This window comes from Crocodylus siamensis, chromosome 9 (genome assembly GCF_052110815.1).
Source record: "Crocodylus siamensis isolate JL-2025a chromosome 9, ASM5211081v1, whole genome shotgun sequence".
In the NCBI taxonomy this organism is placed as follows: Eukaryota; Metazoa; Chordata; order Crocodylia; family Crocodylidae; genus Crocodylus; species Crocodylus siamensis.
Window position 1 is genome coordinate 36599033 of NC_143403.1, and position 55419 is coordinate 36654451.

General features: G+C 46.9%; 1 protein-coding gene, 1 non-coding gene and 1 pseudogene across 9 annotated transcripts; all 3 read left to right on the plus strand.

The window, feature by feature from the left end:
* Positions 1-7280: 7280 nt before the first annotated feature.
* On the plus strand, positions 7281-7363 carry TRNAL-CAG (transfer RNA leucine (anticodon CAG)). Its single transcript has one exon. It is a non-coding gene; the product is annotated as a tRNA-Leu (tRNA).
* A 273-nt stretch (positions 7364-7636) lies between these two features.
* LOC149857330 (uncharacterized) lies at positions 7637-44187 on the plus strand. Of its 8 annotated transcripts, none has more exons than XR_016444192.1 (6): positions 7637-8242; positions 27061-27178; positions 30769-30998; positions 34076-34198; positions 39065-39185; positions 40209-40226. XR_016444192.1 is itself a non-coding variant. In XM_090062927.1 (6 exons), the coding sequence occupies exons 4-6, from the start codon at positions 30929-30931 to the stop codon at positions 41674-41676; spliced, it is 1659 nt and encodes a 552-aa protein (XP_089919053.1). In that variant the 5' UTR covers positions 7700-8242; positions 27061-27178; positions 29613-29749; positions 30769-30928; the 3' UTR covers positions 41677-44187. The 8 variants fall into 8 exon arrangements, 4 of the variants coding, with proteins under 4 accessions (XP_089919053.1, XP_089919052.1, XP_089919054.1 ...); XM_090062927.1 differs by lacking the exon at positions 34076-34198 and adding an exon at positions 29613-29749 and having other exon boundaries at positions 7700-8242; positions 40209-44187; XR_016444191.1 differs by lacking the exon at positions 40209-40226 and having other exon boundaries at positions 37081-39174.
* Positions 8719-8877, plus strand: LOC149857331 (U2 spliceosomal RNA; annotated as a pseudogene).
* Positions 44188-55419: the final 11232 nt, after the last annotated feature.

Consider the following 55419-nt stretch of genomic DNA (forward strand, 5'->3'; position numbering starts at 1 on the left):
CATGCATACCTATCACCATTTCAAGCACATACACTATACACCCCAAAAGTTAGACACAGATCACTAATTCGTATATCATGCACACAATGACATATATATATACACACACACACCTCACCTACACATACACACAGGTAAGTTCCTAATTTGGATGGTACAATGTGTAGGTGTGTGCTTGGGATACTTAGGGGAAAGTTAAGGTGAGAGAGAGAGAGTTAAAGTGTAGGGAGTGAAAATTGCCAGAACCAGGATTAGAACCACTGGACTACAGAGAAGCTGGCTGAGGAAGCAAGGCTTAGGTTTACTTAAGGTAGCCTGGAGCTGGAAACTGAGACAGACAGCTGAGATATTGGGGTGGGGCGCAGATAAGTAGTGGCAAGGAGGAGACAGCCAGGAAAGAAACAGGCAGAAACCTGGTTGCTCAGGGGAAAAGGAAAAGGAAAAGGCAGTGGGGATAAGACAGTGGCAAAGAAACAGGGGGGTTGGAGACAGAGAGGAGCTCAGGACAGGTGTTAGAGGTGGCAGTGAGCCAGAAGCAGGAGAAGGAGAAATAAAACAGAAGTTAGAGGGGTGAGGAGCAGCCATTGGAGCAGGACCAAAGCATACTAAAGAAAACCCAACTTAGGGGTCCAAGTAACTGTTTTATTAAACAGACAACACAATACACAGCCCCATGAAGTTATTGGTTCACACACACACAAGCATTCACAATGGCAACAGGAGTAAGAGACTCAGTGGAAGGGTTGGAGTCCAGGTGTGGAAGAGAAGCAGAGTCCAAGTCCTTGGTTGAAAAAGGGGTGGGGGTTGATAGCCACCTATCCAGGCATGAAAGGGGTCCTTGTCCAGTAGGTGTTGTCCAGAGTGGGGTCGCTGGCAGGGCCTCTGGGAAATAGGTGGTGTGGCGTGGTGCTGGTCTAGATGGAGAGGGCATCCCAAGCAGTCAGTCTTTATTACCCCTTTTTATGGGGCAGACTACCTCTGATCTCCTGTGGGGAGGGCCTGTCCAGGCAAGGTCAGTTCTGTTCCAGAGGGCTCCAGGTGTTCTTACTGAGCATGTGTAGCCTTGGCACAATGGTGGTTTGCCTCATCTTTTGTTTCTTGAATGCTGAGGGTGGGTCCAATGGCTGGGTCTTTAGTCCAGGTATTGGTGTTGATAGTTTGGTCATTCAGAGGGAGCTATTTTTAGACCTACTGCCATTGTCTCTCAAGCACCCTCATTCATCCCCATTAATTCAGGAACCAAGTTACATAGGAGGGGTAGGTGTGAGTCATGCGTTACACAACCAGACTAGGGACAGGATAGAGACTTAACAAACAAAATGGAAACTTGACATGACTTATGCCAACTTACATATGTAGGCCTAAATCATATAGTATCAGTAAAACAGTAATATAGAATAGTAAAAATCAATATAAACATAATAATTATACAATATAAAGGAGGAGGAAAAACAAAACAAATACAACTTGCTACCAAAATAAAATGCTGGAGCTTATCCTATGTCTTAGTTCACTTATACTTATTTATACGGAATAGAGGGGGGGGAAAAAGTCGGAAATGGAAGGGGAGGGAATGCATTTTAAAAGAAAAAAAAGAAAAACTGGGGGTTTTGCTACAGCTTAGTCCTCATGAAAGGAAGGAAGTCAAGTGCCTAACATCCATTGATGCAACAGGTTTAGACCCTTTTGAAAGTTCCCCCTGATGTGTATCTGCGTCTTTAGAGAGCTAAATACCTTTCAAAATCTGGTCCTCAGGAGCCTAACTCCTATTAATTTTAATCATTGATGGCCCATCCTGTGCAATGGCAAGTATCCCACAATGCCTGAGAAGGCAGCGTCAAAAAAGAAAATGGGATATCAGCCTCTGATGCTGTTGCTGCAAGTCAAGATAAGGTCCCACGGCACAGTCTCTTTTGTGGTGACTGAACAGAGACCTGTTTGTCTGTGCACAGTTGTTATGGGGCAATTTACCTCAGGTTTATGCCTCAAGCTTCTCAGTCTCAGGGTGAAACCCATTCATGTGTTCAATGACTTAGGTTTGTCAGTTTTCAAGTGGCTAGTGATCTGGAGAAACTTCATTTCTATGTGCCCAGCTTGCTTAAAGGGGCCTGATTTTTCTGAAATTATATACTCAACCATTTTAGAAAATCAAGGCTTTTTGAGTTGCTTCAATGTGAGCACCTGAAAATTGAGGTACTCACTATCACTAGTTGCTTTGAAAAGCTGGGCCTAGGTCACTTTTGAAAATGGGCCTTAGACTACTTAAGAGCTTTTTAAAATTTCTCCCCTTGTTCCTTTCAAAATGTAGCTATCCAGGGAAATTTTATCTACATGGCACAGGCCTTTCTTCTTTCTGGTATTATGGTGTATTCACCCATAATTGGCCTCAATGGAACAGAAAGAGACATCTATAATTAAAACATTCAACTAATTTTATATCAGTAATAGCTACTTCCTAGATCTGTTTTCTTTTGCTTTCAGATTCCAATGCTACTAATGTATACCATTTTTAACTGTCAGTCATCGCAAAGATAACTCTTACTTCACAGCTTAGACAGCACAAAGACATTGTTTGTTCTGAGCCTGGGCTTGCTAAGTAAGGTTTTCTTGTGTTTTTTTCCCCATTAGGGAGAGTTATGGCAGTTGCATGACGTTAATGTGTTTACATTCCTAACCCATTTCTTTTCTCAAGGTGGGTGAGGAAACTAGATTTTTCATTTTTGTTAATGCTAAGAATGAGGGATTGTCATTAACAACAGTTGTTTGGGCAAGAGGCTTTTGTAGTCACAGATGGACAAAGGTAAAATAAATTCTAGATGACTTTCCTCACTTGTTCTTTTCTAGTATATATTTCTTACTAACTTTAAAGGGAAGTTTCCCTGATCAAGGACTGAAAGGATAGGCAGGTGAACTGGTTACCAGGAGGTAAAAGAGGGTGAGTAGTTACAGGCTCACCACTTCCTGAACAAAGGCAAGCCTTCACTCAGGAGCTCCTCCAGGCTGGATGCAAAGCTGGGTGAAGATATTTTTGCTACTAATAGCAGTGAGTTTTGGACAGTCTTTTACTTCCTCAGCATCACCCTTTTAATTTTGCTCATAAAAATAATTTTGGCTAATTAAGTTTTTTCCTAAAGGTAATGAAAGCACCAAGAGCTATTCTGAGTAGATGTTTGTTCTTTAGGTTCTATGGGAGTGAATGAGGATTGTGAAAGCCTGCTTGTTTTGCACTACGTCAGGGTAGACTTACTGACCCGAGGGGAAAAGAAATGCAAAACTCTAGAACTGTTCTTTCAGAGATGATGCCAACTAAGAAATTGCAAACCCCCCCCCAACTTTTTCTGCAACTTTTCAGGCGCACATACCCTTCCTCAGGCTCAGGGAAAATTAAAGATGATTTGAGAGGGTTACCTGAATTACACAAGTGTGACTGGAAGGAGAATCAAGCTGGTGTCTGTCCTCTCTGGGTCTGACTGCTCTCATGTTGGTGTTACCCCAAAGACTGCAATGGAATTGTCCCTGAATGACCCCAATGTAAAGCGATGAGAATCTAGGCCTTTGGTTTCAGGGTTCCCTTTGGATGGATTTTTTTCCAAGTGGATGGTATAGAGAGGGAGGAGTGGAGGTTAGGGGACCCTGGGGCTTCTCCTCGTCATCAGAGTTGTAGTTTTAAATTAATTAACTTGAGATATTTGTTTGTAAAGTCACAACATCCCACATGTCTGCTGTTCCAGGGTAGAAACATTATAGTTTGCCTTGGACATCAGCCCAGGTAAACCAGAAGTAAGACACTATATTGCAAACAAACCCAGAGAGGCCATTTGCACAAGGGTGCATGACAAGGTTTTTTGTTTTGGTAAGTTTGAGCTCCTCTTGGCAGTCAGAGCAGCATTTCAATCATTCTCCGCTGCTGAGGGACAGCTATAAATCTTAACTCTTCCCCAGCCTGTTCAGCACAACACCATGCTCTCCCAGATGGGGCTGGCACACTATGGAGCAGACAGGCTGGCTGAAGAATGTGCTGCTTTTGTTTGCTTTGTAAGGGTGCAGTCAGTGCTGGGAACCTTTGGCTGGGTGGAGCCTGGCATTGTGGCATCATTTTTTCTCCAGAGCTGCAGCTGTGATGTGGTTTAATCAGAAGCTGACAACTCTGCTTGTGAAACAATCAATGGCAACAAAACTGAAACCAGGAATGGACCTCAGCAACTTGTATAATATACATAAAGAAATCTAAATGCCACCCTCCGGTCTGATTCTCCCCTTACCTATTCCATTGTAAATCAGGAGCAACTTCACAGGAGTGACAGGAGTGGGAGCATTATCAAGCTTAAGTCCTGGAGTGAAGAGCCTAAATATCTTGAAGGATCTGAGCCAATAAGTCAGTACTTCTCAAAACTTCCTCACAATTACAATATATGGCCCCATTTCCTCAGCATGGCCCCTCACTCCCAACCTACAGCTCCCCACCCCTGCGATCCCATCTGCTGATATTGTGATCCCATTTGCAGTTGTGACCCACAATTTAGGAACTGCTGCTGTAAGTAGCAGTTTCACCTTTAACAATGGTGAAAGGGGTGAGTACATTTACTGGGTTTATGGGCAGTCACAGAATTAAGAGGTTTAAGGGAGCAAAGAAGAAAAAATAATTGGGTGCAAAGCCAAGAGCAGGCATATGCAGGTGGGGGGCCCTGACAGAGGGCATGGGACCATGCTCACTGCTTGCAGAAGGAGTCTGAGGACATCCTTGAAATTCTGTCCTGTGTGGCCAAGAGACTGGAAAAAAGACCCAGAGTCCAATCAGTTGTACTCTGAAGCAGGTCAGCAAACAGAGTGAACTCTGATTCTATAATTATACTCCCCAAATCCATCAAATCCAAGTCTGGGAGAGGCTAACAATGCCCGACTGTGACCAGCACCCCAGATCTCAAGCAATCCTGTGAGCAGTATGCAGTCCACTATCCCACTGAGCAGCATCCACTTAGTGTATTGTCCAAGTCTGTCTCCTCAATTCTCTTTCTGCTTGGAAGGCCCGATCCTTAGTTGGTATGTCTTGTTGCAACTCTGACTTACATGGTGGCATCAGTTTATGCTGGCTGGGGCCCTGGCCCAGAATCTTTTCAATGCTCACATGGTCTGTTGGCCTATGGACTGTGACGGGCTTGTGTGTGTGAACAGAAACACAGTTGTCTGTGTTTTGTCCAGCGAAGTCATGCCATCAGCTAACAGCCCATTGTTTAAGTCAGCCCTTGACTGAAGCCACCCTAGTGCTGCTGCATGAGTCACAGAAATATTGAGAGCCCCACTCATTTTATTATTAGCATCTGTTATGTTTATTACAATAGAGCCTTGGGACTGTAGTCGTGGATGGGGAATCATCATGCCAGGTGCTGCAAAAACACAGAGCAGAGACACTCCCTGCCCCAAGAAGGTTTCAGCTGAGTATAGTACAAGAAAGGAGACAACAGATGGATACAAACAAACAGGAGAACATGGGGAGACAACACCAATTAGGAGGCTGGGTAGTGGGTCCAGCCCACCAGCTGCCTCTCATTAGTCAGGATTGTCTGTGCATAGCAGCAAGGAAGAAATGTATCCACAAGGTGGCTTTGCAATGTTTATGGGGAGTGCCTCTCAGGCACAAGGAAAATCCCAGAGGTGACTGAAAAATGACAGGTGGGCTATAAAGCCTGGTACCATGGGCAGAGCAGAGGCAGAAGGTGGCAGCTCAGTGAGCCCTCCTAAAGCACACATGCACCTCAAGACATTCCAGACATTTTGCTTTCATCTGTAAAACAGATGCACTGGTCTCCCCCCTGCCCCGGCTTCAAATCAGCAGCCTGACGGTGGGTGCCCTCTTTGTGGCCTGAAAGGGAAGCAAAGTCCATTTGTCTCAGGACTGCTATGGGCTGAGGTCAGTGACAACTTTCTCACTCTAAATGCATTTAGGCACAATGGGACAGATGCTGCTCTTTCTTTGACCAGTGTAACTGCACAGTAACTCAATCATCCATGCTCTGGTGTGTTCCCCCACAAGTTCGTCAACAGAGACATTTCACAGTGGGAAGAGGAGTGCTGTATATTTGATCCCGACATATATTTCTTGTGTGTTCTCTCATGCCCTCCTCCCAAGCAGAACAGATAGCGACGGATTTGCAGCCAGGTGGATTTTGCTAGATAGACAAACAGCTAGATAGAAAACCAGCATGTATTTGTGTATTTGCAGCAAATTTGTTTTTATGTATCGGTAGATAAGGCCATTTCCTCTTGAGTATGAGGTGTGTTAATGTGTGCATATATCCACTGACCTCCATGAGACAGTGCCTAGCAGCATTTACGAGATTTGACCCTACTTTTTTGACTATTAACCGACATGAAGCGTTTCTCCGGCACTGGTGTTCTGTATATTACGGTTATCATCTTCATTATTATCACATCCCCATGATGTATTTGGTAGTTGGGAAAACTGTTCATGTTATTTAATACTCAACACATTAGCACCCAACTCTGAACGTTACCAGGCACAGCCCCATGGTAGCCAAGGGGTGCATCTACAACAGACGCTTACTGCACAGTAGTGTGGTGGTTAAAAACTATGCGAACAGCCTACTGTGCAGTGTTCTTAGGGTAATGCTTAAAGTGTCACAAAATAACTGTGTGCCAATGCTACTAGAATTACTGCACATTCATTCAGTACTTCATTAAGGAAGTAAAAACTAAATGCACAGTAATTAGGGTGCATTAATTAACGTGTAGATGCGTCCATTGAGGAGTCAATGGCCATTGGCCCGGTGGATATCACTCCAAGGAACTTCATGTGTGAAGTGTGTGGCTAGATGCCCTTTAAGCATCCATATCGTGGATAAACGCAAGTGTATGGGTGTTTGCACCTGATGTGCTTGTGCTCAAGAGTCAGTAGGAAGGAAAATCAGTAGGGAATGAAAATGAAGTGAAGAAGAATGGACACTAGGACACAAACGGACAACTCAGTGCTGGGCCCTGGTCTGTCAGTGGGGCGGGTGCTGGTGCTGAGGCAGGGTCTGTGTGAGGTGCAGGGAGGCAGGAGCCCCCTGAGTGGAGCCCGAGGCTGAGTGAGGCAGCTGTGACACCAAGGGCTGGTTGCTGTGGGTGAGACTCGCTGAGAAGGGAGCCGAGGGGAGCCGGACCTGGCCGGGGCAGGGCAGGGTGGTGCGGTGTGGTGCAGCTTAAGCAGAAAGAGCAGGCCAGTAACGCTACCGTGGAGTCAGAAAGGCCAGCAGGAGTGCAGCATTCAATGACCGAAACAAGTCAGGATGGCCGAGCGGTCTAAGGCGCTGCGTTCAGGTCGCAGTCTCCCCTGGAGGCGTGGGTTCGAATCCCACTTCTGACAAAATCTTTTGCTCCTTTTGCCCAGGCAGCCACAGGCGCGGGAAGAAAACTCAGGGCAGGAAAAACCACATAGCAGGAGGGCTCGTCCGTTCCTTGGTGCCGCCGGGCGGTGATGCGGAGCTGCACGGACACACCAGCTCGGAGACCAAAAAGAGAAAATGACAAACATGTAAGAAGCAAGGTTCAAACCTACGCCTCCAGAAAAGACGAAGACACGAACGCGGGGCCTTAAACCGCTCAGCTACGCTGACTCTCCGGTTATTAAAACCGCCCCGTAGCAGAGAACGTTACACGCCGGTGGTATCGCTGCGGACTCTGCGCAGGCGCACTCTGCAGGGCGGGGTTCTCGGCGGCCACTGAGTGCGGGAGCGCGAGCGGGGCGGTGCCCCCCTGGTTGCGCGCGGCTGCAGGAGCTGGGCTCAGCCTGTGTGTGCTGCGGCCCGTGGCCCGCTGCAGGGCTGCGCCAGGGCTGGCCCCTGCCCGCTGCCCAGTCCCTGGCCCCCGAGGCTACAAGCAACAGTTGGATGCTCCTGGTTTGGCCTTTTATTCCGGGACCCCACAGAGGCACAACCCGTGGTCCGCTCGAGGTCCCTGGGAAAGACGCGAGCCGCGCTGACAGGCCAGGCCGGGCTAGTGCGAGTGACTTGCCCCGCAGCTGCGTGCGTGCCCGGCCCGAGCCTCCTTTGACGCTCAGACAGGCGGACCCAGGAGCCCCCCCGGCCTCTGCTTTTCTTCCCAGTGAGGAACTGCTAGGCTAGCCCCCGCTGCTGCCCCCTCCCTGCTAATCTGTCTACTCCGGGTCGCGCGGTGGGTTGTCCTCGTGCATAGAACAAACCCTTGCACCGTCCAGGGCCTTTTTACTATGTGGCCCCTCCTACCGGTGAGTAGCTGGGAGATTAGGCAGCTTTCTCTTGCATGCTATTAGACACCTGCCCCCTCCGTCCTATACTGAAAACCTGCTCCTAGAGTAGGTGAATACAGTCCATGGGGTTGTTGATTAATGTGCCCAGCCCGTTGGGAAAGCAGGGTCCTGCTTTTCCTCCTCATGTTCCACTGGTAACATTATGGCAGGTAAGGATCACGCCTTTATGGGCCTCGTAATCATTTGGGCATGGGTGGCTTTTACGTTTACTGCTTCTTTTAGTGCGTGTGCGCGCGCAAAGGGTAGTGTGTTGGGACAGGACTAAGAAGGGACAGGTGATGTTTCTGTGGTAATTTGGAGGCAAGTGTAGCCAGCAAGGCACCAAAACACTGCCCGACCCCAGGGCCTACCCTCACAGTACCTGGCAGGGGAAGCAGCGTGACCACATAGGCAAGCTATCTGGCAGGGGAAGCAGGGGGACCACCCCACATAGGCGAGCTCCCCAGGGCAGGTGATTGTCTCTGATATGTCCTCCATAGGAGGTCTATATTGAGCAGATTCTTTTTGGTATTGGGTGGTGGAACCGGAGCGTGCTCCATCCACTCCATGCATTGACCTGGTATTACAGTGCTTCCAGGACCGGTGCAAAAAAACAAAACAAAAAAAAAATGAAGTGTATAACTTAGTAAGTTGTCTCAGCAGTTTCTGCCAAAAAAGGCATGTCCAGTTGTTACTCAGCACCTTGCATACTCACAGGGCTGTAGAATCATGAATTCATTCTGACACGTTCCTTTTGTGGCACGAGGCATTGTTTATCCTGCTTTTTATAGACAAGGAACCTAAGGTAGCGAGATTGTGAAGGCTCAGTAGCTCGACGTTTCTTAGCTTAAAAGTTTGTCTGGGGTGGGATTGAGGGTCATGCCTTGAGCAGGGGGTCAGATTGCTGAGGGTCTTTCCAGTCCTACTTTTCTCTGTGACTTACCAAAGGATCACATAAGATGTATACACATGTACTAATTTTCTGACCGTTAAGTCAACTTAACTTTTTAAAGTTGACTTAACTGTCAGAGCATACACACATATGTAGAGCGGAGTTGACTTAAATATGGCGCAAGATAATATATCCCTGATGTGTATTATCTTGTGTCGTATTAGTTAAGTCAACTTAGCTCACAAGATGACTGCCACAATGTCAAGGAGTTGTACATATGTATGCTCCAACATCCCTAAACTTAAGCCAACTTAGTTAAGTCACCTTACTTTAGGTCCACTTAATATGTATGTACACATCCACAGAAAGTCAGTGTCAGATTGAAAACAGCCCAAATCTAGGATGGGGAGAGGGGATCATACTCCTGAATTGTGTTATCTTTGTCTTGTTTGCTGACTCTGATGTTAACAGGTGACCGAGCTTTATGGCAATCCTCTTATGTGTCTGTCTATGGCACAGATAATACTGTATCTGTTTAGGGTCAAAATCAGAAGATAAGGGCTTTGTTCCAACTCTTACTGATGCATGGCGCCTGTCTGGGGCAGTTCAGTGACAGACACCAGAACAATTATTTCTGTCTAACAGCTATGAGAGAAGGGTGTCATGTGAGCTGCAGCACCAAAACAGGGGTGGAGGGAGCTGTAGGACTAGGAGGTTGCCTCCAGCAATAGGCTCAACGTGGTAGCACATCTTGGCTAAGAATTCTCTTGCTGCTGGGCATGGCCACTGACTGTGATGCCTTATACAGCTGTGCTAATATCACATAACATGAAAAGGAAAAAAGACCCGTTTCTGAAGCCCCACTGAAGTCACTGAATAAATGGGATAGGCTTGGGCCCAAAGTTTGTGTGGCTAGGTATGAAAGTGAGTCAGACTATTACATGGTGGGAGGAAGAGAGATTTGAATCAGGTCAGCTAAAATTATTAAGCATGCAGCAGCATGAACTCTCCATGGCCAGCAGTCACTCGGTAGATGTCCCTGGAGCTGAATGAATACTGGCTGTAAGTATAATTTACCCTGATCACTGGTGTGATGGTTCTACAGCAAGTATTGGTGTGCTGTTCAATCTGGTTTCTGATACCACATATAAATAGAATGGGGCCTTGCTGCTTTACTGTCCACAACAAAACAAGTTTTTCCTTCCCTTTCCTCCATACTTCTGTACCTAACTGTGGTAACCACTCAGAAACTGCTGATTTCTAATGGCTCAAGGATGACCCTCCAATTCTGGGCAGTTGTCTAAGCTGTCCGTAAAATGGGTGGTCCTGACTAGAGAGAGGATATGCAAGAATCACTTGATTAATTAGTATTCTGGGAGTATATATGGGCCCTTGTCCTGGATGGGAGCCTCATAGTGCTAGATGCTGTATGCATGCAATTAAGTGATTGCAGCCAAAATATCTTACTGTCCTTACCCCCTATTCTTCTGAATGTCAGTCAACTTGGGCTGGTAGGTCACAGCTGTTTATTACCTCACTGAAACTCCACAGAGCAGTTTGCAAAGGAAAGTTAGGGAGCTGACCATGGAAGAAATGGTCAGTGTAAAAAACCAAATTGGCTGTTGGCCAGCAGACACCAGGCAAAAAGCGCCAGAGGGGTTTAGAACACAGAAATTATCAACATTTTGCCAGCATTACCAAACACTGTGGGCTCACTCCCAGGACCAAAGGTTTTTCCAGTCTCATTGCATACAGTTTGAGAGCTCAAACCAGGGGTGGGCAATTATTTTGGGCAGAGGGCTGCTTACTGAGTTTTGGCAAGCCATCAAGGGCCACATAACAGGCAGCCAGGGGCCTGACAATATTAATTTTATACATTTTTAGGGGCCCTGTGGACCGGATAGAATGGCGTGGTGAGCCGCATTTTGCCCACCCCTGGCTCAAACCCATCCAGAGGGGTATGAGTCTGGGCTTAGTACACTTTCAAGCTGTGTTGCCTGGTGGTTGCTCCGCTGCATGGGCCTGGAAACAAGATAAATGTCATGATTCCTCTTGGAATTTTCTACACCATGCATGGGGCCCTGCGGAAATATTAAACTTACAAAGAGCAGCCCCCATCCTACTCCTTGTGCAAATTCAGGCAAAGATCCAGCATGACCAGTCAGGCTGACTCTGTGGCAAGATGCTTTTTCACCAACTGTCCCTGCCCACCAACAGTGAAGAGGTCTTGGGTGCTGTCTTGCAGACCACAGAGTCAAATCTGTCAGACACATAGGTCTTGGCAGCTGGCAGTGTATCGTCCCAGCTAAGGCCCCACTTGTACAGCTGATGATGGAGCAGAGAGGAGGAAGTTGCTGTGAGCTGTGCTGAGCAAGCTAGGATAGAGTACAAACTGGGGCCTTGGAAGGGCAGCTGCTCAGCCAGCTTTTAGAGCAGCCTCCTTGGCTAGGAGCTGACCTGTCCCTACCATTCCTCCTCCTCCTCCTCCCCACTTCACCTTTCTCCCTTCTGTCAGACATTACTCAATTCCTAAAACATGGTCAGTAGAAGACACTGCAATCTTTTATGCTGTGACTATGCTCTAAACAGGGATCCTGGGCCTCTCGGAATATTTCAACCACAATTGGAAGTTGTCTGGTTTCAGAACAAATAAAAGTGTTTCTGAGGGCCCAGATTACAACACCTCAGCACAAGAAAGCTCTCCAGTGGGTTCCCAGAGCTGAGAGATGAGTAATGGCCTTGCTGGAATGTATCCTTCCTGCCTATGGCTTCCTACCTGGTTCTCACACCACCTGGCCAGACTACTGGTGTTGGTAAAACAGGTGAGGCAGACAGAGTTCAGCCTTCATTGTGTGACTCATAATTTTCTTCACAGGTACATCAAGTGGGACGGTGGCATCTGTAGGATCCCAGGATAGGATCCCAGGGTAAAAAGCTTTGTCCTGAGGAGAGTTCTGACATCCTTTTTTGGGCTGTGAAATACTGAGACAACATTTTTTTATCCCTGGGAGAGCTGGGACTAATTTGAGTTAATTGCCATTCAAGCTGCCCAGGACAGTCAGACTTGGGATAAACCCATCTGCTTTTACCCTCTGTTATGTTTCTGATTAGAGTTCCTTTTGGTTTCTTGTTCCCATGAGCCAGGGCAATGGCTCAAGAGGCAGAGCCAACATCATAAGAAAATATAAAAATCCTAGACTTTTGTCAGACTGCAGGTGCTGGTGGTTATACCTTGGGAATATTTCTGAGTTACCATCTGGGAAACCTTGTTTTTACAGAGATTCACTTGGGGTCTGCTCTCATCTCAGTCCTGATCTACAGTATTCTGGAAAGTCCCTGAATGCCTGGGGAAGTTTTCCAAGCTCATGGTACATTTTTTGGTGAGGCTGGGATTGCCTGCCTTTATAGCCTGAAAAGGAAATGAGTGCAGAACACACGGTGGGAGAAAACTCGAGTCACCAGACTACAAAGCATGATACACATGGCCAATTCACATGTCCTCTCATCTGACACATAGGTTAAAGACAATCCTAACCTGACAGCCTATTCTAAATGGCCTTAGAACAGTGGTTCTCAACCTTTTCTGTACCAGGACTCATTTGTGAACATCGCTGGCCAGTCTTGACCCAGCGTCCCTCACTCCCGACCTGCTGTTACCAGGCCCCAGCCCCATAGTGTGCAGGCTAGGTGTGAGGAAAGAGGGGTGTGGGAGGGCATGCAGCCCCTTGCAGGCTGGAACTCTTCCAGCCTGCAAGGGAAAAGCCACAGGTTTCCCATGTGTTTCTCCTTTAAAGAAGAATCAATTTTTAAAGTTTGTTCATGACCCTTTCATATTTTCTTGTGACCCACTTTTGGCTCATGACCCATAAGCTGAGAAATGCTGCTTTAGAAGACCTGGATGGAATTAGTTAGAAACTTGCTGGGCATGTCTACATGTTCATTAATGCAGTTTTGCTAATGTGCATTAAATTTAGTGCCTCCATTGTAAAGTACTAGAAAAAGGAACATTAGCCTATTTTACTGCACATTAGCAAAAGTGAATGGGTTTTTTTGTCACGCTTAATTCACATTAAAATAAGCTAATGCTCATTAAAGTACATGTGTAGACACACCTTCAATGATGCAGTGGTTCCAGAAGGGGCCAGTGGAGTGGCTTGTGGTTTGTGGGGCTATGTCCAGAACATGCACGAAAGATCAGTGCCGATGACATAAAATAGTGACAATAGATGGTCCTAAAGAGCTTTCATAGTCACATGCTTCTCCATGAATGAGCTCTGTGTCCCAGAGGTCTGGGCAGCTCCCGCTCTTTTCTGTCTCTTTGTTTCCTTTGGAAGGATATATTTGGACTCAGAAGCGGAATCAGTTCTTACTGTTCTCATTCAGCATGAATTAAAGAACAGCCCTGGAAGGAAACCTGCTTATCTATCTGCTCCTTACTCTCTGGCTCCAGTCCCTTATTGTTGCTTCAGGACTTTTTTGGTATCAACACCCTAGAGACAGAACAGCTTGGGTTAGGTGAGAAAAACTCCGTCTCCTAAAATCTCAGCAAGTAAAACTGTGAGGATATGAAAACCCTCACCAGAAGTTCATCTAGCTGTATCAAGAACATTTTGAGCTGGGTTTGAAAATAGTTAAAAGATGATGTAATGGTTACAAGTTGCAACTCAGAGAAGACTGTGGAAGGATCTGACTTTTTGATCCAATGCCCCAGTTAGCTGAGCTGGGCATGTGCAGTTAATGCAGAGTGCTTGGTGGGAACATGGTGCATGAGATCAGGGTGAGTGCAGTGTGTACTGTGATTGGCAGATGAATGTATTAGGTGTGAGTGAAAGTGACTGGCAAATGTTCGATGGACAGTGAGTGACAGGCCCTTTACACAGAATGGTTGGATGCAAGTAAGTGGTATGATTTCTGGGAATAAAAGCCTGCCGTCAGAAGCATCTGGTGTGAGAGTATGGTTTGAGAGCGTTCACTGTGTGTTTTGTGAGTGTCTGTGGTGGTCTTTGGTAGTGGTGTTTGGTGATCTGTGTCTGTGCTGCTTGGTGTTAGTGGATTGCTATATTTGGCAAGTGTCTGGAGCTGCATGGCATGAGTAGTATACATATATCCTGTGGAGAGTTGAGCAGTGGTCAGGGCCAGATTTACACCTCGGTGCCCCTTGGCACACGATCTTTAGCGTTGCTTATCTACTCTGGCTTTTGTTTTTTCCGAGCCGATGATATATCAGCATCTAGCAGTCAGCTGTATTGTGCACAGTCCAACAGAAAGGTTTCAAACATGTATTGCAGTATATGGGAATTGATGAGCTGTTCACTGTCCCTATCTACAATACTATATATGATATATATTTTATTATTATTATTTTTACTTTAATTAAAAAATAGCAACACTGGAACGTTGGCACCCCTGGTACATTGGTGCCCCCCAGGCATGTTCCTACTTTGCCTTATGGATAATCCAGCCCTGGCAGTGGTACTATGGAAAAACAACCTGTTCCAGTCATGGATAATCTCCCAAGAATATATAGTGTCTGTTCAGTTTCTCCATAGACATGAACTGGTTAGTCCTCCCAAAGCCTCAGTGGGGAATAAGCTCAGGTGTCTTTGGCTATAACAGGGGTTGGCAACGTTTTTTGGTCGCAGTGTTGAATACCTCCACAATGCCTACCCTGAAAGGTGCCAAAGTACTGGCATGCCAGAAAAACAAAATGAGGGCAGGGGGTACATGCCAGGATGCACTGCGTGTGCCCCCTGCCCCCCAGCCCTGCTGCCCCCCAGCTTGCTGCCCTGTGCCCCCCAGCCCTGCTGCCCCTGCTCCCCAGCCTGGGCTCCTGACTGGCAGCAGCTATCTAGTCCCGGGGCTGGCTGCAGCTGGGAGGCTCCAGACAGCTGCGCCGGGCTCCAGAGCCCCAGCATCAGCTCCGTACCAGTGCGTGCACCCACACGTCGGAGTGGGTGGTGGGGGAAGGCCCTGAGGCAGCGCATCCCTGGTCTCTCCCCTGCTCTGGGCATGGAGTTGGTGATTGGGCTCTGGAGCCCAGCACAGCTGTTTGTAGCCAGCCCGGACTCTGGGCAGTTGCAGCAAGCATCAGGCTGGCTGCGAACAGCTGTGCTGGGCTCCATAGTTCTGGCATCAGCTCCATGCTGGTGGCGACTGCATGGGCATCTCAGGGTGGGCTGCGCTGCCCTGCTGTCTGCCCAGAGGTGCGTGTGCAGTCATCGCCAGCGTGGAGCTGATGCCAGAGCTGTGGAGCCTGGTGCAGCTGTTTCCAGCCTGCTTGCTGCAGCTGCCCAGAGCCCAGGCTGGCTACAAACAGATGCGTTGGGCTTGGAGCCCAGTCACCAGCTCTGTGTCGGGAGCAGGGTAGAGACCAGGGCTGTGCTGCCTCAGGCCCCCCACTGCCTGCTCCAATGCATGGGTGCGTGTGCCAGTACAGAGCTGATGCTGAGGCTCCAGAGCCTAGCGCAACTGTTTGGAGCCTCCTGGCTGCAGCCAGCCCCGGGTCTGGGTAGCTGTTGCCAGCCACAGAGCCCGGGCAGCTCCCAGCAGGCAGCTGGGACGCTGCAGGCCCTGCTGGGAGCAGCCTGGGTTCCAGCAGCTACCCAGAGCCGGGACTGGCCGTGGGGTGCTGAGCAAGATGGCCTTGTGTGCCATGCTTGGCATGCGTGCCGGGGATTGCTGACCCGTGGGCTATAATATGCTCAGACCAACAGATTCATTATTTAGTAAATCGCCATTGTTCCCGAAGATGTTGTGCCTAGATCCATTTCCAGTCTTTTGGGTAGTTGGTAAAAGTATAGCTGTCACTGCATTCCACTGTCTATCAGGATCTATGGGCACGAAGTGAATGACATGGGATGTACCAGTATCTACTGAGCTGGCTGCTTCTCTAGAAGGGCAGCTATGCCACGCTCTTCCATTTTCTATTTTATTAACCTTCTTTTTCCTCCATTATTGAGGACAGAGGAGTCACTCACTGATCTGAGACAGCTGACCAAGCCCACTTAGGATCCCCTCTGAACAGACTGACTGTTCACTCAGTCAGGAGGAAGAGAATCAAAGTGCTAGTTTATGCTATACATTTAATGCATGTACTATCAGCCCATCAGTCATGCTTAGGATGTGGAAGGAGGTTCCAGTTCTTCACAACCCATTGAAATTCATTGTTATGTATGTAAGTTCTGACAGAAGATGTCAGTACCACAGATACCTTTGCTTTTAACCCTATTTTCTGGTATCTGAATGGTCATGTAGATACCTGGGCAGCAACATGCCATTACAGGTAAGAAAAGGCCAGCCCTGAAACCTTTTCATCTAAATCTTCCCCCCACCCCCAACTTTGGCATTTGAATACTTTCATAGTTTCATAGTAGCTAGAGTCGGAAGGGACCTAGGTAGATCATCTAGTCCGACCCCCTGCCTTGGCAGGAAAGAGCACCGGGGTCAGATGACCCCGGCAAGGTGCTCATCTAACTTCCTTTTAAAAATCCCCAGGCTAGGAGCCTGCACCACTTCCCCTGGAAGCTGGTTCCAGGCCCTAGCCGCCCTGACTGTGAAGTAGCGCCTCCTAATATCTAATCTAAACTTACCCTCCGCCAGTTTGTGACGGTTATTCCTGGTCACTCCTGGCAGCACACGGGGGAACAGGGACTCCCCCAATACCTGCTGATCCCCCCTGACCAGTTTGTAGCAGGCCACAAGGTCCCCCCTTAACCTTCTCTTGTGGAGGCTAAACAGGTTCAGGTCCCGTAGCCTCTCCTCATAAGGCCTGCCCTGCTGACCCTTGATCAAACGAGTGGCCCTCCTCTGAACTCTTTCCATATCGTCCACGTCCCTCTTGAAGTGTGGCGCCCAGAACTGGACGCAGTACTCCAGCTGCGGCCTGACCAGTGCCGCATAGAGGGGGAGGATCACCTCCCTGGACCTGCTCGAGATGCATCTGTGGATGCATGACAGGGTACGGTTGGCCTTCTTGACTGCCTCCCCACACTGCCGGCCCATGTTCATCGTGGAGTCAATGACGACTCCAAGATCCTTTTCCGTCTCCGTGCTGGCAAGAGGGGAGTTCCCCAACCTGTAAGTGTGGTGCCGGTTCTTCCTCCCCATGGGCAACACCTTGCACTTATCAGTGTTAAACCCCATCCTATTCTCATCCGCCCACCGTTGCAACCTGTCAAGGTCAGCTTGTAGCCTATTGCACCCTTCCAGTGCACCCACATCCCCCCACATCTTAGTGTCATCAGCAAACTTGAACAGGGTGCTTTCTACCCCCTCATCCAAGTCACTGATGAAGATGTTGAACAGTGCGGGCCCGAGGACCGAGCCCTGCGGAACCCCACTGCCCATGTCCTTCCAGGTCGAGAAGAACCCATCCACTACCACCCTCTGGGTGCGGCCCTCCAACCAGTTGGCGACCCATTTGACCGTGTGGGCATCGACACCACAGTCTCCCAGCTTTTTGATGAGGACAGGGTGAGAGACAGTGTCGAAAGCCTTCCGGAAGTCCAGAAAGACTACATCCACAGCAACCCCTGCGTCTAATGATTTGGTGACCTGATGGTAAAAGGCCACCAGGTTGGTCTGACAAGACCTGCCACTGATGAACCCATGTTGGTTGCCCCTGTGCATGCATTCCCCCGCAAGGCCCTCCTGGATGTGTGCCAGGATAATTTTTTCAAAGAGCTTACCCGGGATTGAGGTCAGACTAACTGGCCTGTAATTTCCCGGGTCCTCCTTTTTTCCCTTTTTGAAGATAGGGACCACATTGGCCCTCTTCCAGTCCTCCGGCACCTCGCCAGAGCACCACGAGTGCTCATAGAGCCGCGCCAGGGGTCCCGCAATGACCTCGGCCAGTTCCTGTAGAACCCTAGGGTGAAGATCGTCCGGACCAGCGGACTTGAACACGTCCAGCCTCTCCAGAAGTACCCTAACTAACTCCTCGCTAACCCCTGGCCCAGGCGTGCCTCTCCTGGGGCCCGAGGGGGGCCCAGCAGGGAGGTGGCTGAACTGGTCCCTACTTAGGAAGACAGAGGCAAAGAAATCGTTAAATATGTTAGCTTTATCATCTGGCGTGATGACTAAGTTGCCCATCGTGTCCTGCAGGGGCCCCACATTACCCGGGACCCTCTTTTTACCCCCTATGTATTTGAAGAAGGACTTCTTATTGTCCTTAATCCGGGAAGCTAGTCCTATCTCCATCTCTGCCTTGGCCCTCCTGACTGCCCCCCTACATCCTCGGGCGACTGTAACATAGTCCTTCTTGGTGATGACCCCATCTCTCCATTGGGTATATGCCTCCCTTTTAGCAAGGAGACATTCCCGGATGCTCCTAGTGAGCCATGGGGGTTTATGTGCCCTCCTGCTCCCTTTGACCCTTGTTGGGATTACCTCCCTTTGGGCATGGAGGATCGTCTCCTTAAGGAGCAACCACTCACCTTCGACATCTGATTCCCTTCCCCTCTGGGTCCTCAGCGCTTCACCAACGATCCTCCTTAGCTTGTTGAAGTCAGCCCTCCTAAAGTCTAGGGCTGTTGCCTTGCTGCAGCCCTTTGCCACCTTACGCTGGATGGTGAATTCCAGCAAGCAATGATCACTGTCTCCCAGGTGGCCCATCACCCGCAGCCCCCTCACCAGGTCATCACCCGTGGCCAGCACCAGGTCCAACAAGGCGTCTCCCCTGGTGGGACTGTGCACCTCCTGGGTTAGATGGAGGTCCTGCACTCTGGCTAAGAACCGATGTGAGCGATCAGACTTGGCTGACTGCTCCTCCCAGCAGATGTCTGGGAAGTTCAGGTCCCCCATGATGACCACATCCTTAGCCCTCACTGCCTCTGTGAGCTGACCTAAGAATTCCTGGTCGAGCTCTTCTCCCTGGTTGGGAGGTCTATAGTAGACTCCCACCGTTAAGTCTCTCTCCCCTGGACTGCCTTTTACTCTAACCCAGAGCACCTCAGAGTGCCCCCCCTCTACCCCCTTGCTAATTAACGAGGAAGTATATTCCTCCTTGATGTAGAGTGCTACTCCTCCACCTTTCCTTCCTATCCTGTCCCTCCTGTATAGCCTATAGCCCTTGACACTCACCGCCCAGTCATGCGATGAGTCCCACCACGTTTCTGTGATCCCTACTATGTCCCACCACGTTTCTGTGATCCCTACTATGTACTATGTACTATGTCCCTAATAAAACCAGACCTGGATCCAGTCTTAGCTGGAGCAGGTTTTGCCTTTTCTTGTATATCCAGGAGCATACAGTTCAGCCCATTATCCATGAAGAAATCTGCTACCTGGATCAGAGCCAGGTGTAGGCTTCTCTCAGGTGTAGAGGGTTGAAATGTGGAGTTTTGAATCAGACTATTAGAGAGAAAAGGGACCTGTTTTGAATTTCAGTTTGGATGTGTACCCCTCACTTATGCTGCATTCCCCTTTATGCTGCTAAGGGGGATTTACGTGATGTTCAAAGAAATGATTCCTGCTTGGTTTGCCAACCACTTTTAAATTAAATATCACAAAGGAAGGAAAGCATTATGTAGACTGGGGACAGGGAGGAACATCTGATCTGGGAAAGGAAGTGGGAAAATCCCATCTGTAGAAGTAACTTAACATTTTGTGAAAGGGGAATTTTGTATTTGTTGATTAGTCGTGTCAGCCTGCAAGAAGTCTTGCTGCAGTCAAAACAATCAGTTTTCATGTCTGTCTATATAGGGACATTTTAGGAGCATTTATTTAGTAAGCAAGATGTTTTCAAAGCTGAGAGCTAGAATGTCTGTTGGCAAAAGTCAATATAACCTAACACAGAAAATAGAAGGGACAAGAACAAAATGTTAAACCATCCACGGATAAATTTAGACTGGAAATTAGAAGAAGGACCCTTAGGGTTGTTGGTTGTAGCTGTGTTGGTCTAAGGGCATAGAAAGACAAGGTTCTCTGGGTAGATGTGATATCTTTTATTAGACCAACTAAATAGTTGGAAAAATTGTTCTTTGCAAGCTTTTGGGCTTCTTCAGGCCTTAGAATTTGGGCTTTGAATGTTTAATCCCTACTTATATGGCAGGACCCAGAGGAGCTGTGAGCAGGATTTCTACAGAGGGATTTCTGGGGAATCCCTCTGTGTCAGGTGTCTCAGGCACATTTGGGACTTTCCCTGACTAGCTTGGAACTTGGGAAGGCTCATATTTGACAAGCTGTGCAGCCTTGCAGCATCAGGGTGATGTGATGGAGTGTGTTTTGGTCGTGGTGATCCATTTCAGGAAAGGGGCTAACACTGCAGCAAAGAGAGGAAGGATGGATAATAGGCAGAACAGACTTTTTTTTGTAATAGAGCAATTTTTGCAGATTAAATAGAAACAGCTACATAATATTGCCATCACCTCTAGCAATAAATTGGATCCACAGTGTCCCTTTATGAAACAGGAGGATCATTTTAGTGCATATGAACCCCACCTTTGTGGTTCTTTTTCTTCTCATGTCTCTACACCACACTTGACCATTTTTTATGCCTGTTTCTGCTCATTTATTGTACTTTGCGAAATCTTTCATTGTATACGTGCTTTTGAACAGAGGGCATCACAGCAGGTGTTGTTGCATGGTCTAAGACTGTCCCACTGTCACAGGTGGTTGAACCAATGGTATAGCCCCACTTCTTCATTAGTTCCTTGGAGCACCCAATGTCACATTTGCCATGTCAGCCCCTGGTGGTAAGGGCATGGTCACTGGAATGTCCATTTTTATACTGGCAGGTGGTTTTTTAAGCCTCTTGTTCAACATCTGTAGTCATGTCTCCCTTGGGTGTTACATTGAGTGGTTGAGTGCTGGTGAGGAAGTTCCTGTGTGACTTCAGTTGTTTGTGTGCTGCCGGATGGTCGTACAGTGGGTGTCTCACATCTTCAATTTGTCTCAGTCATCTTATCCTGCTAGCCACTTCTCTTCTCATGTCAGGCTGAGTGATGCCAGCCAGCAGGTACACGCTGTTTAAGCTGGTAGAGGTCATACTGGAAGCGTTCCTGTCGTGACCCCATCAGGTAATACCTGTGAATTCTGCTAGCACTTCAGACCACGATTTTGATCTTTGTGGTTACAAGGGATTAGCTGTTATTGGCTTGCCTACTGGTATGGGGAGGTTTCCTTGAAAAGATCAGCAGCTGTACATGAATTATTCCATTAATAAAGCTACATTTTAATTCAGGTGAAGTGCACCTGCTTGGGGGATTCCCCAGGACTGTAATACTGGGGCTCAGAAAGGCATCCTGGCTGGAGGAGTGCATGTCAGAAATGAGAGATTTCTGCCTTTGACGAGGTCAATAAACTGGATCTCTTCAGCCTTCACAAAAGATGGCTGAGGGGACATCTTGTAACCGCCTATAAGTTTATCAAGGGAAGACAACAAGGAATTGGAGATGTGCTATTTACCAGAGCACCCCTAGGAGTAACTAGGAATAATGGGTGCAAAGTAGTGGAGAGTAGATTCAGGTTGAGTAGATTCAGGTTAGACATTAGGAAGAAATTTTTTACAGTAAGGGTGGCCAGAATCTGGAATGGATTTCCAAGAGAGGTGGTATTCTCACCTAACTTGGAGGTCTTCAAGAGGAGGTTTGACAGTCACCTGGCTGGGGTCGTCTGTGTGCCAGGGGCAGGGGGTTGGACATGATGATCCATTGGATCCTTTCTGACTCTATGAATCTTTTTCCAGTGAAGGAGCATAACACAGGGTGACTTCTGCCCTTCACAAGCCATCCTGCATTTCTTACATAGGAATGATCAAAACCAGCAGCAGAGCAAACCTCAGCTGTGCCAGGCACCGGTGTATGTTACACAACAGAGTTACACACAACCTGTTCTGTGAGCTCTGGTGGTAGCTGTGGGATATGTACTCATAGGGCACAGTGCCTGCTACAGGGTAGCAAAGCGCTGGTGTGGCCGGGAGACAAACCTTGCTGAGACAAAGCCCTGGAGAACTGCATCCAGGGACCAAACCTGTGTTAGCCTGGTGATGGACTAGATGAGCTGGCAGATTTTTCCTTCCCCATTCTTGGGATTCTTTGCCACAGAACCACCTGTTCCTGACCTCCATGTTGACACCTGGTGCAATCAGCAGTGCAACCTTTATTTTAGTTTTAGCAGCCTATTTTCTTCAATTCCCTAATCATGTCCTCTTAAATTTGCACACACCAGTCTCATCAGGCCTTGAGCTTGTGCGATACAGGAACCCAATTGCATTCTTTCCTCCTTTGTAGTTTGGCTGCCTCTGGTTAAAAATGTTTGCCAGGCAGCTGCATTGTCTGCTCCCTTTCTAGCATAGTCAGGTTCTTCTTTACCTTTAACATTCCAGGTAAAATGCTCCTGCTGAAAAGTGACTCGGTGTCAGATTATAGGAATTCCAGGAAAGTGTGGCTGGATCTGTCCTGCATGTAGCTAAGTGGGCGTACCCAGGTCTCTTGGAGCAGGGGAGTGAGACTGCAGGTGAAGTGGTCTACTATAGACCTCCCAACCAGGGAGAAGAGCTCGACCAGGAATTCTTAGGTCAGCTCACAGAGGCAGTGAGGGCTAAGGATGTGGTCATCATGGGGGACCTGAACTTCCCAGACATCTGCTGGGAAGAGCAGTCAGCCAAGTCTGACCGCTCACATCGGTTCTTAGCCAGAGTGCAGGACCTCCATCTAACCCAGGAGGTGCACAGCCCCACCAGGGGAGACGCCTTGTTGGACCTGGTGCTGGCCACGGGTGACGACCTGGTGAGGGGGCTGCGGGTGATGGGCCACCTGGGAGACAGTGATCATCGCTTGCTGGAATTCACCATCCAGCGTAAGGTGGCAAGGGGCTGCAGCAAGGCAACAGCCCTAGACTTTAGGAGGGCTGACTTCAACAAGCTAAGGAGGATCGTTGGCGAAGCACTGAGGACCTAGAGGGGAAGGGAGCCAGATGTCCAAGCTGAGTGGTTGCTCCTTAAGGAGACGATCCTCCATGCCCAAAGGGAGGTAATCCCAACAAGGGTCAAAGGGAGCAGGAGGGCACATAAACCCCCATGGCTCACTAGGAGCATCCGGGAATGTCTCCTTGCTAAAAGGGAGGCATACACCCAATGGAGGGATGGGGTCATCACCAAGAAGGACTATGTTACAGTCGCCCGAGGATGTAGGGGGGCAGTCAGGAAGGCCAAGGCAGAGATGGAGATAGGACTAGCTTCCCGGATTAAGGACAATAAGAAGTCCTTCTTCAAATACATAGGGGGTAAAAAGAGGGTCCCGGGTAATGTGGGGCCCCTGCAGGACACGATGGGCAACTTAGTCGTCATGCCAGATGACAAAGCTAACATATTTAACGATTTCTTTGCCTCTGTCTTCCTAAGTAGGGACCAGTTCAGCCACCTCCCTGCTGGGCCCCCCTCGGGCCCCGGGAGAGGCACGCCTGGGCCAGGGGTTAGCGAGGAGTTAGTTAGGGTACTTCTGGAGAGGCTGGACGTGTTCAAGTCCGCTGGTCCGGACGATCTTCACCCTAGGGTTCTACAGGAACTGGCCGAGGTCATTGCGGGACCCCTGGCGCGGCTCTATGAGCACTCGTGGTGCTCTGGCGAGGTGCCGGAGGACTGGAAGAGGGCCAATGTGGTCCCTATCTTCAAAAAGGGAAAAAAAGAGGACCCGGGAAATTACAGGCCAGTTAGTCTTACCTCAGTCCCGGGTAAGATCTTTGAAAAAATTATCCTGGCACACATCCAGGAGGGCCTTGCGGGGGAATGCATGCTCAGGGGCAACCAGCATGGGTTCATCGGTGGCAGGTCTTGTCAGACCAACCTGGTGGCCTTTTACCATCAGGTCACCAAATCATTAGACGCAGGGGTTGCTGTGGATGTAGTCTTTCTGGACTTCCGGAAGGCTTTCGACACTGTCTCTCACCCTGTCCTCATCAAAAAGCTGGGAGACTGTGGTGTCGATGCCCACACAGTCAAATGGGTCGCTAACTGGTTGGAGGGCCGCACCCAGAGGGTGGTAGTGGATGGGTTCTTCTCGACCTGGAAGGACGTGGGCAGTGGGGTTCCGCAGGGCTCGGTCCTCGGGCCCGCACTGTTCAACATCTTCATCAGTGACTTGGATGAGGGGGTAGAAAGCACCCTGTTCAGGTTTGCTGATGACACTAAGATGTGGGGGGATGTGGGTGCACTGGAAGGGTGCAATAGGCTACAAGCTGACCTTGACAGGTTGCAACGGTGGGCGGATGAGAATAGGATGGGGTTTAACACTGATAAGTGCAAGGTGTTGCACATGGGGAGGAAGAACCGGCACCACACTTACAGGTTGGGGAACTCCCCTCTTGCCAAGGGAGACGGAAAAGGATCTTGGAGTTGTCATTGACTCCACGATGAACATGGGCCGGCAGTGTGGGGAGGCAGTCAAGAAGGCCAACCATACCCTGTCATGCATCCACAGATGCATCTCGAGCAGGTCCAGGGAGGTGATCCTCCCCCTCTATGCGGCACTGGTCAGGCCGCAGCTGGAGTACTGCGTCCAGTTCTGGGCGCCACACTTCAAGAGGGATGTGGACGATATGGAAAGAGTCCAGAGGAGGGCCACTCGTATGATCAGGGGTCAGCAGGGCAGGCCTTATGAGGAGAGGCTACGGGACCTGAACCTGTTTAGCCTCCACAAGAGAAGGTTAAGGGGGGACCTTGTGGCCTGCTACAAACTGGTCAGGGGGGATCAGCAGGTATTGGGGGAGTCCCTGTTCCCCCGTGTGCTGCCAGGAGTGACCAGGAATAACGGTCACAAGCTGGCGGAGGGTAAGTTTAGATTAGATATTAGGAGGCGCTACTTCACAGTCAGGGCGGCTAGGGCCTGGAACCGGCTTCCAGGGGAAGTGGTGCAGGCTCCTAGCCTGGGGATTTTTAAAAGGAAGTTAGATGAGCACCTTGCCGGGGTCATCTGACCCCGGTGCTCTTTCCTGCCAAGGCAGGGGGTCGGACTAGATGATCTACCTAGGTCCCTTCCGACTCTAGCTACTATGAAACTATGAAAGGCCTGCAGAGCCCTGGAGTCGCATAAAGATTGGATCAAACATCTGGCATCTTTTTAAATATTGGTATTAACTGTTTGAAATGCTAGTGTTGCAAACTCTCCATAGTCATAAAGGAGAGACAGGACTTAAGAGTGGTAGCCAGCTGCTTCAATCACAGCCTACTCTGTCAGGGAAGGGGGGAGAAAAGATTGCTGATGTCCATCAGTGACCATATCATGCAGCCTTCCCTGAGGCATTAGGCAGTCAGCAGCAGTTTTTACCTGTTGCTCTCTGGCAGAAGCTGCAGTCATTGAGGCACTGAACATCTGGACTCTGTCTGGCCTTTGGATTCTGTCTCAATGATCAAAAGGGGGGGTTAGGTCTTGGGCAGCCTCCACTTGTCCATACTCTTGCCTAGGCGTATGTATTGATGATATTGGTGTGATGGTTGCAGCACTCCCTACAAGCAGATCGGGCCACCTGACTAGGCCTCTTATGTATACATCATGATCCAGGGGATTGATGATTGCCTATACGTAATTTACCTGGGAGGTGCTTAAGACATAACCCTCACAGGCTGTTCATGATGGATCTGAGGCTGAAATTCTGTGGTGATGATGAGCATTATAGAAAACTCTCCAGGATCAAGTTCAGCTGGTGCCAGGTGTTAGGTCTCGAATGTGATGCAGAAGCTGGTCACTGAAATTGCCGCAAGTCCTCCATAAATGCATGGCTGAATTTCTCCCTCCAGCTCTATGGTGACCCCTTGGATCAACATGCATGAAAAATGTCTGCTGCTGCCACCGCAGCTTGTTTTCTCATTTTCTGGAACAATGGCTTCACCCAAGGGAAAATTATTGTAATTAGAGGAGAAAAACAAGTAATACATCTGTGCAAGGCTGAGCAGGCATTACTTATTTCCTGCCTTCAAGTTGCCTGCAATCAGAAAAAATAAACAGCTTTGTTTCTTTATTATCTTCCTTTCAGTCTTATTCGGTTCACAGGGCTATTGGCTGCAATGACCTATTAGTATCAGGGTATGTACCTAACCAAAGCTATAGGCAGCTGGATCACTTACCTTTCCTGGGCAAGATCTAGTGCCTGGCCTGGTTTCTCTTCTCCTTTCTCCCCCCTCTTGCCTCCAGCAACTGCCTGCAAACTGCTCCTATTGGCAGTCCCTGTTCACTGGCTCCCTAGTCACAGGCTCCCTGGTTGCCTGGGGAGTGGTATGACAAGTGGTGCAGAGTCACACGGATGGTCTGTAGCAAACCCCCCACCATCAAGTCCTTTTCTCCTCAACCTCCATGCATCCTAACCCACAATGCCTCAATTTTCTTCTCTGATCCCATTTTGATTAGGGCGGATGTATGATGCTCCTTTACATAGAGAGCAACCCCTCCCCCTTTCCTCCCTACTCTGACCCTTCTGTACAACCTGTAGCCCACCACCCAGTCAGGGGTAGAGTCCCACCAGGTTTCCGTTAGGTCCACTAAATCAAAGTTATTACCTGCAAGCAGAAGTGTGAGTTCTTCCTGCTTCTTCCCCATGCTCCTAGCATTAGTATAGAGGCACTTGAGCCCTCCAGATGGTGCCTTTGGTGTGCCCCCCTTCCCCTCACCCAGGTCTGATGCCCAAAGGGCCCCTTGGTACTTACCTGGGGCGTACTGCTGTATGTTTCACAGTTTGTAGGTTTTAGACCCTTTCCATCTCCTGCCTTCCCATCCCCCACTGTACTTAGTTTAAAGCCCAATGTAGGAGGTTAGCCAACCTGTGAAAAAAGAGACCCTTACCTTTTGTGGAGAGATGAAGCCCATTGTGTACCTCCAGACTGTGTACTATATAAGGGTATGACAAAGTACTAGGTGTTACATTGAGATAACTGTTATTATGATTCCAAGATCTTGTTTGATTTCCTTTTCCTCAGAAGCTCCACATAGTATCACAGATGAGTCTGCTGCTCCAGTGTTACAACATTGCCCATTCGCCTCAGCAAAGTGAAGTGCTTCTACAGGACCTCTCGTGAATTTAACACACCTGCTATGGTAAGTGCTTTTCTTACTGTCAGTCCTACCTTCATGGTGAACAAAGAACAAATGAAGAAAGTGCTTTAGAGACATGTAAGCCTGAGTGAGCATTTGAGAGAGAGACCCAACCCTGAGGTGAGTTAGTCATGCACAAAGAGCCCATTTCTTCTTTCAGCTGAGTCTTGCAGCAGTGTGACCCCAGTGGAGATTTACATGGTTCATTTCAATTGAATCACTCCTGAACTACACGTGATTTACTCCTGGTCTCCACCAGGGTGACAGAGAGGACATACAGGCCCCGAGCATAAAACACATGAAGACCTCGTTTGTTGTACATGGAAAGCTAAAATTTAGAGAAAGTATTTAAAGGGTTCAAATTAGTTTATTCTTAAACTAAATGAAAAAGGAGAATCTGAGTTGCCTAATGGCCATTTTGACGATGTGGGTTCACAGGGAAACTGCATCAGTCATTGTTTGCTACAATTAAACTGAACGTTATAGGAAAGACACTACAGCCCAGGCTGCCGAGCACTTGGGCGTCTCAGTGTGTGCCTCACGTCTCGTTATCAGGCCTGCAAGCATCTGTTATACTCAAACTTTGCATTGTCTTCTTTCTCCCTATAACAACACCATTGTTTAAAATGCTATGAACCTGTTACAGCTTATTGGACTATTTGGCATAAAATGGAGCAGGGAATTCAAGGCTGGTCTACCAAGGTCCAGTATTACCCACTGTAGCTAAGTACTGTTTCTAAGGCCTGTTTTCCAGCACATGGTGCTGTGCAATAGTGAATGCAACAAGCATACACAGTGGTATAACGTGGGGTGAGTGAGCAGGGCTTGTGCCCCAGGTGACACCTAAGGGGAGGGGGTCAAAAGGACAGAGAGGTGCCTTACCCTCCTGCCTGTCACTGAGCCTGCACTTTCTGGGGGTATATTCCTCAGAACAACTGCTTTGCTGCTGGTTTGGGGGCAGAGTCTGTGTGGAGTCATGGTGCTGAAACAGCCACTGCTGCTGGGACACAGGTTGTGTTTGCATTGTTAGCATCTGAATCCAGACCTCATACCTGACCTAAAACCACAACTAAAACCAAAGCCTGGGGCTGAACAGTCCCAAATGCAGGTGGCTGGAATATGGATCCAGTCCTAGACAACCTGCAATTCAGCATATGCCACTGTGGTGTTCACATGGGATTGGTTATAAAAATAGCAGGTTGCAGCAACAAACTCATATCTGAAACCTGGGTTTATTCTCAGGGGCTGATTCAGAGCTAGCTGGTCCCCCAGTAAGGGCCAGAACCTATGGCTGAATTTCTACCAAGGACTGATAACCCCTAGTTCCTCAGAATCAAAGTTAGGCAACAAGAAAGATATGAGGGGACAGCACCAGCCTCTGCTGCTTGCAGGCTAATTGTAGCTTGGGGGGCAGAAAGGGCTTTGTTGGCATCCTCTCACAGTGTATTCAGCTTTGTCTGGGGTCTTCCTGGTCACTGGGTTGATACCAGGGATCTGTTGGGTGTTCATGTTTATAGAAGGTCTTCCATAGTAATTCAGCTGTTGTCAAACTGAAGCTCTTCCTTCCCCAGCATCTTTCACTGTAGCCTCTGTGTAGCTCTTGAATCCAGCACAGCCTACAACATTGAGGTTTCCCACTGCCTCAAAGCAACAAACCCCAGTGGCAGGGCTGAGGTTTTCTGCACAGAGCACTGACACCCCCCCTGGCTGTTCAGGGAAGTTCAGAGCACAGGTGTCAGCCTGGCTTCTGAGAGCAGTGGGAACCATGTAGGGGAAAAGAAAGGGACATGGCACCGGGAGCTAGGACTGGATAAGCTGGGTGAACTGTGGTGGGTCAGTTGGGAAGAGGGAACTTAATCTTCAGATACGTAAATCAGCCTCACACCATTAACTTCAGGGCGATTGACCAAAAAAAGGCCAATCCTGTACCACGGCACCAATAAGACATTCTTCATCCCACATCACCTCTATATCTTGTGTCCCTTTTCCTTCCACTACCTGTTTTTCTGAGCTGGGAGCTCCTTCAGGCAAGGCCTGCTTCCTTGTTCTCCACCTCCTCCTGGGTATGGAAAGTGACCAGATCATGACGGTTGCTCCCTTCACCTATACAATAGAGCTATTTGACAATTTTCAGACAGAACACCTTTCCACCAGAAAACACCAATTCACTGACTTAGAAACTTTTCTCAAAATAAGGATAATCATAGGACAATGTAATTTAAGGAAGGAAAAAAGCCCCCCAAAAAAGTGTGATATGACCCAAATATTCTGTTTCAACCTTATCAAAGTATAATACTTCAATTTATTTTTTGTTGCAAATGACTTTTTGTGTTAAAACACTTATTATTCTATCTTATAAAATAATATCCAAAAGTTGAACTCTGAAACAGCAACTTTTTGGGCAGACATAAAAAATATTGTAAAAATTGTTTCCTAGGGAATTCCAAAACTTTTGATTGGCTCTATTTCCAAGTGAAAATGAATTTGGAAGTGTCAGAATTTCCCATGGAATGGAAATGCCAAATTTCAACCAGGTGGACTAAAGAATGGCATTTCTAATGTTTTAAAGCAGAGGTAGGTAAAATATAGCCCATGGGCCACTAAAGGATTTTACCAGTGTCAGCGCTGCTGCAGGATCTGGCCGTGTTGCCAGGATACCCTGTTTCATCTGCCCTGCACCTACCACCCAGAGCACTGGTTGGAGTAGGTGGGCAGGGTGTCCATGGAGACCAGCCTGGGACTAACGTGGGCAGGGTGCTCTTGGCCAGGCAGATGGGCTGGGGCTGCAGGTGGGTAGGGAGTGACATCAGGGAATGGGATGGGTGGGCAGGGCTGAGGTCAGGGGTGGGTACTGTGGAATGGTGACAGTGTAGGGCCAGACCCCAGGGCAGAGCCATTTTGTGAGTTTTGGTGAGCTGTTGTGGGGTGAGGGTGAGGGGTGCGGGAAGAGTGCTGACCTGGCTACAACTCACCAGAACTGCGTAAGTGTCTCTTGAGCCCAAATAATTGCCCATCCTGGGTTAAAGGTGCGCTTTATAAGGTTAATCACATGGAGTCACATCCTCAGGATCTGGAAATCAGGTCTGTTCCACAGGCTTCAGTTTATACCATATGAAGAACTGGCTCAGCTTTGGATATGTCTGCACAGGAAAGTGATGATGAAATGTAGGAGCTTCCAGAATGCTTGTGCTTGTGTGATCCAGCTAACAGGGGTACAGCTGCAATGGGGACACAGCAGTGCAGGCTTTAGCAACCAGGCAATAAACCTTGTATGGATGGAGGTTTTGCACTCCTGTTCGTGGCTTGTGCTAATCTCCATGCCACTGCAGTGTCTCTGCTCTTATTGCCCATATAAACTGGATTCTATAGTCACACAGATGCTGTGATCCTACCTTCAGTTTCTTGTGCAGACATTCCCCCTGCTCTCAGCTGACAGCTCCTTTTTTGGTCTTCCCCTACCACCAACTGTGAAAAGAAAATCTGTTACAGATTATGCACACAGAATGCTGGGGAATTCCAAGAGTCAGCCCTGGCTGTATTGTTATTGCCTAATGTTTTTGTTTTTCCTTACATCTCATTTCATCACATTCCAGCACGTGGGTGGTGGTATCCTGACGGTGAGTATTACAATTTGTATGGAATTGCTAGCAGTGGCCATTCTGCTACCACTTCTGTCTCCAGGATAGACTCAGAAGAGAAACTGTCAACTATTCTTACTTCATTACAACCACTAGCTCCTTTTATCTCGGGACCATGAAAAGCTCTTCTGTCTTGTGCCTTACACTGTTGCTAGGGCTGTGGATTTTGGAAAGACTGGTTGCAGGTGAGTACTAAGCTGCTTTAAGATAGAGCTATTTAAGATAGGAAAGGTTTACTAGGATGGGGGATAGAGGGTTGAATCTCACTGTGACTGAATTAAGATGTAATATCTTAGAATGTGCTCTAATAAAAGTATCTAATAGGCAGAGAGGACCTGGTATTCAGACCTCTGTCAGGGCTACTCGCATCACCCCTCTATATATTCTTTGGAAATTAGATTGGTGGGGAGACAGTTGTTTACAGCTGGATCTCAACAGTAAATGGTGAACCTCTTTGACTAGACTCAGAACCGAACAGATGCCCACAGCTGTTTTGGCTGGACATAGACTTCTGTTCCAAGGGCTAAAAGATGTTGCCCAGCCTATCTTGGAGTTTTGAAAAACACTATTCGTTATGTTTTAGAACGCCCTCCGTATAATGACATAAGGAGAAAGTATTTATCACCGTTCTTGCAGAAATTGACATATTTCTCAAATAAGAGAAATTAATATGGCCGCTCCAGCAAACAGATCAATATTTAGTAAACCTTCATGCAGTTTTTGCTTACAAGGCTGAAGCTATCAGAGCTAAACATCCTTTACCATTGATATGACCATAAACTTTATCACTAGGTTTTTGACTCTGTTAATTATGGATGTATGCACAACAATTTTATAGATTCATGATCTGATTTTTCACTATATATGTATTTCATTTTGTTAATTCTAGGAGTAGGAATAATGCTTTTATAATGGTTGGCCCTATTTGAGAAATACTTGCTGTGGAAGAAATCAAACTTTGCATTATGGTTGAATCAGAACTGACAGAGCCAGCTTTTCTTTATTTAGGGCCGTACTGTGATCACAGGGAGAATTCCACACAGCAAGGGGAATCACTCAGTTCTCTGTTTCAAAGGATTTCTCGCACTCTCTAAGTTTACAGGGATATTTATACTTAAGACAAAGAAAGAGAAAAAAATATGACCTTGGAGAAACAAAACAATAGTAAATTTCACAGACATTTAGGAAGTTTACTTAAACAAACTATCTGTGGACAGGGCAATATATCAAGATAACCTAAGGATAACCCAAGTTATGCAGGATTTCTTATCTCAGAACATTTAACTGAAATAAGCAGTATCAGCCTTCTGGTCTCTGTCTGTTTTTCTAGTCGAATAGGTCAGATGCTCAACTAAATTACTCCTACATTCCCTAATTTTTTTTTTTCCCAACAAGTTAGACATTTATAGCCATTAGAAAACTAAGCACCATTTATCTTAAATTGTGCCTCGCACTTACTGATTCTTACTGCAACATGAGATCTATTACAGGTCCGATAGAACTTTCCAGGGGTGGCATATGCTAATAATACATAGTCAGACCGGTTGCAAATTTCATTCTGCCAAGTTTTGTTTTCATGAAAATCTGAATAGTAAGGGACTAACATCCGAGTTGCATTCAAGGGTACCGGTATCATGGGTATCTGGTAGAATAGATAGGTACATGACTACATATCCAACGACGAGAGACATTTAAATCTATCCCAATTTGATTAACTCAAGACAAGAACACATTTTCATGAAACGATCTTATTTGTCGGTGCAGAAGTATAGTTTGGTTTACAGAGTTTCTTATAACTGATGAGTCAAGTTTATATAAGATGGCTCAAAAAGAAATAATGAGAACTACCCAAATCACGACTAACCACTTCGGGAACCAGGAACTAGGTAGAAGCCTTTTTCTTGTCCCGAAGGGCATAGTGGTGTCTTTGGGGCACATCCTCTTCACTCGTAGTGGCAAATCCTCTTCGCCAGTAGGCGCTTGGCTTACTACTGGTCTTGAGCTCTCCTGCTGGCAGGTGCTAGGCTCACTACCCGTCTGTGGAGGCTGATGTTTTCTTACTGTGTGAAGCGTGGATCCATGTTTGGAGTCCTTGACACTTTTTTGCTGTGTTGGTGGTTAGGAGCACCTGGAATGGGCCTTTCCAGCGAGATTTCAGCGATAATTTTTTTGTTGATGGACTTTTATATGGACTGAGTCACCAGGCAGGATAGAATGGCATGGCTCATTTGGTTCTTTGGGGAGAGGTGCCTGTACCTGTGAATGAAAAGCCTTAACACACTTCATTAGTGCCTTACAGTAGTCCAGAATGGTATCATCAAGTGAATGTATATCACAAAAGTGGGAGGCAACAGGTGGTGAGGCAGGGAGCCTCATGGGTCTTTCTATTAGAATTTCATGTGGGCTAAGCCCAGTCTTTCAGTTGGCAGTAGATCTCATACTCATAAGGGCTATGGGAAGTGCATCTGGCCATTTTAGATGAGTCTTAGCACAAATTTTGGCCAGTTTATTTTTCAGAATGCCATTTTGGCGTTCTACTTGGCCCGAGGCCCGTGGATGGTATGGGCAATGAAAGTTCTGTTGGATCTGCAGGACTTTACAGACTTCTTTTATTATCTTCCCAGTAAAATGAGTTCCTCTATCGGAGTTTAGGGATAAAGAAATACTAAACCTTGGAGTAAAGTCTCTGAGCAACTTTTTGCTTACAGTGATGGTGTTAGGTTTTGCACATGGGTAGGCTTCTATCCATCCAGAAAACATACATACAATAACAAGAACATATTCATAAGAACAACATTTCTGCATTTGAATAAAATCTAATTGTAAATTTACAGACGGTCCCCAAGGTGGAGGATGTGCTGCCTTCTTTGTTTTTACAGGGTTTAAGGGAGGTAGATGCCAAGAGCAAATCATCAACATATTGCACAAGCACAGAATTTTCTTTAAATATTATGTCATCTAGATCTTTCTTCAGAATTTGAGAAAAAAGAGAAGGGGATTCAGTATAGCCCTGGGGCAATCGTGTCTACGTATAATGAAGTCCTTGATAGGTAAATGCAAAGAGAAACTGGCTATCAGGGTGTATAGGAATAGAGAAAAATGCAGAACACAAGTTAACAAAAATAACAAGCATTAGGAAGATAGTAGCTGGATTTGGTACAACAGGGAAAGTAGGTAAAACTGCAGAATTTATCGCACGAAGGTCTTATACAAAGCGGTAGGTATTCTTTCTAAGTTTTTTTTTTTTTTTTTTTTTTTACAGGAAGAATAGGTGTATTACAAGGGCTCTTAGTCAGGACAGTGATACTTTGCTTTAAAAGGGCAGTTATAACAGAGTGTTTCCCTTCTTCGGCTTCTGGACATAAAGGGTATTGAGCAACTTTGGGTAAGGCTTAGCTGGTTTTAATTTCATTTTTACAGGCTGGGCAGTATGGATTTGTCCTACGTCATTAGCATGTTCGGACCTGAGAAACAGAGGGACAGTTTTTATGATTTCTTCTTGCAACACAGAAAGATCAGGGAACTCAGGCTCAAGAAGTGAACTAGCTAATGCAGCAAGTACTACTAATTCATTATCACAGGGGACATTTAAATAAACACCATTAGGAGAGCAATATGCATTCCTGTTATTTTTGTTCAAATTTATATTATGGTTTTATGTCTGTTATGATACTTTTGGGAGCATAGCTTTCAGCCAGAATCCTTAATAAGTTGAATTGAATTGAATTGAAATGGAGACATCTGTCAAGCCAAGAATGAGTGTTTACCTGGGAGCTAATCTGCATATACATGTGGGCATGCAGACTGGGATAACGGGACAACTCTATTGTCATATGTGCAGTTCTGTTCAGTATGTACAGACTCCTGGCATATGCTGGTAGTTGTGCAGGAACTGCTGTGTAGTAGAAACGAGACTATTTTTTCACTGTTTTTTTTAGGATTGAAGATTCCGTGTCATGCCAGGAACAACAGGAATCTCTGTAATAATCCTTTCCTATGCAATACGATAAAAAAAACTCATTTAATGGCCTCTAGGGTTTATCAGCAAGTGGTATGTGTGAACCAATGATTCTCAGTCATGTTTTCACCCTTAGGAAGGTTATCCTTCCATTGAACCAGGATGCTACTGCAGGTAGCAATATGAAAAGGGAAGGGCAGGTCCTTCCAGCTCTACACCGATTGAGTCATTTACTAAAGTGTATAACATGGTTTAAAAATGCCTAGAGAAAGATATGTCTGCTACATTCTGCATCACTTCTTTATCAGATTTGTCCCCATTTAATCTGCACACATGCTATATTCAGTCTTAAATTGACTAAGCCTTCCCTTGTTTTCATCTTCTGTCTTTTACAATGGTATTTCTTTCCTTGTTGACCCTAAAGATGCTGCTCAGTGCCAATAGCAGTAGGGGCAGAGCACTCAGACTGAAAACAGCAGACTAGATTAGTTCAGGGTTTTGACTCATCAAAATAGGCAAAAACAGTGGTTTACAGGACAGGTTAAATTGCAGTTGGAATGGCAATTAGTCTTTATTGTCCTGGGACCAAGTGTTAATTCGGGTATTTCACAGGTACTTAGAGGGTGCAACTACAGGAGATGTTTACTCCACAGTTGACTAATTAACTGCACAGTAAACATCTCAGTGTTTACAGGTGCCACCCCTATTAGGGCGCAGGAAACTAACAAATTTGGCAGCAGGGTAGGACTTATAAATACAAGTCCTACCCTTCTGTGGAGTTTATTAGCTGGGCAGCATCTTTGTATTTACAAGTCCTACCTTGCTGCAGAGTTTATTAGTTTCCTATGCCCTAATAGGGGTGGCACCTGTAAACACTGAGATGTTTACTGTAAATACAAGTCCTGACCCGCTGCAATGTTATTTAATGCTCAGCAGCAAATGTATAAACGCTGACCTGGCTGGCAGAGGCATGAAAGTGCTTGAGTGAGGGGGCTGCCTGCTGACTAGACCCATGCTAAAGCACCATCGTGCCCCAGCCGGCCTCTCCACAACACGTTGAGCCTGGTTTGAGCAGCCCTGGGCTGGCAGGCCAACTCACCAGGCTACCTGCTGGGGCTGCTCCAAGCCAACTCAATATGCTGTGGTCCAGGCACACATGTAAATGGTGCACCCAGGAGCTTCCCAGGAGCAATAAACTGTGGAACAATAAACTCTGCAGTTTATTGCTGCACATTAATGACACCTATAGACCTGTGCCCAGCGTGGGATCCCAGAATAAAAGTCGTATCTTGTATGGCCTCCATTTAATAGTGCTCTAAACTGCAGACAGGACCTTCTCTAAAGCTGGGATTTTTCTAAAGCTGGGTTTTGTTGGAGTTCTTATAGAGCTTCAGCCGAGTTTGGAAGACAACCAAGAATAGGGGTAGAAATGGATTTCAGCATTGCATCAGGCTCATTTCTATTTAAGCTAAAAACAACAGGTCTGACTCTGACTCTTGCTCCAGGCTCTATATGCTGCTCTGATGTAAAAGGGCCATATGAGTTGTAGCGGCCCTGGAGAGAACTGCCTTGATACAGGGCTGGCTCATACAGTCCAACATTGCCTGTGTGCAGTCCCCAGTGTGGACTTGCACATCTCATCTGTGTGCAGTCCCTAGCATAGCCAGAGTCTGACCTGCTGTCTTGTCCTAAGTAGAGATGAGGTCAGGCCATGAGATGCCCCAAAAAGAACTAGTAGGGAATGGGCTTATATGGGAGATCTGGCTTAAGAAAGAGTTGAGATCTCCAGGAGCTGCTCTTATTTAGGATGGAGGCTGAGGTCCCTGGAGCAGGAGGCATTAAGGCAGCACAAAGTAGCCTAAAGAGATATTAACCAGCCAACCTGCTCCCTGATCTGGACTCTGGTTCCTGAAAGCCTAAGGCAGAATCTGTTTGAGTGTGAGTGAAAGTGATCATGACCTAGGAATCAGCACAAGCCTCAACAACCCCCCAAGTATGAACTAATGGCAGGGGAGTGTGGGTCACATGTCACTCTATAACCTACAAACTCAGGGGCATGGGTGATCTGGAGGCCAGTGTCAGACAGAGCTCCATGAGTTAAACAACCAAGCTCTGTGCAGAGCAATCAGCTCAACCCCTTACATCTATGTTCCAGTTAGAACTGCCTACCTACCCTGCTACCGTCTGGCCTGTGTGCTGCTCTCTCTGCATTTACATGCACTGCTGAATTTTCTTTAGGTTTGATTCTGGCTCCTCTTACTACACTGGAGCGGCAGTCCTTGACTTCCAAACTGTGATTCTTGTTTTAGGAATTTTTCATCAAGATGGGAGAATCTGTCCTTGATGTTGGATATTCGAATCATAAGCTCATGCTTAGTCACTTGTAACATGTATATGAATCGTTGAGAACCTCAGCACAGGCCCTTCCCCTAACTGATTAAAATGCAGTCTGTCTCTGGGTAAATGGAGTCCTCTATAATTCTTTAACTGAACTCCCAACAGAGAAGATAGAAAAAGGTGAGCATGTAGGCTGGGAAGCAATGATTTATCTCTAAAAGAACCATGAAAAACAAGAGAGGTTGTTTTAACTGATACATAGCAGTTGCAGACTGAAAAGTGATTCAGACAAGTGCATTTGCAGGGTTGGATGATCATATCCCCCCAGTTACCAGCAGAGCAGATTTGCTCAGTTTACAGATCAAGTTACCATGGGCAAGATCCTCAATCAGTGTAAGCTGTTGTCTCTCTATTGACTCATCTTTGAGCTCCGCTAGTTAACATCAGATGATATGCTGGCTGCCTACCCCCATCTGCTGGCACCACTGACTCCTGTGGAAATCTCAGCTGCCAAATTTGTAGATGATGTTGCCCTAGCAGAGAGCTGAACTTTGCTGTACACGTCTGCGCTGGGTCTGCTGTGCTATGTTAAACAGCCAGGACGTGGTTTCCCAAATGAAATATAGACTCCAGCACAGGCAAGGAACAAATATGATGGTGACTGTGCAACGTGCTCATAAGACAGTTGGTTTAAGGAGCAAGGGACCAAAACCAATGGGGGGGAGGGGCCACAGTAGGGTACATTTAGGTTACACTTGCAAGTTCATGTTACCCCATGTGTGTGGAGGGAGGAAAGAGGAAGGAAGGACCCATATATTAGCCTCTGCCTGGGGACCCTTAATATCTAAGACTAAACTAGAACTAAAAATACCATATAATCCCTGATGATACTTTCTTTGAACCTTTCTTCAGAATCCAAGGGACACTCGCAGAGGATGGTGATGCATGGGAGGAAAGGGTTTATTTGTATAGGATCCACTGGAGAGGAAAAGCTGGGTAAATACATGGGGACAAGTCTGCAGTGAGCTCTCTGCTGCTAGGGCTACACTGTAGCACTACCTGAGCTAGTTGGTTGACAGCCAGCTCAGACCAGCCTAAATACTGACTCACTGCAGCAGCGATTGCAGTACAGATAGCGCCACTGCAGAGTAGTTATATGTCAGGAAAACTTCTCCCTGCCCTCCTGGCAATTTGCCTCAACTCTGCTCTACTGGGTGGGGTGACCTTCCTGATCTGCCTTCTGAACATCTAGGCAAAGAAACGAGGGCAAGTTAACAGACAGTAAAGACTTTCCACGGAGCTTCAGTTCTGTGGTACCTGTGCATCTACTGTCTCTTAGCCCCTGATAAGTGAATATGAAAAAGATGATGTTGTTTTGTTTCATACTAGGGAAAGCTCCTTCTGTTTAGCTTTCCCTTACCACCAGGTAAGAGTGGATAGCCAGACAGTTATCATATATCACTACCCCATGCTAAGCTTCTTTTTAACTGACTGAACTTTGTTCGTCCATACCCTGAGCTTGCCAAGAAGGGCACTGTAATCAGTGACAGCTTTAGCAGCCACATATGTGACAGAGCACATATGTCCTTAGCAAGAGGACTGAGATCTTTCACAAACACCTAATCAAGGGGCATCTGGATCAGCACTGATGAATCATGATCCAGTAGTGAAGGCCTGATCCATTTAGGTCCCATGGTAAGAGATTTAATTAACTGATATCCTAAGAGGGCTTATTTTCACATTCTTTTTTCTAGGGACTTTCCAGCCATCAGAAAATATTCCTTATATGATCTTTGTAGCTGTGACCAGAATGTTCATGATAAGGGTAGTTTGCACTATGGAACTGTTCTTTGTTTTCCAACTGTAAAACTTTCACTAAAGGGGGAAAGAGTTTGAGCTATAGCTCTCATGATACCCCAATATGACTTGATACATATGTTGCACTTTTTGCCTTAGGGCAACCAAGAGCACAGATTGGATGTGCAACAGTCTGTAAGAGTTCTACAAAAGAATTACCCTTGGGGCTGTTGAAGAGCTACAAGAAAACAGACCCGTCCTGCCCCAAGTCTGTTATCATGTGAGTACCATTACACCATTTTCCCTCTTTTATCATGAATTTCAGAATGAAATAATCTGTAATCCTGAGAATCAAAGGGCCCAAACACAGCATGCAGAAAATTGCAGCAAATGCTATTTATTTGGGGAATTATTCTTATTTAATATGAGATCTGGGCCTTCTGGCTGGTAGAAGGTGGAGCAGTTTGAAGCAGTCACTGTCCTGAAAAAACTGATAAGATAGGTAAAGGGGTGGAACAAAGAGATACTATAAGGGCTGTTTTACTGAGCGGAGACTGAGACACAGAGATGAAGCATCTTTCCTGGAGTCACACAGGAAATACGTAGCAGAGCCAGTCACTTATATCAGATGCATTCAGCAGTAGACTGGTGCTTGAAAGCCCATCATCATCCAGAAAGCTCACAAGGCCACAGAAATAAATATTTAAAAGCATTGAGAATTATGAAATATTATGTAATTTTAATTTATAAGCTTGTTTATAAGCCTGTAAGCAGAATTTCAGCCCTGGAGAAAAAGCCAAGGGGATAATTTACATCTTTTTAGCAGTTATTTCACCTGGGTCAAACTCAACTCATGTGAGGTACTCAAAGCACACACCTTTTTTTGGCATGAAGACAAGTGCTGTGTGTGAGCATGGAGGCAGCTATGCTGTCTTAATCACAGCATCCCAGTGGGATAATTGGTTTTACTGACCCATTTCAAAGCAATTACTTGACAATGAATGCAAGAGAAAGTCTACCTTAAGGAGACAGTGATTCATTATGGACTTCCAGTGATTAGATCTCTTACCTTACTTGCTTCTATTTTGTTTATTTCATTATTTGTAATATAAAAACCTGGCGTGATTTCAGAACAGCAACAACTGGATTTATAATGCATCATCTCACCATTTTTCTCCAATGTAAAATGAGCTTTAAGGCTCATGAACAACTGACTTTTGATCCAGTTATTCTTTTTGCTCTTAATCAAATGATGTGATTTTTCTGTTTCTGTTGATTATTGTTGTTTCCTTTCTTGTTTCAGATTTGTTACTAAAAAGTCCAGGGAGATTTGTGCAAATCCAGAGGACAGCTGGGTGAAGAAGAGAGTCAGGGAACTTGACCAAAAGAATGCCCCTCCAACTCTTTCACCTTCAAGTCCCATCAGTTTTGTATCAGCACAAGAAAAGGCAGGCATATTTCAGAGAGTTATTGGAGGCGTCATGTCCCCTGCAACACAGACCAGTGGCCCAAGCTACCTCACCCGGCCCATGGATTTTCCTAGTCACACAGCTGGCATATCACTTTCAGAGGCAATAAATGTTTCTGCTGTAAGGGCAGAGGATACAAATTTACCCATATTGCATGTGCAAGAAGCTACGTGGCTCTTTACAAAACCTTCCACTTTGTTCCCAGATACTAACACTGCTACGTACTCTGAGCCTGCAACATATGGCAGCGAGGTTTCCATGAGACTCGTTTCACGTCCAACGTATGCACCAGGCACCAGCCTCAGTGGACTGACTCCATATGCCGCATCTCCTGTGAGAAGGCCTGAGAGTTTTACAGGATCCACAGAACCTTCTACAAGTGGAAAAGCTGATATGCCAACCACTGACCCTTACAGATTTATTTTACATTCTACACTGGTCATGAGAAGATCTCAGAGCGATATAGGATCTACAGAAGAATCCACAGGATCTCCTACAAGTGCAATATCTGATGTGCCAGGCACTGTTCCCAATATATTTAATTCTGATCCTACATGGATCATGAAAGGGTTTGACAGGTTCACAGTATCACCAGGTAAATCCACAGGAGCTACAATCACTCCAGTAGCTGACAAATCAGATGCTGTTCCTAGAAGATTTACTTCAGATGCCCCATTCATTGAAAGCAGTTCTGGGAGTACCATGTTCCAGACAACACTTGCCCTACTAAAATCTGTTCCCAGCAAGCCTGCTGAAGAGTTTACGTTGATGGGAAGAGTGATGGAGAGCTACACTCTGACACTTGCAGATGGTGTGAAAAGAGGTGTTGCTGTCACAGGGCTTACTACACACTCCTCTCTTGAAGGAGAAACTAGTTCAGTCAGTAAGAACAGAGGTAATACAAGACAGGTTGGTAGTGACTCTGCTTCCAGGGGTGAGGCTAACACCTCTAATCATTCATATCCTGTAGAAAAGGAAGATTCTCCTCAGTCCATTCCTGAATCCATTTCATTAGCAGACGCTTCAGTCTTTATCAGCACAACATCCCTAGAAATGAACCAAGCCAGGATGACTTCAGAAATACTAGATATACCATTGGCATCTTCACTCAGCTTTCTGGCTCAATATGAAACCCTTGTCTACAGTCTGGTGTTCTTGGCAGCTGTTCTGTGTGTTGGCACTGTAGTCATATACATAAAGTCTATGGCCCCTGGTGGAAAAGTAGCTAAAGAAATGATATACGGCTTGCTTTATAGTCAGCAAAACTATGAAGGTATTAACTATGCAGTGGACATTATCTGATTTTTTGAAGGCATGAGCTTTGGCTTGTATCCTACAGCCCACCTGCTAGTTATGTTTTAGGTAGGGAAAAGTTCTGTCTAAACAAGTTACATTGGACCAATAAACAGTGCAAGGAAAACGGGCCAAGGCATAGAACCACTGAGGGGATTTATAACTTCTGGGTACCATGCAAAAAAATACTAGAGGAATGGTTTGTTAACGGCCAGGTTTATAAATGAGTTAGATTTTATTCAGCACTTTTATCAATAAACATGGTTGCGGTGGAAGAGCAGTGCAGATGCTATTTTCCTATCAGTAGCAAAGGAATGGTTTTGAATCAGTCCTGAAAGTTTCCTGTACTCTCTGCTGTGGTCCAGCTAAAAAGAACCAAGCCAAGCTGCATTCAGATTGAATGCTGTGTCACCTTGAACCCTGTTCCTGCCATAATACTGTGGTACCAAGTTCTATCCTGAATATTATTTAGCTAATTGCTGACTCCTTCAAGCTTGTTGGACCAACAATTGCCACTTACTGGTGCCAGACCTCTTGACAGCTCTGAACCAAGTTTTCCAATGGGGACATGTAAAATCAGGCCCAGTTTATATCTGTATATAGCTAATTAAAAGCCCAGGATAGACAGGTGAACCTATTCTTGAAGATGCTTGAAAATCACAACCTACCCCCCAGGAAAAAAATCTGGCCATTTGTAGCTAAAACAAATCAGGTTTCTAACTACTGATCTAATGCACAGACAGAAAACAGCTCCCTGCTCATAGAAACCTCTCCCCTAGCAACCTCACTCCTTGCAGCATGGATGTGATGTTACAGAACTGTATCAATATTATTGTCCTTTGCTGCTGGGTATAAGCAGTGCCAAGAATTGGTCAATGCTGGCAGAACCAAGAGACAATTGCTTTCTCCTGGCTTTCCAGGTATCAGCCTGAGCATGGAGAGCAGGCCTGTTACAATGATCATGTACTTCTTTGCAAAAGTGACCTGTGTAAACTTTCAGTGAGGCTTTATTTGTAGCAGCATTGCCTAGTGCAAATACCTTCTGGGTGGTGAAATGCAAAAAAGCCCAGCAATTAGCAAAGCTACATAATACTACAGTGTTACCAGAGGTAGCACAGGTGAATCAGCTGAAAACTTGTCTCCCTCAGCAGGTTCTGGCGAACTCAGTAGGATGGCAGAGTGGGTCATGGTGCAGTACACAGACACAGGCATAAAACTGTTGATGTGGGCTGGCTGCTGCGGGCTCAGGGCTCCCTGCCCTGCTGCCCTCCCCTGGGGGCCTCCACTGGAGGGTGGGGTGGGGAGGCTTGATGCCACTGCTGGGTGCCTTGCACCAGCCGCACTGCCATGGTGAGGTGTCCCCTGCCCACTTGGCAGCAGCACAGGGCACAACTCTGTGCTGCTATCACCGTTGCTGCTGGAAGGACAGGGGGCACCTTGCCCTGGCAGCATGGCCAGTGTGGGGCTCTCAGCAGTGCCATCAAGCCTCCCTGCTCTCTTGTACTGCAGGGAGGGCAGCAGGACAGGGAGCCCCAAGCCCGCAGTGAGCAGCTCACATCCTCCCTCTGCACCACAGGCTCCACTCTGGCTGTGCCACCCACAGGGGCAGGGTGTGGAGCAGGGTGGGTGAGGGGAGCAGTGTTTCATGCATTGCTCCAGGTACAGCAGATACCACTTCCTACAGGCCCTGGTCCAGTAGCCCTGGCAGCTGGGGGCTCCCTCCAGCAGGGAGGGGGCAGGGGGCATGAGTTGTGAGTGAGGAGCACCAGCAGGGCTGGGGAGTGGGGGATTGTAGGTGGGGAGTGAGGGGCACTGGCTAAGCCAGGGGGCTGTGTGTGGGAAGTGAGGGGCACTTGGGTGGGGGCAGCAGGTTGGGAGTTAGGGCCATGTTGAGGAAATGGGGTCATGCTGAGGAAATGGGGTCATAAATGGGGTGATGCTGGGAAGCACTGATATAGGCTCTTTAACAATTCTGTAACCCCTCACCAAGCCTCCACGCCATCCACACTTCCTTACTTTGGGGCAATGACCACTAAGTAGCAGCACAAGGTCCTTATACTCAGGGCATTCAAGCACTAGACAGCAACTAGGGACTTCTCCTGGAAGCTAACTAGCCAGCTTCCTGTTATAGCTTCTGGACTACTGTAATAATGAGGCAGCAGGTTTCTTTTAATAGGTGCTGTCTCTTTGGAAATTCTAGTACTCGATCGTACTGAAATCAAGGGGGACAGTCTCAGGACTGTTGTTACTTCATTAAAAAGCACCTGCCTTTTGCTGCATGATGCTCATTTTGCATGAGTGCTTGGAGGGTGACTGAAAAAAATGAGTGTTTATTATCTCTGGGTGATGTGTTTGGGAAGAATGGGTTTTGAATGTAGGTACTACATCACTTAAAATATCATTTGCTCTAATGAAAAAAATGTATTGCTAAGATGAATTCAGGTTCCAGGCCAATATATTGTGTGTGTTTTTTTTCTACTTTCTTAAGACAAAACAATAAAAAGTTGAACTTGAGTGAAATTTGGGCCCCATAAATTGATTTTATTACAACCAACTTTTTTCCCTATAAGGTTGTACTTTAAGGGATATAACATCTTTGAAGAACAGTAAATTCTGCCCCTGTCTGGTCAGCAACTGAAGGTGGATAAAGCATATATCTGGGCATTAATGCAAAAAAAATGACTTATTCACCAAATTGGTTCCTGAAATGGATGATGGTCCAAGAAGATTTTAGTGTAGCTAAATGCAGCTGTCCATTCTGCAGTCACTGTTGCAATTGCAGCCTGGGGGGTAAACATGACTAGCTTTACACTGACTAGGGGAGCCACAGCAGCAGAGAACTGCAGACTTTATAGACTGTAAAGCCCACCAGAGGAGCTGGTTAAATCCATGGGTCAGTGCTGAGCTCTGTGGTGTCAGACCAGTAGCAGTTCCTGAGGTATTCAGTTTAAAGCCAGCTTGGGCATGTCTACCTACCTGCTGCAGTCACAGCAATGACTGGAGTCTGGACAACCACAATGCAGAATTGCAGGAAAGCTTCCCTACTACTGTTCCATCAATTTGCAGTTTGCCCACATATTTCTCATGAAAGGCTTTGACAAGTCTATAGGATCACCAAAACAGATCTGTTAGACCTGGTACAACTCCAGCAGCTGAGTAGCAAGACACATTCCCAGAACTTCACTGTGGGCCTCCCTACCCAGCATTTGCTATTTTGGCTCATGTAGGTGGTAGAGTTCCTGGAGCAGAGTGACAACTCCCAGAGTGGCAGTTACCCATCTGCCAATGATGTGCTATAAATGCGTTGCATTGCCTGGTGCTTGCTGGCTGCCCAGGACAGAAGGTGGGAGTGACATGTTGGGACATAAGGGTGACTCCATGCCCTGGGGTTCTGCTCCAAACAGATCCCCCTGCTCCTTGGGCAGCTGCTTGTCTGGTACCACCCCAAGTCTCTTGGCTGCACAAACAAAGCTGGCACAGACAAGCAGCTGCCTGAGCAGGAGAAGGATCTGTTTGGAGCAGAACCCTGGGCATAGAGTTGCTCTCATGTCCCAACAAGCCACTCCCAGCTTCCATCCCGGGGAGGCAGCAAGTGCCAGGCGATGTTATGCATTTATAGCACATCGTTGGCAGGTAGGCAATTCCTGAACGAACTCCTGTGAGACAGGAGAGATTTTGGAGAAGTAATGAGATGCTGCTTGAGTTGGCTCTGGCCATGTGCTCTCCCTGCAAGTGGTGAGCAGTGGAAAAGCTGGGCAGTGCCCAAGGGGAAGGCAGGGGGGTTTAATCCTCCTCCCTGCCCCCCCTTTGCCTGAGGCTGCTGCTTGGCCTGACTCTGGCTGCGCCCCCTGCCATATGAGTGGCCAGTGGGGTGGAAAGCTGGGCAGACCCCAGCAGGGGTCCCTCTGCTGGTGGGAGAGAGGGGAGATGGGGGATTTAACCCCCTCCCACTCCCCCTGCACCTGCTGCCCGGGCGGGCTTTGGCCACACCCCCTTCTCTACAGTGGGGAGCAGTGGGGAAAGCAGGCAGACCCAGGCTGGGGTCCTGTATGGGTGGGAGAGGGAAGGCAGTGGGGTTTATTCCCTTTTCCTCCCACTAACCCTGCTGGCCCCTGCCCCCCCATTCTTTCCACTCCACTGGGTAAAAGTCTGGCAGGGCCTGCTGCACCTCAACCAGGCAGACAGGGCTGTGCCAGCTGGGCTTCCCACCCCCACACCCTCACCCCCTTGTCAGCCAGCCATCAATGCTCAGGCTAGAGGGCAGAAGAGCAGGGCCAACTGTGCTCTGAGCAGACAGCCCAGCCCAGTCCAGGGTTGCAAAGCATGCTATGAGCCTTATTTAACTGATGTTGGTGGGGCACTGTGATTTAACTTGAACCAGGAAGGGGTTTAGGACAAGTTCCACAAACTGGTTTGATCTGAATCAGTTAAGTCTGATACTACATTCAACCAGGTTTCTCTTAAACCAGTTTTGGCCATTTTTTAAACTGGTTTATGTGCACTGAACTTCTGTTCTGTAACCGAACCCCACTGCCAGAGGACTGGAAAAGGGCCAATGTGGTTCCCATTTTAAAAAAGGGGAAGGAGGAGGACCTGGGAAACTATAGGCCAGTTAGTCTTATCTTGATCCTGAGCAAGCTTTTTGAGAAAATTATTCTGGCGCATATCCACAAGGGGCCAGCAGGGGAGATTATGCTTAGGGGCAACTAACACGAGTTCATTAGCGGCAGGTCCTGTCAGACCAACCTGGTGGCCTTCTATGATCAGATCACCAAATCCTTAGACACAGGGGTAGCAGTGGACATAGTCTTTCTGGACTTTCAGAAGGTCTTCAACACTCTCTCACCCCGTTCTCATTAAGAAACTGGGGGACTGTGGTGTCGACACCCACACAGTGAATTGGGTTGCCAACTGGCTAGAGGGCCGCAGCCAGAGAGTGATGGTGGATGGGTCATTTTCGGCCTGGAGGGATGCGGACAGTGGGGTCCCCCAGGACTTGGTCCTCAGGCCTGCACTGTTCAACGTCTTCATCAGTGACTTGGACGAGGGGGTAAAAAGTACCCTGTTCAAATTTGCTGGTGACACTAAGATGTGGGGGGATGGGGGCACACTAGAAAGGAGGAATAGGCTGCAATCAGACCTAGACAGGTTACAGGGGTGGGTGGATGGGAATAGGATGGGATTCAACACAGACAAGTGCAAGGTGATGCACCTGGGGAGGAAGAACCGGCATCATACCTACAGGCTGGGGAACTCCCTTCTCGGCAGCACAGAGGCAGAAAAAGATCTTGGAGTCATCATTGACTCCAAGAAGAACATGGGCCGGCAGTGTAGAGAGGCAGTCAGGAAGGCCAACCACACCTTGTCATGCATCCACAGATGCATCTCAAGCAGGTCCAAGGAGGTGATCCTCCCCCTCTATGCGGCACTGGTCAGGCCGCAGTTGGAGTACTGCATCCAGTTCTGGGCGCCGCACATCAGGAGGGATGTAGACAACATGGAGAGAGTCCAGAGGAGGGCCACTTGCATGATCACGGGGCAGCAGGGCAGGCCCTATAAGGAGAGGCTACAGGACCTGAACCTGTTCAGCCTCCACAAGAGAAGACAGGGGGATCTAGTGGGCTGTTACAAACTAGTCAGGGGGGATCAGCAGGCACTGGGGAAGTCCCTGTTCCCCCGAGCAGTACCAGGAGTGACCAGGAATAAAGGTAACAAGCTGGCAGAGGGTAGATTTAGGGTAGATATCAGGAGGCGCTACTTCACTGTCAGGGCAGCTAGGATCTGGAACCAACTTCCAAGTGAAGTGGTGCAGGCTCCTGCCCTGGGGGTCTTTAAGAGGAGGCTAGATGTACACCTTGCTGGGGTCATTTGATCCCAGTACTCTTTCCTCCCATGGCAGGGGGTCGGACTTGATGATCTGCTCAGGTCCCTTCCGACCCTAGAAACTATGAAACAGGTTTAAACTAGTTTCTGATCACTTAAACTAGTTTATGTGGAACTTTTGTCCCTAGCCCTAGTCTGTTCTCTGCACTCCAGAGTGAGGGGTTGTCCCTCTCAACGCCTTCAGTTGTGTCTGTTGTGTTCCCCCCCTTACCAATATGGGGGTTGGACTAGGTGACCTCCTGAGGTCCCTTCCAGCCCTCATTGTCTATGATTATGATTCAGAGACATCATGGAACTGCCTGGGACAGGCCAGGGTACTTCTGAGGACAGGAACACCCCCAAGTTTCTGCTGAGGGCAGAGTCAGAGCAACTCAAGTGTTACTTCAGCCCAGCCCCAGAAGAAACTTGTTCTGTCAGACTTTGCTGCCCAGAATTCCCAGAGAAAACCAGTCTCTCTCCCCTGCTTCTCAGCACAGACTTAATAGCAGAAACAGAACCTGGCTCAAGTCACAGGCTACCAAACAGTTTGTTTTTCAAGCCAGGGGAGATTGTAGGTGTTTTGCTACCAGTGTGTGAAGTTTGCTTGCAGGTTTAAAGAGTGCGTTTGTCAGAAGAAATGAACATCTGCTCTGGGAGGCACTGACCATGCTTTTAAGTGATGCTCTTTTTTTGGATGGGGCTTAGGAGTGAGGGGGAAGCTGGGGGCACCCTCTGACACAGCAGGGGGCTGCAGGTCAGGAATGAGAGACATCAGCAGGACTTGGGAGGGGGCTACAGCTTGGGACTGAAGGGCAATGGCATGGGCAGGGGCATGGCACTGGCATGTCAGGGCTGCTCAGCACCACAAAGTAGTGGCCAGGACAGCCAGAGCTGGACCCATGTCCTGTTGAGTGAAGGGGGCAGGGCTCTGTATTTCCATGATAAAAAAACCAAAATGAAATGCCAAAGTATAGGTATTTAGAATTTATTTTATTATAATGATTTAGGCACTGGTAGGCTTCCAAACTGGTTTAAAATTGTAAATATATCAATAAATCAGCCTCCACTCCTCCAAAAACAGATTCCTGCCCAGGCATCAAAGATCTGGATGGCCTTCAATCATACACCATGGTCCAAGAGGACTGATGGTTGCCACGATCAATAAATCATTGTGTTCAACTGATACATACATATACATATACAAACATATCCATATCTATCTAAATACAGAGTGGTGTTTCATTTTAATCATGGAAAAATGTGGATTTTTATCAGAGAATTTTGGATTTATTTATTTATTTTTTTAACAGAAAGCCAGAATCCCTGCTTATGACACCCCCAGCATGAGCTGTTATATATGGTGCCGTTCTTGCCTGACAGCAATCAAGAGCATGGGTGAAGTGTACAAAAAGCTGTAATGCTTTTACATGGAAAACCCTGCTGACACAATTAAAGAGCTATCAGAAGACAGTCCCATAATGTGATAAATCTCCTACCATTTAATTATCATTACACCATTTTTCTTTTTTCCAGTGTTATGTCCAGAATTAAATAAGCTGTAAACCTGAGAATGGGAGGACCCAAACTCTGTAACAGCTCTTGTTTAAAAATAAAGTGCTTTCAAAAAACTAGGAAGAAGTCTTTATATTGTATTTGGTGGAATTATTCTTATTTAATGTCATATAAAGGTCTTTGCGGTAGGATCTGGATCCGCTCACAATGCGGCAGTCAGTACCCTGAAAAACATACAAGGAAGACTAAGGACTTTGACTTAGGGGAGACCAGGATTCAAAACAATGAAACCTCTTGCTGAGGATCACACAGATAATGCACTCATCTACAAGTGTCATTAATGCACAGCAAGAAACTTATTGCTCCACAACTTATTACTCATAGGAGGCTCCCTGTCATACTGTTTACACGTGCACTCGGACTGCACCATGTTGAGCCAGGTTGCAGCAGCCCCGGCTGACAGCGGGCTGGGGGAGTCAGCCTGCCAGCCTGGGTCTGCTCCAAACTGGGCTCAGTGTGCTGTGGAGAGGCTGGCTGGGGCACAACAGTGCTTCAGTGTGGTGGAATTAGCTGGGAGGCAGCCCCCACATTGAAGCACCCTTGTGCTACAACCAGTAGGCTCAGTCTCTATATGGGAACTACAGTGCACAAAAAACCCCCCCAACTGTGCAGCAGGGTAGGAGTCCTACCCTGACACAGAATTTATTAGTTTTGTGAGTCCTAATAGGGGAGCATGTGTAGATGCTGAGACATTTACTGCGCCGTTAGTTGTTAACTGCTCAGTAAATCTCATGTAGATGTAACCAATGTCCAGCAGACCCAATCATTTATCCCAGATATCTTCAACAGAAAGCAGTGCCTGAAATCCCAGTACATTCCAGAAAGTTCACAAGACTGCAAAAATTCATATCTGAAAGGGCTGGATATTTGTCAAATGCTATATGTAACTTTAATTAATTAACCTGGTGCACAGTAGGATAGGAGGTATAATTGTTTCTTCTGGCCATTTCTAAGAACTTACTTGAACAATGAATTTGAAAGAGAATGTCTGCTCTGAAGAAAACATCTGTCACCTCAACAAAAATTCACTCATGTCTCCCCTTGATTACATCTCTATCATACAGAATCATGAAAAGGTAGGGCTGGAAGGGACCTCCACAGATCAACTAACTAGGAGGTAGGATCATCTGAATCCAAAACACCCCATATAAACTATAATTTAATTTCTTAGTAAAACTATTGTCAACCCTGACAGAACACAAGACCTAACACCTTAATCTGCCACAGGTGAAGCAGGGGGACCACAACAGCCCATACAAATGTCTTGATCCTGGTGTTGTGTATTTGTGTTGTTATTCGAGCATGAGAATCTTCTGATTCTAGTGACTGTTGCTGTTTTCACTCATGCTTTACATTTGTTACTAAAAAGTCCAGAGAGGTTTGTGCAAATCCAGAGGACAGCTGCGTGAAGGATAGAGTTGTGGCACTTGTCCCCCCAAGTCTTCAAGTATTGTTAGTTTGGTAAGTTTTAATTCATTAAGAATTAATAGATACTAATTTCATATAAATTTTGGAAATATGCAAAAAAGTCTGTGGTAGAATGCTTTGAGCTCCCTGGACATTCTCTCACTCGGCTTGGAGGAGCTGTTCTTACATAAAAACTTTAAAAACCAACTTGACCACAAAACTGTGGAACAAAAAAGTCATCCATGGGCAGGATTGTGTAATTATGGTGTCAAGAGAGACTCTGGATTCTTATCCTATTTTCTGTACTAGCGTTTAAACCCTGTTTCTCACAATGGTCTAACTGCTTTGTTTCTCACAACCAGCGTATTCAACCCACCGCTCTCTCAGTCATGCTCCTCCCTCTACTCTGTATTTAAATTTCCTTCTGTTTAGAACCCCTGCTTCTTGCAAGTACATTTGTCACATCTGACAAAGCAGGCTGTTGCCTATGAAAATTTATGCTTTTCTGAATCAGTTAGTGTCTAAGGTGCCATATTGTGCACTACACAGTAACTACAGACTTTTCCTGCTAGCTAACTGGCCAATGTCTTGGTGAGTCTTCTGAAATACTGTAGCAATAGGCCTATTAGTTCCTTTAAATAAGTGCAGTCAATGTGGAAATGTAGGCATTTAACCCCACTGAACTCAAAAGGAATTTGACCATTGACTTCAGCTGGGTACAGTCTCAGGGCTCACTCCGTGCTTAACATCTTAAACAATATGGGTTTTGTTATGAGAACCCAGTATTTCTGCTCTTGACTGCTCAGAAACTGAAGAGAGATAAAACATTCAGTTGAGTAGTGACTCTCAAAAAAACCCTCCTGTCTCACCAGTTCAGTTCCAGAAATGGGTGAAGGTCTACAGTGACTGCTTGGCCTGGCCCTGGGTTCATATTAATGCCTGTGAGAATTCATGCATGATATTCAGCCTCACTTTATAGAAGTTGGGCTTTTTTGGAGAAGGCTTAGATTCAAGTGGGCTGGATGCTTATCCAAATTTGGCTTGTCCCTCAGATGCACCCAGTAGGTAGAACTCTCCTCAGGCCTTCAGTAATTAAAACTCCTGAGCAAGGACTCCAGACATTGCAGACAGCCTTTGAGTTCATGTGGAGATAGATCTCCAGGGCTTGTATCTTGGACCCAGGAGTACCAAGAAGTGAGAGCTGCTTACCAGGCACTTCAACATTCTCTGAATCCCTCTGAGGCTGTCTCCGATTTGGGCTTTGCTTCCCCTATTTAACACACTTCTGAGTAAAATGTAAACAATTTCAGGCTAATGAGGAAGGCAGGAGCTCAGAAAGAGGAAGATCTCTCACTGACCTGTGCAAAGCCTTCTAACATGGTGCTTTTTTGTCTGACTGCCGTGTACCCAGCCTTCCCACTCATACAATCAACCCTTGAGACAGATTGTGGGCCTTACCTTTGTAAGATGGAAAGCCTTTGAGGCCTGAGCAGGCTTCCCCCATATCCCGCAGAGCACTACCGGGACGATACTGTGGAGAAGTGTCTCAGACTTGGAACAGATTGTCATTTGTCTATTATACCTATATGTTTACATGGAAAGAGGCACAGGAGGGAAGGTCATAAAACAGACAGGTTCTCTCATTACATTTAAATTGTGTTACACTGGAAGAGTTGGTGGATGAAGCTTTCCAATTGGAATGCCCTTGTTTTCTTGCTCCTACGCTTCTAAATTGCTAAGGGCTCTCCTCTCTCCAGAGAGGAACTATCTGTGGCAGAAGGCCACCTCTGTTTCTTCCCAAAAACTCTGCTCTGTAACAATTTGGGCCATGAAAAGGGTACACACCATACACTAGTTAGGTAACCTGAGCTGGATACATTCCTGAGGGAGGGGGGAAACCTGGTCCCTCTGCCTGCATGACTGGGATCACATAACTGGGTGAAGGGCTTGGGCACCCTGGTGGGCTAGAGACTGCCAGTCTGCCCAGCAACCAGTGATGCATTTCAAATTGGTTGGCTAACAGCCAACAGGTGCTGGCCTCTACTGGACCAGGTAAATGAGGTCATAAGTTAAGGACTGCCCAGAAGGAAGGAGCAGCAGCCATGAGGGAAACTCAGAGAGAAGAGATGAGCTATCTAAGACTTGCTCTCTCTTGCTTAAAACTCATAATCAAGGAATTGCCTGTCTCCAGAGGGAATCTCCACCTGCCTCTGGATGATGCTTGTAAGTAAGTTACCTGAAATCTAACTAAATATATAGCTTGCAGTAACTCAAATGCGTGATCAAAGGCTACCCCAGCCACCCTGTTTGCTCTATAGGAGTTCTCTGATACTACTCAACTCTGTACCCTATTCCAACCCTACTCCTTGTAACCAATACAGTTCTCCTTTGTACCTAGCATGGGAGACTTACTGGGAGTGGGTCTAGATTGTGTTGGGGGTCATCTTTAGTTTGGTTAACTAAGGGAGACCACTACTTGTGCTTCTGACTAAGGGAAGCATCCCAAGTTCTTGAGGTGAATTAAGTACCCTTGAGGGCTTCTAGGCCTGTGTTTCCCAGGGGTGTAGTACCAAAATCAAGCCTATCCCTGGGTGGTGGCAGCTCTACCCCCAGGCTAGTGGGTGTGCTCCAGGAAGCTGGTCAGCCAGACATGAGGCACTCTAGGGAGGTACTTGGAGCCTGAAAGGTAGTTGGGCACAGTGAGGTGGGTGGTTCAATGCAAAAGCACCCCCTACTGGCCTGCCACACATGGTAGGAGAGGTGGGGTCTGACAACCTGCTGTATTGAAGGCATCATCTGGGGAAGGAAATAGTCACTGAAAACCCTTGAGCAAACAAATTCTAATTTGACATCAGGTCAACTGGACAGTATAGATAGCTAGGATGGCTTACGAGTATGACCACATGATGGTGGCCGACTTGAAAGAGCTGATGAAAGAGAGAGGCCTTCCAGTGAGGAAGGAGCAAAAGAGAGAATACCTGATTAAGATCCTGTGTGATAATGACCAGGCTGCAAGATCACCTCCACCCACCCATACAGAATCCACGGGGGGCCCCAAAGGGCTGTCCTCCGAGTGGGACCTCCAGAAATACCAGCTGCAGCTAGAAGATGAGGAGTGAAAGCGCAAGTTCAAGCATGAGCTAGAGTTGGAAAGAATGGAGCTGGAAGCCAAGCATTAGCGTGAGGAGCTGGAAGCCCAATGCCAGTGCAAGAATGAACAGCATGAGCAGGAGGCTAGAAAAGCCCAGCGCCAGCGTGAGATGTAGGCTGAAGAGGCAAGGCTCAAGTGCGAGCACAAGTTTGCAGTACTCCGAATGGAGACAAATGCTGAAACTGTGGGCACTTAGCTAGCACTAGCTGCATCCCCCAGTCTGAACACCCCAGTCTTCTCTGACTACAAAGACAGGAATGATCCAGATGTGTTCCTAAGCAACTTTGAAAACCAACCACACCAATGGAAGTTGCTGAATGAAGGGTTCCTGAAACATGTGGCTGCTCTGGTTGAGGGTGACATGTCTGTGGTCCTAAATAGCCTGCTCTCAAAATCAGCAAATACCAGCTCTGTGTGCTTTCTTACTGTGGTAGCATCACACATTGGATGACTTTCCCTCCTAAGCCATATTCCCAGCTCCTTGCTAGTTTCTTCTCTGGCTTCCCTACATGAAACAGCTTCAGTGCTGAGAGGGTCATTCTTGTCTTATTCTCAAAAGACCAAGGAGTTAAGCTTATAGAATGATAATATTTGTTTATTCAGAGTCCTCTTACTCCTGTTAGAAATATTATTAAAAATGCATTATGAATAGTGTTGTTAGAACAGGACAGCTGCCAGCTCTCCCTGGTGGGAGGGGGAGGTGGAGGAGAAGCTACTAAGGGCTCTTTGTATTAAGGTATCACTCTTTGTTTTGCAAATTTACTATCTCTTTGTTACACTAAATCACCCTCCCTTTCATGCTTTCTTCATTTTCTTGGGTAGATAAGAGTAATTGCAATTTTTAATGATCCTGTCCTTGAAGACAGGGAAGGTTTGAACTTTTGGTAACCTAAAGAGCTTTCTGAGCAGGCATAATTAGCTAATGCATATAAGCCTATCCGCCCCGCATACTTAAGTAGTTAATTATAATGCACATGCGATGGATGACGTGACGTCATTTCATGTTTGTATGAACCGGAAATGAGTTGTAAGAGTTCCTGCTTCTGCACACGTGCTCAGGAGAGAGGGGATAAAGCCTGCTGAGAAGTTGTCCCCGCGGGCAGGGTGTGGTCTTTTGTCTTCGCTCTGACCCTATTTGCAAATATACCTTTTGTATCGCTAATAGCGTGTGTCTGAGAGTTCTTCGCCTCCCGAGAAACGAACCGCAGCCATTTCTGCAACACTCCCTTTGCTGTTCTCCTCCGCTTGTTTCCCAGTATATAACCCTCACTAGCATGCTAGGCCAGGCAATATGCTGGATTCTGGATCCTCAGGGTGCCAGTAGCCCTGGGAAGCCCCTCAGGCAGGTCTGCTGACTGAGATGTCCCATGGAGAGATGTGTCCCGCACCCTCACTGCCCAAGAATTTACTTTTAAGTCCAATAAACACATGCATTTCTTTGTTGTACACAACTACATACAGAAAAGAAGTGATTGATTAATCAAGATTAACACACACACACACACACACACACACACTCTCTCACCAAGGGTCAATAATAAAACCACCAATTTAAATAGGATCTAAAACTGCAAGAATAGATTAATTGTCCCATGTGCATCAAACAACCTCAATCATTACATTCACCTGGTTATAACACTTTAAAACAACTCCCTCCCCCTACCAAAACCCAGGCTGATTTCCCTCTGGTCACACACCCCTTCCCATAACAATAAATGGCAATACAGCTTTAATTATGATCTACCACTAAGTGGCAGAGG

What these genes read in the sequence shown, in the direction of transcription:
- LOC149857330 (XM_090062927.1), top strand. Translation starts at nt 30,929, where the DNA reads ATGAAAAGCTCTTCTGTCTTGTGCCTTACACTGTTGCTAGGGCTGTGG. An exon ending in TTTGGAAAGACTGGTTGCAG is followed by an intron (nt 30,999 to 39,064) that starts GTGAGTACTAAG and finishes TTTTTGCCTTAG; the next exon opens with GGCAACCAAGAGCACAGATT. An exon ending in TGCCCCAAGTCTGTTATCAT is followed by an intron (nt 39,186 to 40,208) that starts GTGAGTACCATT and finishes TTCTTGTTTCAG; the next exon opens with ATTTGTTACTAAAAAGTCCA.